The sequence below is a fragment of the Bufo bufo genome, chromosome 1, assembly GCF_905171765.1.
Source record: "Bufo bufo chromosome 1, aBufBuf1.1, whole genome shotgun sequence".
NCBI classification, from domain to species: domain Eukaryota; kingdom Metazoa; phylum Chordata; class Amphibia; order Anura; family Bufonidae; genus Bufo; species Bufo bufo.
The window spans coordinates 214,622,789-214,694,877 of NC_053389.1; the positions used below are offsets into that span (position 1 = coordinate 214,622,789).

The window sequence follows — 72,089 nt, forward strand, 5'->3', positions numbered from 1 at the left end:
GGGGAGGGGAGAGAGAGAAGAGGAGAGAAGAGGAACAAAACAAAACAAAAAAAAAGCGGCACTTCGAAATTCCCACCACAAACCACCCCCTTCCCCTACTGGATGAGCCAGGATACTCCAATCCTGGTCCTCTATCTTAGCATTTTCCCCTCCCAACCGACCCCCGACCCGGTACCCCTCAACTCCTTAACATTTCTCTAGCCCATGTCCCGGTCGCTTCCGCTGTATCAAAGAACCAGTTTTTATTTTCCCATTCAACCCTAAATTTGGCTGGAAACATCAATGAATATTTGACCTTGTTTAGACGTAGGATTTTTTTCAGATCTATAAACCGACTCCTTTCCTTAACCGTTTCTTTTGCATAATCAGGAAATAACATTACAGTTGCGCCTAAATATTCGAGTTTCCCTCTCGTCCTTGCCCTCCGCATTATCTCATCCTTATCCCTAACCGATAACAGATTAAAGATTATACATCTTGGTCTCGTTCCGGGTGGAGGCTTTTTTGATGGAAGTCTATAAGCGCGTTCCACAAAGTTTTTATAATCCGAGATGTCCTGGCCCAGCTGTTCCAACAACCCAGTTTGTATAAAAGCGGCGGGGTCTTGCTCCTCCACCCCCTCTGGAATACCCAGGCATCTCAGATTAAACCTCCTGGACCTATTTTCTAAGTCCAGTATTCTATTTTTCAATTCTCTATTTTCCTCCTTCAAGGTGTCCTTTTCTTCCATAATTGTCTGTAGGAGTTCCTCAGAGTCAGATGCTCTTTTCTCTATTATTATATACCTTAATTTATACTTTTGAACGTCCGCTCTGAGGAGCACCACCGACTCCCTAATATTTCCAGTCCGGAGAGAGAGGTCCTGTATTGCCAAGCTGCATTTTTTTATTTCTTGGAATATATCCTGCAAGCTGGGAACCTGCTCATCTCCTCTAATATCTTTTCCCTCCAACACCTTTAACTGTTTCCCTTCCCCAGACCGGAAGCTCACCTCGGACACCCTCAAGCCGGAATTTTCCTCCAAGATGGATTCACCCTCTGGACAAAGAAGCTCCTCCTCTCTTTTTTTTTTGGAGGGGCTGCTTTGTGCACGCATGTTAGTTAAGAGTAATTGCTTGGTTCTTTCTGTTTTTTTTTTTATCATAGGGGAAGTTGAAGTGTTTAACTCTACTTGGCCCTTGGCTTTTTTGCCCGCCCCCTGCCTAGCCATCTTTTAACTTCCCCCCACTTCCTTCAGTCCCCCTTTTCCCCGCCTATCTCACCTTGGCCACCTATGCTATTGTCACGGCCATGGCTATGACCGTGACTCCTCTACCGCATGCGGTTGCCTGCGGTTTGGTTCTGGTGTTCAACCACAGGTGAGGGCCGCTAGTGTGCTGCCTCACTTGTGGTTGTCGCGGGCAACACGTTGTAGTTTTGGTATTGCCGCTGTAGAGCAGCCTGAGCTGGTGCTAGGCAGCTGGCGGCAATCTTCATGCAGTTACACCTAGCAACCTCTATGTTAGGTGTGTGTGTGTATGTTATGCAAGTTGTATGTCTGTGTACACTCTGAGTTATGTGTGCTGTGCACTGACATCTTTCCTGCACTGTGGTTGCTCGTGGCAACGTTTGGTCGTTGTGTGTACATGTGGTGGCAGTGTCCCGGCCTTCGGGCTGACTCCCTGGACATGAGTGCCACCCATGTCGTTGCCTGCGGCAACAGCCACAGTGTGTGTGTTGTTTGGACACTTCTCCTTTTAAGTGTGTGTTTCCCTTCTTTGGTGCTGGAAGGGTTAACTCCCTTCCCAGTGTGTGTGTGTGTTTCACTGGGTGTGTCCGACTGTGGGGTGTGGCTTCTTGGCCTATATAGCCTCACTGTTTTCCCAGGGCTGCAGGTTGCTTCAGCCATGCTTAGCTGTAGCAGCCTCCTGTGTTTTATATCTGCCAGTGAGAGCCACCCCTGTGGTCATAACCATAATGTCACATTTAAGTTTATGTCTAGTTATGTGTGATGTCTATTTGATGTTTCCTTGTGATTTTGTGCAGCTATGGATCTGGGTCCCTGTGTGGGGATGCGTTGTGATCTGCACCCTGCCAGCACAGGGATCCAGTCAGCAAGGCTGTGGCAGGTAGGTGGAACTCCTTGTTCACCTGCCATATCCATAGAGCTGTTTATGTTTCCCCTTTTCCAGCAGCTTGGCCATTGAGACTCCTGCTCCTCCGTGCCTAGGAGGAGTGGGTTGTCTTACCCTGCTCCTTAGCCCAGGGACCGGACGGAGGGTAAGTCAGGGCTCCTAGGTTCCTGCGCATGAGTCCTCCTACCTTTAAGGTCGGCCCATGCAGATAGGAGTTAGGGTCAGGTTAGGGATGCTGTAGGAGGTGACCTGCTCCCTAATCCTGTCTTCCTGGCCGAGCAGCCTAACATCATCTGGCCTCGCACGGCTGAGGATTTCCCCCATCCTCAGCCTTGACAGCTATATTCTCTCAGAGTAAACTATCAGGAGAGAAAAGACAACATATAAATACAAGACAACAATTCATTGGTCCGCATTCTTATAAGTAGTTAATAGTCAGCTAGTTCCAATTTCTCCTGCGACCATATTTCCACTATAAGTCCATCTCTGGTTTAGTATGTTATAGTCAGTTAGTTGGTTAACGGGCTGCGTGGTTAATGGTCATTCAGGTGCAATTAATGGTTTAAAGTTACAGCAATCCCTTACTTAGTCAGTTAAGTTAGTAAAGTTAAGAGTTTATTCATGTACCCAATTCTTCCCATTTAGGGATATATAAAGCCAAATGCAGTACTTTTTATACAGTTGTTGGCGGGATAGTGCGCCAGTCCACCTTCCGTTTTCCAGTGTCGGCCTTCTTACTCCTTTGTATTAAACAATTCAATACAATAGGCCATCCGCCGCCAGCCCCTTTTTTGAAGTAGGCCAATTTTACTCTCCCCCTCCAACCCCTAAATTCACAAACTGTAAGTAGATCAAGCTGATTTAGCCCTCGAACTTAAACCATTATGTTGTCTTCTTCTGGAGCCAGTGACCTTTTTCTTCTCTATCCTCCTGCGGCCTTTGCGCAGGCTTCCATGGGGTGGGGAAGGGGGCACCACCCGTGTCAAACATGTGTGTTTGTACGACCAGTTCTCATGGCCCCAGTCCGACACCCCTCAGCCTGTGCCCTGTCAGGCCGATATCACGGCTTATTGCATACAGGTTTCCGGAGGAAAGGGGAAGGGCGCGCTACATCTCACCTCATCCTCACAGCAGGAGAAGGGGGAAGTAAACCTTCCTCACACCGCCAAATCAGCACACCTCTCCCATCGCTCTCTCGCCCCTGCATCGGCTCCACTTGTTGACTCATTCTGCGTCCTCAGAGGTGTGGGGCGACCTGCTGAGTGGGGAGCCGGGCCGCGATCCACGCGATGGGGCGATGAGGCATCCGCGCTGTAACAGCAGTGTCACATGTCTAGGCAGCGGGCGAGAGGGGAGGAAGGGAGGCATTGCAGCGGCCGGAGCAGCTTCACTCAGGTACGCTCTCACATCGGGCCAGGGGTTCGTCCAGAGGGAGGAGGAGCGTGCGTCACCTGCATACGCACGCCTACATGCTCACATGCTCGGGGGATCATTCTAAATTAAAGTGGTATTATACCTACTATAAATGAAAAACTAGAAGCTCTTTGCGCACATTTTTGATCAAACGTGTGTCGGGCCCATCTACCAGGCGCCAAGTTGGCTTCCGCAGATGGGTACCTAACACTAACAGAACGGCCTCTCTTGGACTTACCTAAGCCTACAATGTTCAGGCCAGTGTAGGAACCAGCTACATTTATACTCTGATCTGCGGAAGCCACCTTGACGCCTGGTAGATGGGCCCAACACACGTTTGATCAAAAATGTGTGCAAAGAGCTTCTAATTTTTCATTTATATTTAGAATGATCCTCATTTCTCAGTTCTATTGTTTGCATGTGAAATGTTGTGCAGCCATGCTTTTATTAGTTCTCTGTATGCTTGCTTTATGGATATGCACCTGTGACCATGAATGTGCTAGTCAAAATTTTCTTGTAGTATATATTGAGGGTAGCGGCCTCTTTTAGACTAAGCAATGCCCATCTGCCTGGGGCTTCTGAGCAGAGTATAAATGTAGCTGATTCCTACACTGCCCTGAATATTGTAGGCTTAGGTAAGTTCAAGAGAGTCGGTATATTAGTGTTTAGGTACCCGTCTGCGGAAGCCACCTTGACGCCTGGTAGATGGGCTCGACACACGTTTGATCAAAAATGTGCGCAAAGAGCTTCTATTTTTTCATTTATAGTAGGTATAATACCACTTTAATTTAGAATGATCCCCATTTCTCAGTTCTATTGTTTGCAAGTGAAATGTTGTGCAGCCAGGCTTTTATTAGTTGGAAGAATACAAAATAAGTCCGTCCATCCATTCCAAAGCCAAGAGGTGGATGTTCAGGCAAAATATCGTCGGCCCATCACAAGGTCTATTAGTTCTGGTTTGACAAACAGGGTAGTGGAGGTGGCTCATATGCTTCGTAATAGTGAGATCACAGATGTCCATGCAAGCACTGTGTGACGAGCATTACACAAGTCTGGAATAGTGTCCCGAAAAAAGGTGAAGAAGCCTCAACTTTAATATGGTCATAAGAAGTGTCGGCTTGAGTTTGCCAAAAAGTACAAACAGTGGACAGTAAAAGATTGGAAAGGGGTGATTTGGAGTGATGAGACTTGGCTCTTATGGGTGCAAATGGGTCTGGAAGTAACAAGGGAAAAGGGGGCTAACAGATCGAGAAATTGAAGAAACTGTCAAGTTAGGCAGAGAAAGCCTGATGATATGGGATGTTTCACAGCCAAAGGTGCTGGATACTTGACCAGGATTGATGGTGGTCTCAATGCTGATCTATATGTGAGTATCCTACAAGACGAGTTACTTTGTACACTCAAGTGTTATGGGTATGAAAAGGATGACATAGTGTTCCAGCCAGTGGCGTCGCCAGGGGGGGGCCAGAGGGGGCCACGGCCCCCCCTACATCATGCTGTGCCCCCCCAACTAAAATGACCCCCCCCCCCCAAGTGAGCCGCCACCGCCGCCGGGCACAGGGAGATGAGTGCTTCCATTGCGCTCATCTCCATTGTAAACTGCCTGTGCCAGCGGAGGTGCAGGGGAGGGAGAGGCAAAATATCGTCGGCCCATCACAAGGTCTATTAGTTCTGGTTTGACAAACAGGGTAGTGGAGGTGGCTCATATGCTTCGTAATAGTGAGATCACAGATGTCCATGCAAGCACTGTGTGACGAGCATTACACAAGTCTGGAATAGTGTCCCGAAAAAAGGTGAAGAAGCCTCAACTTTAATATGGTCATAAGAAGTGTCGGCTTGAGTTTGCCAAAAAGTACAAACAGTGGACAGTAAAAGATTGGAAAGGGGTGATTTGGAGTGATGAGACTTGGCTCTTATGGGTGCAAATAGGTCTGGAAGTAACAAGGGAAAAGGGGGCTAACAGATCGAGAAATTGAAGAAACTGTCAAGTTAGGCAGAGAAAGCCTGATGATATGGGATGTTTCACAGCCAAAGGTGCTGGATACTTGACCAGGATTGATGGTGGTCTCAATGCTGATCTATATGTGAGTATCCTACAAGACGAGTTACTTTGTACACTCAAGTGTTATGGGTATGAAAAGGATGACATAGTGTTCCAGCCAGTGGCGTCGCCAGGGGGGGGCCAGAGGGGGCCACGGCCCCCCCTACATCATGCTGTGCCCCCCCAACTAAAATGACCCCCCCCCCCCCAAGTGAGCCGCCACCGCCGCCGGGCACAGGGAGATGAGTGCTTCCATTGCGCTCATCTCCATTGTAAACTGCCTGTGCCAGCGGAGGTGCAGGGGAGGGAGAGGCGTGTCCCTTCCCCTTCCTCTGATAGGCTGCAGGCAGGCCCCGAAGTGGAGGAGAGGCCCCGCCCCCTAATTGCTCCTGTTTATCTTTCTAAAGCTAAAGGACCTTTGATGATGTCATCACAGGTCCTGTAAGGGAACTGCACAGTGTAAAGTGTAGTTCCCAGGTTAGAACAGTGCATCTGCCAGGACCTGTGATGACATCATCTTCAACATCACAGGTCCTGCAGAATCTAGCAAAGGAACTGCACCAAAAATGGTGTAGTTCCTAGGTTTCAAAGGTATATCTGCCAGGACCTGTGATGACATCATCACAGGTCCTTCAACCCCTAACAGCAAGTATTAGAAGTTCACAAGCAGCTCTGCATTGATCCATACAGACTGGAATGGAGAGGTAAGAGGAGGTCCTTCACTTCTCATCATTTACCCCCCCCCCCCATGCCCTGTTTTTACTCATTGCTCACTCATGTATAATACTTCAGACAGTTACAGTGACCACTACCTCATGTACCTCACACACACAGCGACCATAATGCATAACTGACCACATATTTTTATAAACACTGCATCTACAGTATTATACCTTCTATGTCTCACATCAATACACTGCTCTGTGTGTAATATATATATATATAGATACACACACATACATGCACACACACTGCATATATTACACAGTATTATACATGCAATATGTACAGATATATAGTATATACCGCAGTGCACTGATATGCGAGGTACAAGGTATAATAGATGCTGTGTGTACAGATATCAGTACACTTCTGTATATACTATATATGTGAGGTACGAGGTATAATAGATGCAGTGTGTACAGATATATAGTATATACAGCAGTGTACTGATATGTGAGGTACGAGGTGTCAATACACTGCTGTATTTACTATATACCTGTACACACTGCATCTATTATACCTCGTACCTCACATATTACACTACTGTATATACTGTATACACTGCATATATTATACCCCGTACCTCACATATCAGTACACTGCTGTATATACTATATACCTGTACACACTGCATCTATTATACCCTGTACCTCACATATCAGAACACTAGGGAATATACTATATACCTGTACACACTGCATATATTATTCCGCGTACCTCACATAACTGTACACTGCTGTATATAATATAGATCTGCATCTATTATACCCCTTTTGTGTGCCAGGGCTGTTTTGTAATCCCAATCCGGCCCTGATGACATAAATTATAAAACGCAGCAGCAAGAATAGTTCATGGAACAAAGGGAGGGGCTATAAAAGGGGAATGGGGGCCCAATTTAGATTCCTGCTATGGGGCCCAGTGATTTTTATGTACGCCCCTGGCTGCAGGAACTAGGCCGGCAGCCTATCAGAGGCCGGCGCAATGACGTCATCGTGCCGCCTGAGCCTTACATTACAGCGTGGGACACAGGAAGAGGCTGCATCGCATCGCTGACACTTAGGTAAGTATAAGTGTTTTTTTTTGTTTGTTTTTTTCAATAGTGTTACTGGCACATTGGGGGGGCTTATTACAATACTGGCACATGATGATGGGGGGGACTTTATACTGGCACATGATGATGGGGGGGGACTTAATACTGGCACATGATGATGGGGGGGACTTAATACTGGTACATGATGATGGGGGGGACTTAATACTGGCACATGATGATGGGGGGACTTAATACTGGCACATGATGATGGGGGGGACTTTATACTGGCACATGATGATGGGGGGACTTAATACTGGCACATGATGATGGGGGGACTTAATACTGGCACATGATGGGGGGACTTAATACTGGCACATAGGGGGGCTTAATACTGGCACGTGATGGGGGGCTTATTACTGGCACGTGATGGGGGGCTTATTACTGGCACGTGATGGGGGCTTATTACTGGCACATTGGGGGGCTCTTGTTACTGGCACGTTATTGGTGGGCACTATAGGGGCATCTACTGAGGCCACACAGAAGGGGTGTTTTATATGAGGGGCTCTGTACAGTAGCATTTTATACTGGGACACATTATGGTGGGTACTATGGAGAAGGGGAGAGAGGAGTACTATGGAGTCATCTACGGGGGGCACTAAGAAGGGGTATTTTATACTTGCAAATTATGGGGGACACTGAGAGCATCTACTGGGGCACGATATATGGGACATTTTATACTGGTACATTATGGGGGGCACTAGCAGGGAGGGGGGAGAGGAGCACTATGGAGGCATTTACTGGGGGCACTATATAGGGGTATTTTATACTGGGAAACATTATGGTGGGTACTATGGAGAAGGGGAGAGAGGAGTACTATGGAGTCATCTACGGGGGGCACTAAGAAGGGGTATTTTATACTTGCAAATTATGGGGGACACTGAGGGCATCTACTGGGGCACGATATATGGGGCATTTTATACTGGTACATTATGGGGGGCACTAGCAGGAAGGGGGGAGAGGAGCACTATGGAGGCATTTACTGGTGCACTATATAGGGGTATTTTATACTGGCACATTATGGGGGACATTAGCTCAACTGGGGGCATAAGGGGGTATGTTTTGCACATTATAAGGAGAATTATTTCTACTGGGGGGCGTTATGGTGGGTTTTATTACTCCCACATGGTATAACCCCCTAGTAGCAGCACCAGCCTCTCCCTGCTCTGCTATCCCTCTGCCCCTTCTCCAAATCCTTATTATGAAATCTTTCTCATTAGGATAAAACACAACATCAGCTCCGCCGAGCCCCCGGCCAAAGTGTTGAAGTGGCGTCCGAGATCCCCAAGGGCCAAGCCAAGTAATTGTAAGTGTTCATGTGAAATATGTTTATTTTATATATGTACACTCCTGTGAGAGGCGGGGAGGGAGATCTGTGGATGACACTGTTATAGGGAGGGAGATCTGTGGATGACACTGTTATGGAGGGGGAAATGGGGATGACACTGTCATGGGGTGGATCTGTGGATGACACATATAGCATAAGATGCTATATACGGTATGTGGCATCCACAGATCCCCCCCATAGCAGTGTCATCCACAGATCCCCCTCTCTATAAAAGTGTCATCCACAGACAGCAGCACTTTTCTTCCCTGTTGCGGTTTTAGGTATTGGGTAAAGTATTGCAGCATTTCTAAGCGTACTTGTGTAAATGTATAGTTGTTATAGCTGCCCCCCCTACTTTTGTCCTGGCCCCCAGTGTGCCCCCCCAAAATTTGAAAGCTAGAGACGCCACTGGTTCCAGCAGGACAATGACCCGAAGCATAAGCCAAGATTGGCAAAGGAATGGTTCAATGACAATGAAGTAGAGGTGCTGGATTGGCCCCCACAGTCCCCAGACCTTAACACAATTGAACACTTGTGGGTACAGTTGAAGAAAAAGCTGTATTTGTACTGAAGTGAGTCGACCAGTAGGCACCAACATTGGGAACATGTAGAAGAGACCTGGGAACAGATTTCGGACGAGACATGCTTGAATCTGATGGAGAGCGTGCCCAGAAGGATTTAGGCAGTGTTGAAAGCCAAAGGTAAATTAACAAAATAATAAAAATGTAAATTTAGAATTTTAGGAGCAAAACAGTAACAATGCAGTTACATGACAAGAATCTTAAAAATGAATCAAATGCTAAATAGTGGCAAGTCCAATTTATGTATGAGATATAGAAGTCGCGTGAGACTTTGTTGAATAACTTCGGTAATTGATTATTACAGTGAAAAACCACTTCAAAACTTGGAACAGAACTCAGCTTCACTTCTGGGTGGTACCTTGGAACTGAAGCCAAGTTCAGTTCCAAGGTTTTTCACTGTAATAAGACGAATCTCCATACAGTATTATAACAAATTTTTTAGCGAAGCCAAGATGATTGTCTATAAAATGATGGTAGTCTCACTTTCTAAACTGTAGTGGATGGTGGGATATGGAGCCTGAAAGACAAAAGTTCAAAACATTCTCCCCCTTTCCTATTCAGTTTATATTGTATCTGCACTCCATATTGCTGGTTCTCCGGATTTTGTGATTTATTTTCAGTGTCTGACCAATCATGTCACTTAGGCCTGTTTCACACTTGCGTTGTGGCATTCCAGATTTGAGATGCGGCAGAAGATCTCAAAACTGGGCCGAAAAGGATCAATTTTATCCCCATTCATTTTCAATGGGGACATAACTGATCAGGATACGTTCCGTTATGTTCTATTTTTTGTTCAGTGCGCGAAATGGAACAAACCGGATCTGGCATGAATATCAATGTAAGTCAATAGTTCCGGACCCGTTTTTTTTTGTTAGCGAAAAAAACGTGACCCGCCACCCATCGACTTACAATAATTTTCATACCAGATTCGGTTTTGATTTAATACAACCGGATCTGTACGAAAAGGATGCATCCGGATCTATTAAATGGCACTGATTGGTTTAATTCCGGTTTTGCGATCCTCTGCCAGATCTCAAAACCAGAATGCCACAGGCCTTAAGGTTAAAAGACGGACACTTGGTCATTAAAGGGAACCTGTCATCAACTATACGCTGACCTCACTGAGGGCAGCACAAAATAGTGACCGAAATGCTGATCTCAGCGGTGTGTCACTCATGAGCTAAAAGTAAGTGGTTGCTGAGAACCAGCATCATAATCATTGCAGCTCAGGCCTTGAAGAGTCAAATCTACTTGAGAAGAGTCATGGTTATTATAATCTCCTGCTCTCCCGGCCATCTGCTGATGATTGGCAGTTCTCTCCTAGAGAGAAAGAGAGAAAACTAGGTAGAAGACTGTCAGTCATCAGCAGGTGGGCAGGGAGAGCAGGACTTCATGAATAACCATGACTCTTCTCAGGTGGCCGTGACTCCTATCCAGGCCCAGTCTGCAATGATTGTGATGTTGGTTCTCGGCAACCACTTACTTTTATCTTATAAATGACAGACCGCTGAAGTCATCTCACCTGTCTCTACTTTATACTGCCGTTAGTATGGGCTGCATAAAGTTGATGACAGGTTCCTTTAAAGTATATTACAAAAATGGTCAGTACCACTGCCCCTATCCATTACAAAAATAAAAAAAAGGTTATCAGTTAACAACAAAAAAACCTTAGGCCTCTTTTTTCACATATCAGTTCTGCGTTGCGTCAGAATTGCAGTATGTTCCATATTCAGCGTTTTTCACGCAGCTCCGGCCCCATAGAAGTGAATGATGGGGCTTCAGTGGAAAAAGAAATGTATACAGATGTAATCCGGATGCAGTCCGGGAGCAATGCGTTTTTCACTGATTGTTGCTAGGACTTGTTTGTAAATCTTCAGTTTTTTTTCCCGCGCATGAAAAACGCATCAAAACGCATTGCACCATGCGGGAAAAACTGAACAACTGAATGTGACCGCATACTAAACTGACTGAACTTGCTTGCAAAATGGTGTGAGTTTCGCTGAACGCACCCTGAACGGATCCTGACACAATCCGTATCGTTCGTGTGAAAGAGGCCTCATAGTCACAACTGTCTCTTTAGTGTTTCCCACTGATCTCTGTTTATCTTCCAAACAGCAATGGACGTCACTGATTTTCATTGTGGTAATCCTGCGAGCAACGGCACAGGTGCTAGGGTACAGGGCCAAGAGTTGTCAATCAATGGGACGGAGGGGGGGCAAGTCGCAGGAGGAGCAGGGCATTGAAGATCTGGTGCTTGTGGGGCTCGCCCTTCTCTTCAGCCCTCTAATAAGCTCATCTGCATGAAAATAATGAGAATAAGGCCTCTTTCACACGGGCGTCGCGTGTGGGGGCCGGACAAGATACCGGTGCGTTACGGGAAAATGCACGATTTTTCTGCGCGAGTGCAAAGCGTTTTAATGCGTTTTGCACGCACGTGAGAAAAATCGGCATGTTTGGTAGCCAGACCCGAACCCGGACTTCTTCACAGAAGTTCGGGTTTGGGTTAGGTGTTGTGTAGATTGTATTATTTTCCCTTATAACATGGTTATAAGGGAAAATAATAGCATTCTGAATACAGAATGCTTAGTAAATTAGGGATGGAGGGGTTAAAAAAATAAAAAATGTAATTAAACTCACCTCATCCACTTGTTCGCGCTGCCCGGCTTGTCTTCTTTCTTCTTCTTTGAGGACCTGGGAGGAAAAGGACCTTTGGTGACGTCACTGATGAGCGCAGTGATGTCACCAATGGTCCTGTAGCCAGGTCCTGAAGAAAGTAGAAAGGAGATCCGCTACGCGACCAAGTGGATGGGATGAGTTAAATTTGTTTATTATTTTTAACCCCTCAATGGACATTTTACTAAGCATTCTGTATTAAGAATGCTATTATTTTCCCTTATAACCATGTTATAAGGGAAAATAATAAATATCGGGTCCCCATCCCGATCGTCTCCTAGCAACCGTGCGTGAAAATCGCACCGCATCCGCAATTGCTTGTGGGTGCTTGCGTTTTTCACGCAACCCCATTCACTTCTATGGGGCCTGCGTTGCGTGAAAAACGCACAATATAGAGCTTGCTGCGATTTTCACGCAACCCACAAGTGATGCGTGAAAATCACCGCTCATGTGAACAGCCCCATTGGAGTGAATGGGTCGGGATTCAGTGCGGGTGCAATGCGTTCACCTCACGCATTGCACCCGCGTGGAAATCTCGCCCGTGTAAAAAGGGGCCTTACTCAGTAATAACACTTCAGAGAAACATAAAAAACTTGTTTCACTCGACAGGATCCTACCAGGCGTATTATGTCTGGCCTAATCCTGCTGACCGGCGCTCTTTAGCACTATATTGCAACTGAAACTATCAGTTTTATTAAAACGAATGCTAAGTTCTATAAAAGTAAAATGATATGACATGAGGTCCTCAGATGTGGGGTCAGAGGAGTGGATCTAGAGGGAAAGTTGTAAAAAAAAAAAAAATAGAACTGGCTTAGTTGCCCATAGCAACCAATCAGATTCCACCTTTCATTTTTCCGAGGAGCGCTGCAAAATGAAAGGAGGGATCTGATAGGTTGCTATGGGCAACAAGGAAAGTTTTCCTTTACACGAGCTTCTGTCAGGAATCCCATAGAAAATCACTACAGATAGCCCTTCGTGCGCTTGGAATGGCTGATAACAGGAAGCAATAGCCTGGATTTAGCCTCACAGCAAACACAGTTATAACCGCAGTAACCGGGCAATCCTGGTAATGACCCAGTCAAAACCAGCGACACAGTTCTCACTGCTCTCTAGTTTGTTACTTTTATTGATGTCGATAAAGATGGTTTAAAAAAAAAAAAAAAACTTTCCCGAATAAAGTACGTCAATGAAGCCACCGGAAGTGACGATCTCACTGCTTAAACATGGCCGGCAAGGGAGAACCCACATGGAGAGATACTGAGGAAGGAGAAGATGAAGAGATGGAGGGGACGGAGAGTGAGGAAGAGGAGGACGATGACGACGACATCATGGAGGAAAACGAGGAGGAAGAGAAAGACGAGGGGTCCGAGCGAGTGTATCTGCCGGGCGTGGAGCCCCTGAGAGAAGACGAGGAGCTGGTGATGGACCAGGACGCCTATGTTCTGTACCACCAGGCGCAGACAGGTGGGGGGCTGTGCTGATACGGGGGGCGAGCTGCCTGCCCGAGGCTCTGCATAACTCCACGTCTTGTCCTTTTCTAGGGTCGCCATGTCTGAGTTTCGATGTCATTCCGGACAATCTCGGAAAGGATCGTTCCGATTACCCGCTCACCCTGTTCCTCTGTGCCGGCACTCAGGCTGACAGCGCACAAGCCAACAGGTAGACGCCAATCAGAATGCTGCTTTCATTGTCAGTAATGAGAGGTGTGATCTGATTGGTTGCTGTTCACATTAGCTTCTGATGGCCAGCATAATGTAGAAGTCCCTGGGATCTGCCCCACAACAGATCCATGGTATCCTTTATCACTCTGCTGTCCTCTCTTCCCTTGAAGCAGCTTGCTTTATTTGTGGGGGGCTTCCAACCACTGATCAGCTGTTCCCTGCTGGCACTGGAAGTAGCACTTTGAACAGATGTTAATGTGTCAGAGCTGATCAGAGTCCGACCCCTACCAGTCAGATATTGATAACCTCTCCTGGGGATAGGTCATTAATATTAGGGGCCCGGAAGACCCCTCTATCTGCATGGTCATTTCAGAAAGCTTCTGATGTGCTGAGACCCTCACTGGGTGCAGAAGCGCTCAGGCCCCCTCATAGACTTCTACCACCCCCACCTCAGCAGCTGAAGATAGCCGGGCACTGCCAAGGGGGCTGTGCCATACTGCCTCTTCGTTTCAATGATCGTGGGGGGCTCAGCACATGCCAGAAATTTTCACAAGGGAACATGAAGTCATCACGTCATACGGAAAAAAAATCTGATGTGGAATCTGCAGCAGAAATCTAAGTGGAAAACTTCCTGATGTGACTTGGCCGATTGAGCTGCAGCAGTTTGCATACGGATTAGCCCCATTGCAACCCACTACAAACCTCTTCAGGTTGTGGCTGTGTGCAGTGCAACATGGGGTTTCCATTGAGAATAATGAGGCGTGAAAATACCACTGTCAGCAGATTTGTACCTATGACACTGGCTGACCTGTTACATGTGCACTTGGCAGCTGAAGACATCTGTGTCGGTCCCATGTTCATATGTGTCCGCATTGCTGAGAAACATGATTTACTATATGTAAATTGGCCTCTAAGAGCAACAGGGGCGTTGCTGTTACTCCTAGAGACTCTGCTCTCTCTGCAACTGTTGTCCCCTCTGCACTTTGAAAGGGCCAGGCAATGAAAACATCATAATGTCTGGCTGTGTCAATCAAAGTGCAGAGGACCCTGCTGTTGCAGAGAAAACAGGGTATCTAGGTGTAATGGCAACGCCCCCGTTGCTCCTAGAAGCTCATTTGCATATGTTAAAACATCATTTTTCCCCTCGCCCATGACGGCACCCATGCGACTAGGACCTCCCTTCCAGGACAGGAAACCTGAAGAGAGAAAATGTTTCACACCGCCACCACACCTCAGTTCAGGTTTCCTGTCCTCTGGATAGGAGGTACCTGATGAGCTCTGGCTCCTACCGTTGCTTGGTTCTCACATCAGGAGGCTGGGGAGGTCTGGGTCTACTACACCGTAAAGGGACCTATCCCTGGAAGCGTCAGTCTCCTGGGGGAGCCGCTGCCCGAGCCTGCTCTTTCTCCTGCCTTCTCCTAAGCCTCACTGGGGAGCCGCTGTGGCGGTGTTCAGGCGGCTCCTGGTCCATTGCAGCGGGGTGCCCTGCTTCCAAGATGGTGGCGCGCGCTTCTCTGGCGTTCTGCGATCTGGGTTTCCACCAGCATGACGGAACCAGGTGATGCAGGAGGCGCCGACCCCCTGAAGCCCTCGAGGCCCACAAGCCCGGTATTAGTCCTGAGGAGCGGGGAAGCTTGACTCTCTAGTACTGGTGAGATTTATCCTCTCCTAATTTTAATTTTGGGTGTTTTTGCTTTATTGTTATAGGTAGCAAAAACACCAAAGAAATCATCCGGAAAGACTAAACATAAAGAATGTGGAGGATGTAGAGTAGCTTTAGAAGCCTCTTGGAGGTTTAATATATGTCAAGCTTGTATAGATAAGCTGTGAGACTCCTCCATAACCAACTTATCTAAAAATATTAAGGCCTTGGTACGGTCAGAAGTTAAATCTTCTATTAAAGCACTCGGTCGGAGTTGCCCAAGATCTCCAGAAAGATCTACCTATAATAAGGACTCTGGTATTGGATTTTTCTGGGGAGGACGAGGATAGAGAATCCGGCCAGGCCTCATCAGATGATTTCTTCTCTTCAGATGAGGATTCAGCGGGGAGGGCTCTCTTTCCACCAGTAGATACCGAGGCTTTACTTAAAGCCGTTAAAACCACAATGCAATTAGAGGATGTAAAATAACCTAAATCTATTGCTGACCAGGTTTTTGTGGGTCTTGGCCCTAAAAGGCATAGAGTTTTCCACGTTCATAAAAATATGGAAGCCCTTATCAGAAAAGAATGGAAAAATCCTGATATAAAATTTTTCATCCCTAATTCTGTAAAAATAAAATATCCGTTTTGAATTGTCGGTAGCGGGTATCTGGGACCGGGTGCCCACGGTAGATGCCTCGGTAGCTAAAATAGCCAAAAAATCTGCTCTACCATTAAAAAAAGCAGACGTCTATCTTAGACGTGCTTGGGAGTCTGCTTCAACAAGTCTTAGGCTGGCCTGCCGCCTCTTGGGTCTCCAGGTCCTTAAGGCTATGGTTAGATCAGCTGGAGTCGCATATTTAAAGGGCTTCTGTCAGCCCACTAAACCGTGTTTTTTTTTTTTTTTTTTTTTTTTTTTTTTGTTTACTAATAATCCCTACACTGCGATCTCTGCATACATAAGTTAAATCTTTTTTTTTTTTTCAGTAGAATTTGATAAAAAGCCATTTTTAAAATATGCAAATTACCTTGCTACCAGCAAGTAGGGCGGCTACTTGCTGGTAGCAGCCGCATCCTCCGACCCTAATGACGCCCCCTCCGCCTTGTGATTGACAGGGCCAGGGAACGGAATCGTTCTCTGCTGGCCCTGTCTGTTAGCATTCAAAATCTGGCGCCTGCGCCGCGGCCGTACCTATCTTCAATCTGCGCAGGCGCACTGAGAGACGGCCACTCGCTCGGCCGCTCCATCCTCAATGCGCCTGCGCCGATGACGTCACATCTACACCCGGCGCAGGCGCATTGAGGAGAGAGCGGCCGCCTCTCAGTGCGCCTGCGCAGATTGAAGATACGTACGGCCGCAGCGCAGGCGCCAGATTTTGAATGCTAACAGGCAGGGCCAGCAGAGAACGATTCCGTTCCCTGGCCCTGTCAATCACAGTGCGGAGGGGGCGTCTTTAGGATCGGAGGATGCGGCTGCTACCAGCAAGTAGCCGCCCTACTTGCTGGTAGCAAGGTAATTTGCATATTTTAAAAATCGCTTTTTATCAAATTCTACTGGACAAAAATGATTATTTAATTTATGTATGCAGAGCTCGCAGTATAGGGATTATTAGTAAACCAAAAAAATACAATGGAGGAAGAGAGAAGACAAGAATCTGCTGAGGGTGAAGTGAATCCCATCCTGGTAGTTCATTGATCTTCATGGGGTAAGTGGCTCATTTATTTGACCCTTTTTTTTTTTTAAATTGCACTTTGTGCTCTCTTTTTTTCCAGCCTAAGCCGAAGAAAATGCTGGCAAAAAGAAAAAAACAAAGAGTGTGCGCTATGTAGAACTACTCTATCTTCTTCTTATGGGAAGAAATTGTGCCAGATATGCATCGACAAGACCATTTCGGATGAATCGCCATCCTTGTTAGAAAACATTAGATCTCTCATCAAGACGGAAGTTAAAAATACCCTAAAGTCAGGCAAGAGGGCAAGAACATCCGTTAAGGATAAAGGTGCAGCAAAATTTGGCCTGTACCAGTGACATTTCACCAGGGTCGTCCTCGTCTGGTTCTTCATCTGAAGACGAGTCCATGTCTAATACCTTTTTTCCCTCTGAAGATACGGATAAACTACTGAAAGTCATAAGATCTACCGTGAACATTGAGGATGTTAAGGAGGATAAATCTGTAGCAGACTTTGTTTGAGGGGTTACAGGAAAGGAAGGGTCGTTGTTGTCCCGTACATGCCAGCATTATGTCCTTAATTCAGAGAGAATGGAGGAAGCCATGCAGGAAAGTATTTGCCTCTAGGGCCTTTAAGCGTAAATATCCGTTTGAAGGGGTAGCCTCTTCCTCTTGGGGGGGAAAGCCCCTAAAATTGATGTTGCCATCTCTAAAAAAAATCCTCGCTTCCTTTTGAAGATACTGGTATGCTTAAAGAGCCCTTAGACAAAACGGCTGAAACCTTCCTTAGGGGTGCCTGGGAGGCCTCTACCTTAGCCTTGCCTGGCCGTAGCGGCTACAGTCACGGCTAGGACTTTAGCTCTCTGGTTACAGCAGCTGGAGGTGCAATTAAAAGAAAGAGCCCCTAGGGATCAGATTTTATCCTCCTTGCCAACTTTACAAAAAGCAGCTGACTTCTTAACAGATGCATCAGTTGATTCAATTAAGTGAGGGAGGCGCACAGTCGGCCTCCCTCACCAATTCTGCACGTAGGGCTCTTTGGTTAAAAAGTTGGAGTGGGGGTGATATAGCCTCCAAACAAAGATTATGTAATATCCCCTGCCAGGGAGAATTTTTGTTTGGACCAGAATTAGACCTTTTAGAAAAGGCTGCTGATAGGAAGAAAAGGTTTCCGGTCCCTAATCCTGCTGCGGTCTTTGGTTCCAGGAATAGGCAGTCCTTTTGTCCCTTTAGAAGCAATACGAGCAGAAGACCAGGCAGGGATAAGGATCAGAGATTCAGATCCAGGAATTCTGGGGGGAAAGGTTTTCTATTCGGAAACTCTTCCTCTACTAATAAAAAACCAACCCCAACAATGACGCCAGGTTAGAGGTGGGAGGAAGGCTAAAATTCTTCCAGACGGCCTGGGAAAGAATTGCAGGGCCTTGGGTCTGGGATATTATTCATTCAGGTCTAAAACCAGAGTTCCATTCTTTGCCTCCGCAAAGATTCATCATTACAAAAAGCATTTGTGTAAGAGGCTGTTTTCCCATAATAAAAGAAGTTTTGGACCCTATCAAGAAGAATGTTTTGATTCCCGTTCCTCGAGAAGAGCAATCCAAAGGGTTTTTCTCCCACCTGTTTTTAGTTCCCAAACCAGATGGTACACACAGGACTATCATCAATCTCAGGGATTTGAACAAATTTCTGGTTTTCAAAAAATTCAAGATGGAAACAATGAGGAATACGATCCAGCTTATTTTTCCTCATTGTTTCATGGCCTTGTTGGATTTAAAGGATGCTTATTTTCATATACCGATGCACCAGAGGTTTCAGAAATTCCTGAGTGGCGATTCCGATAGAGGGTCAGATTCGGCAATATCAATTCCAAGCATTACCCTTTGGCCTGTCGCTGGCCCCAAGGATATTTACGAAAGTAGTGGCAGAGATGGTGTCGTTTATAAGAATCAAAAATATTTTGATAGTCCCATATCTGGACGATTTTATAATTATTGCAAGTTCTCGACTGGATTGCGAAAAGAATGTTCAGACTGTTGTTCAGACCTTTCAGGATCTTGGCTGGATAGTAAACTACAAAAAATCCAGATTGAAACCTGTAAAGATACAGAGGTTCCTTGGACTAGTTTTGAACTCAGAGTATATCTCCCAGAAGAAAAAATTACAAAAAAATGGAAGCAAGTCAAATCCCTCTCTTCCACCTCCCTGATTCTTCGAAAGGCCATGTCGGTCCTAGGTTCTCTGAATCCCTGCAGCCCGGCGGTGGAATGGGCCCAACTTCATTCCCGTCAGTTACAGTCAGAGATTTTGACAGCCTTCAAAAAGCACAAGGGATTATTGGATGTCAGGATAAGAATTTCAGACACTACCAGGAGAAGTCTATCTTGGTTGGACAGGGACAATCTGGTTCAGGGAGTTCCATGGTCCTACCCAGATCCTATTGTCCTGACCACGGACGCGAGCCCTTGGGGGTGGGGTGCCCACGTTCAAGGATTAAATTTTCAGGGTCTATGGTCCCCAGCTCAAAAATTATTCTCTTCCAACCGGAAAGAATTGGTGGCAGTCAAACTAGCAGTGAAAGCTCTGCCCCTTCTAGGCACAGGCCACGTGAGGATTCTTTCGGACAATCAGACGACGGTGGCATATGTAAACCACCAAGGGGGGACAAGGTCGGTATCCCTAGGGTGGGAAGCTGGGAAATTATTAGCGATATTGGAGAAACAGGTCAGCCACGTATCAGCTCTCCACATAAAGGGGAAAGAGAATGTTCACGCAGATTTTCTCAGCAGATACATCTTTAAAACAAGGAGAATGGTCCCTCAACTCCTCAATATTTTCCAGGATCAGAGTCATGGGGCATGCCGGTCATGGATCTCTTCAGTACAAGCCAGAACAAAAAAGTGGAAGTCTTTTGTTCTCTAAATCCAAGAGAATCCCCCTATGGGGTGGATGCATTTCTCCTGAAGTGGGACTTCTCCCTAGCATATGCCTTATCCCTCTTCCAGTTGATCCCAGCAGTCCTAAAAAAGATCAGGAAGGACAGGGCAAGGGTCATCCTCATCGCTCCCTTTTGGCCCAAGAGGGCATGGTTCACTCTGCTCCGGACCATGTCGATCTCAGACCCCTGGATTCTGCCGGATCTGCTGTCCCAGGGTCCAGTCTTCCATCCGGCAGTCAGTGGTCTCCATCTGACTGCATGGAATTTGAGCGGAACTTATTAATTAAAAAAGGTTTCTCTCAGGAGCTCATCACGACCTTACTTAAGAGCAGAAAACCTGTAGCGGTTTCCATCTACGCTAGAACTTGGAAGAAATTTATTGAATTCAGTAGTCTCAACCCAAGGCATTTACCATTGTGTGTCCCTATTTCCCAGGTTCTGGAATTTCTACAGAAAAGCCTTTCCTTAGGTCTTGCTAAAAGTACTCTTAAAGTACAGGTCTCTGCCCTGTCAGTTCTATTCGAGCAGAACTTTGCCTCAAATCCTTGGATTATTAGATTCTTTAAAGCGGTAGATAGGATGACACCAGTCTTATCCCCTAGGGTTTCCCCGTGGGATCTTAACATAGTGCTTAATTCTTTTAACCAAAGCACCTTTCGAACCCATTGATTCTGTAAGCATTAAACTTCTCACTTTCAAGCTTGTTTTGTTAGTGGCCCTCACTACTGCTAGAAGGATAAGCGAGTTGCAGGCCATTTCCATCAATCCCCCTTTTATTACGATTCTGGATGATAGTTATTCTACCTGATCCGGCCTTTTTACCCAAAGTGTCATCTAAATTACATAGGTCACAAGAGATTATTCTTCCATCCTTTTGTGACCATCCGAAAAATGCTGGAGAGGTTACTTCTCATACCCTAGAGGTACGGAGATGCTTACTACAGTATCTTAAAGTTACGGAAGAATGGAGAAAGTCTTCTGCTTTATTCGTTTTCTTTTCAGGATCGAATAAAGGGAAGAAGGCTACCAAAAGTACCCTGTCCAGGTGGCTTAGACTGGGCATTATACAATCCTACTTGGAGGAGGGCCTGTCTCCTCCAGTCTTGGTGAAGGCTCACTCTACTCGCTCTTTTTCCACTTCTTGGGCAGAAAGGTCGGGGGCTTCTATTGAGCAAATTTGTAAGACGGCCACGGGTCTTCACCTTCTACTTTTTTCCATCACTATCGTTTGGACTTGCACTCCTCCTCCTGATCTTTCTTTCGGGAGAAAGGGTTTTGCAAGCGGTGATCCCTCCCTAGGAAGGGTTCTTTCCTCTGTAATTCTCTCTATGGTGCTGTCGTGGGGGAGGGGAAAAATGATTTACACTTACCGGTAATCTGATTTTCCAGACCCCACGACAGCACCCTTCCTAATTCCCCTCCCTTGGTGATGGTTTCTGTATTCACATGGAGTAGCAAAAATAAAAATAAAAAAATTCATTGTTTATGCGATTTATATGCTGTTCAGCTCAGAATGATTAATGGTGTAGGAGTCCCTCTCTTGCTCTGTAATCCACTGAATGGGAAGAGAGGCTCCACCCTTTTATTTCTGTTGGTTTCCTGTCCCTGGGGGTGGATCCCTCTCTCTATGGTGCTGTCGTGTGGTCTGGAAAATCCGATTACCGGTAAGTGTAATCATTTTCGTATAGGGATGATAAAATCAACTGTAAATCTCCTCTTCCAGGATTGCTGGATTGCAAGCTTGGATTTGGAGGATGCATATTACCATGTTCCAATCCATGCTTCCTCCCTCCCAAAAGTTTTTAAAAACAGTCTGGGTCAGGGGAGAGTTACTGCATCTCCAATACAGAGCACTGCCCTTTGTGGTTTCTCAGGCTCCCAGAGTCTTTACCAAAGTAGTGGCAGAAGTAGCGGCCTTTGTAAGACTGTCTGGAATTACGCTAGTGCCCTATCTGGACAATTTTCTACTAGTCTCTCAATCAAAAGAGAGACTAGAAAAAGATATAAAATTCCTCTGCTCCATTTTACAAAATCTAGGATGGAAAATAAATTGGAAAAAATCATGCCCGATTCCTTCTCCTTGTCAGGTTTGCATTTTCTTCGGAATTCAGCTGAACTTCCTTCTACAAAGAAGTTTTCTTCCTTCCGCTTGCAAGGAAGGAGTCTATCAGGGAGCAAGTATGGTCAGTCTTCCTTTCTTACTAGTGTACTTTTGGGGAAGCAATGGTGGCACTTGGGCGTGTGACATCAGCTATTCCAGCAGTGTCTTATGCACAGATCCACTCCAGAGAGCTTCAGGCAAACATTCTAAAATCATGGGACCGGGATCCCCTTATTCTTCGGATCAGAGTTTCCACCTTTCTTTAAAGACAAGACTCTCCCTATTGTGGTGGACAATTCCAGAGAATCTATCCGCAGGGGTTCCATGGACATTTGTAAACCCAACTATAATTACCACAGACGCCATCCCTTGGGGTTGGGGGGCTCACTCCCAGAATAGGTGCTGGCAGGGGAGATGGGACTTGAACACGAGGAAAGCATCCTCCAATTTCAAGGCGTTAAAGGCAGTAGAGATGGCACTGAAGTTGGCTATACCAGGGGTAAAACACAGGAAGATGGTCTTCTATTCCAACAATTCTACAGCAGTGGCCTACATAAACCCCGTCAAGGTGGAACGAGAGTCCCTCCCCTTTTACTTCTATGCCAGAAAATCTTTTATATAGGAGAGAAGGCTTTTTCTGTCAGCAGTGCATCTTAAGGGGAAGGAGAACGTCATAGCAGACTTCCTAAGTCGAGTCTCCTTAAAACAAGGAGAATGGTGTCTAAAAAAAAGACATTTTTTTGCAAATAGTCCAGAGGTATGGTCTTCTCACAGTAGACCTTTTTGCCTCAAGAGGCAACAGAAAAGTAGAGGTTTTTCTCCCTCAACCATTTGGACAGCCCATTAGCAATAGACGGGTTAGCACAGGAATGGAGCCAGGAGTTAGAGGTATGCCTTCCCTCCATTTTGCCTTATTCCCCAGGTATTGAAGAAAATAGAGAGGGGGCCTCGGTTATCCTGATAGCTCCAATGTGGCCAAAGAGGTCCTGGTACTCCAGTCTGCTACGGATGGCAGTAGAGCCTCAACGGAACCCTTCCGTTGAAGGAGGATCTTCTTTACTTGGGTCCGCTAGTCCATCCCAGCCCAGAAATTCTCCATCTCTCGGTGTGGATTTTGAAAGGGAAGTTTGGTCTAGAAGGGGATTATCCACCAAAGTAGTCTCCAATATGCTGAAGAGTAGGAAGGTGGTTACCTCAAGAAAATATAACAAAGTTTGGAATGTTTTTTCAGCCTTCTTAGGACATAGCCCAGACCCCTGTAAGTCTCCCGAAATACCAAAGATCCTAGAGTTTTTGCAAGCAGGGCTAGACAGAAATCTTAAAGCATCTACATTAAAAGTCCAGGTCGCTGCTTTGAGTTATTTCTTTGATTCCAGATTAGCAGATCATGGGATTGAAAGATTCTTGTCGGCAGCATCAAGAATGCACCCTTCTTTAAGACCCTTGTCTCCCCCCTGGGATTTGAATACTGTCCTTTCTGCCCTATCGCAAAAGCCGTGTGAACCATTGTGAGATTTCTATTAAAATGCTTACTTTCAAAATGGCCTTCCTTTTAGCTATAACATCTGCTAGACGGGTTTCAGAAATTCAGGCTTTCTCTGCTTTCCATCCCTATACTACCATTTTAGAAGACAAGGTGATTATTAGACCACTTCCATCCTTTCAGCCTAAGGTGGTCTCAGATTTTCATAGAAGCCAGGATGTGATTCTACCCTCCTTCTGTCCAAATCCAACCAATATGTTAGAAAGATTCCATTGCCTGGATGTCAGAAGGTGTTTAGTATTTTACCTAATCTCCACATCATCTTGAAAATAGATGAGAATCTCCTTATTCAGTTTTTGGGTAAAGCTAGAGGGCGCAAAGCCTCTACTAGTGTTATTGCTACATGGGTAAAGAATTATATTCTATTCATTCCACCAAATCTGTGGTGGCCTCTGGGGCGGAGAAAGCTGGTGTGTCTCTGGCCCAGATATGCAGAGCTGCTACTTGGAGCTCTCCCCATACCTTTAGACATTACAGACTGCATCTTGACTCAGATGCAGTCTTTGGGAGAAAAGTGCTACCAGCTGTAGCCTCCCCCCCCCCCCCCCCCCCCCCCCACAATTTTCTTTGTTTTATAGTTTTATTCTCGAATGGGTGAGGGGAAAACAATAATTACTCTTACTACCGGTAATTGTTTTTCTTGAAACCCATGACTGCGGCACGCCTCCGGAGGTCTGTTTATTAGAATCTCTGAGGTGTGGTGGAGGTGTGAACCATTTTATCTTTCCTGTCCTGGATGGGAGGTCCTAGTCGTATGGGTGCCATCATGGGTTTCAAGAAAAACAATTGTTTTCTCAGCAATGCGGGCACATATGAAAATGGGGCCAACACAGATGCCTTCAGCTGCCAAGCGCACATGTAACAGGACAGCCAGTTTCATGGGTACAAATCTGCTGACAGATGCCCTTTTAAACTGCCCATTCACATTCAGTTAATGGCGGCCCCCAGACTGACCCATGAAAAACCATAGGTCCATGGGATGTTGGTCCTATAATTGTGAGAATAAGGGCTCATTCTGATTGCTGTAAAGCTGTCCGCAAAAAAAAACAGATCCGCATTTTTGCAGATTACATGCAGACCTATTCACTTCTGTGGGGCCCTTTTCTTCTGTTCTACGGCTCCGCAAAACAAATAAAACATGTCCTGTACTTGTCAGTGGAAATCAGGACGTGGCCCTATTGAAGTCTATAAGTTTGTGGACATGCTAAACTGTCTGCAAAAAAAAAATCCGCATTTTTGCAGACAGCATACGGCCGTCTGAATGAGCCCTAAGAGTGACCACTGGAAGGCCTGGTGTTTAAATACCTGGCGGTGATGGATGGATGTGCTTTCTCTGTGTTATTCAGGATTCTAGTGATGAAGATGCACAATTTACATCGAACCAGCAAAGAGAAAACGACTGAATCCGATTCTGAAAGTAGTGAAAGTGAGGATGAAGACGAAGAAGAGAAGAAGCCACAGTTAGAGCTGGCTATGGTTCCACACTATGGGGGAATTAACAGAATTCAGGTACATGCAGTAGGCATATAGTCTATTGTAAAGTTGTGACCGATGAAGCCCAACATCCGTCTGGAAACGGTCTTGTCCTGAATGTTCAGTAGGGCACATGGAGGTCATTTCCTTCCTGGAAGGACCTTTGCTGATCTCAATGTAGGTCTTATTCTTGTCTGTATTTGTGGATGATATAAGACCTTTGTATTGATAGGAGTGAGAAAAATACAAAATGTCCACGGAAGAATCTGTGGGGGATAAAGCCATGTGTGCATGAGGTCTTAAAGGGAATCTGTCAGCTCCGACACCCCCCAACTAGATTAAGCAGTAGATAGTGTAAGTGATGCTTATATCATTTGTATCCTCATACTCATTGGCTTTCTGACATTGTGCTCCCACAAACCAGCAGTAATATGCATTGAGGACTCCTGAGCGCACACATAATGGAGAGGAGTCCTCTCAGTACATCTTACTGCTGGTTTGTGGGAGCACAGCGTCAGACTGCAAGTGAGCACCTAGTTTGGGGCGTATTTCGGAGCTGATTCCCTTTTTGAAGAAATTATATTATTCCCTCCCCCCGTATAGTCTAAAAGTGGGTGCATGGTCCATTCTAAAAATGCCCCTTTGCATTCCACATTCATAGGCATCTTTATGCAATTTTAGATCAAATTTAAAAATAGAAATTCATGTTTGTAAGTTTGACCCAAGCAGAACCTGAGACCTAAATAAAATCCATGTGTGCGCATATCATTGCATTACCAAAACCAACTAGACCAAAGATCTTTGATACAAATGCAGGTAATCATTTGACTCCTGAAGTTGACAAATGTCCTGATTTTGCTCGGGGGGTGTTTATGAAATCTGGAACTGCTCATCTTCTTACTTGCGTAGTTGAAATTCTGTCCCCTAAGGCCTCATGCACACGACCGTTTTTTTTTTTTTTTGCGGTCCGTGGGTCTTCCTTGATTTTTGGAGGATCCACGGACATGAAAGAAAAAGTCGTTTTGGTGTCCGCCTGGCCGTGCGGAGCCAAACTGATCTGCCCTGACTTACAATGCAAGTCAATGTGGACGGATCCGTTTGACGTTGACACAATATGGTGCAATTGCAAACTGATCCGTCCCCCATTGACTTTCAATGTAAAGTCAGGAGTTAATATACCATAGGATCGGAGTTTTCTCCAATCCAATGGTATATTTTAACTTGAAGCGTCCCCATCACCATGGGAACGCCTCTATGTTAGAATATACCATCTGATTTGAGTTACATTGTGAAAACTCATATCCGACAGTATATTCTAACACAGAGGCGTTCCCATAGTGACGGGGACGCTTCAAGTTAGAATATACTACGAACTGTGTACATGACTGCCCCCTGCTGCCTGGCAGCACCCGATCTCTTACAGGGGGCTGTGATCAGCACAATTAACCCCTCAGGTGCCGCACCTGAAGGGGTCAATTGTGCGTATCATAGCCCCCCTGTAAGAGATCAGGGGCTGCCAGGCAGCAGGGGGCACACCCCCCTCCCTCCCCAGTTTGAATATCATTGGTGGCCAGTGTGCGGCCAGGCAGCAGGGGGCAGTCATGTACACAGTTTGTAGTATATTCTAACTAGAAGCGTCCCCATCACCATGGGAACGCCTCTGTGTTAGAATATACTGTCAGATTTGAGTTTTCATGAAGTGAAAACTCGGCTCTGAAAAAGCTTTTATGCAGACGGATCTTCGGATCCGTCTGTATGAAAGTAGCCTACGGATCACTGACACGGATGCCAATCTTGTGTGCATCCGTGTTTTTTCACGGACCCATTGACTTGAATGGGTCCGTGAACCGTTGTCCGTCAAAAATAGGACAGGTCATATTTGACGGACAGGATACACGGATCACGGAGGCGGATGACAAACGGTGCATTTTCCGAGTTTTCAACGGACCCATTGAAAGTCAATAGGTCTGCAGAAAATCACGGAAAACGGCACAACAGCCACGGATGCACACAATGGTCGTGTGCATGAGGCCTAAATGTGAGCACATACCCTCCCTGATTGGGGAAAGGCTATAACGTGTGAAGAAAAGATCCTGGGGTCCTGGAAACTGTTCTGGGGGAGAGATGGCTGTAACATGCAGCAGGCAGTGTTCGGGTTAATCTCTGGCTGGGTTTCTGAGGGGGAGGAGCTTAATAATCTGTGTCCTACTGCGGACAGGACACCTCATGCAGGCACCTGTGAGGAGGAGGGGGGCATGGATGAGATGATATCCATTGTAGCCAAATTAGGAATGGGTCTGATGTAGTTGTAGCGCCCCATCATCACAGATGAAGAACCGAATGAGAAATGTTTCTGCCTTTACAGCAAATATTACATTCCCATGTAAGTGTATCTCACGTGTTGCAGTATGGCATAGTCCTAGGACTAGTTGTGACGTTACTACTTCTCAGGTCTCTACGCTCATGGACACGCCAGTCGCTGCAGTTTGGTCAGAAAAAGGTCAAGTAGAAATCTATGATCTCCAGAAGCAGCTGGCGGCCGTGTCGGACTCCCAGACATTAGCCGCATTTCTGAAAGAGGATCAAGCAAAAGTCAAACCGGTTTTCTCTTTTTCTGGTCACATGACTGAAGGATTTGCCATGAGCTGGTCTCCAAAGATGGCAGGTAGGAGATGGTTTCTGACGGAACCTGTGGCCATGTCTGTTTTACTAACTGTATTCTCCTCAAACAAACCTTTCTGGAGCAGCTTTTCTAAAATCTGCTTTATGTTGTTCCACTGTTATTCCTCCTGGAAATTGACAACTGTTACCAGTTTGGAATGCGTTACTACACTGTCCAAGGATGGATTCGCATGTCCATGTGCCAGACAACTGGTGTCGTGGCCTGGCCACAGGTATAACTGACCTGAACTCGCATCATCTTAAGGATCTGCGATGCTGAGAGTTTGGGCTGTGACCAATTATTGCAGACCTATAATGTGTCCAGCCCGCAGATGTGTGGATCCAGCCGGCTTTGTAGGTAACACCCAGTTATAAATGTACAGGGGGAATAACCATTTGTAAGACCTGATGATGTCCATATGAAGAGCCGAACAAAGGTGATGAAATGAAATTTAGTAATTGCAACATTTGCGTGATTTTTAGTCAGGCTACTTTCACACTTGCGTCGTCGTTGTTTTCTGGGATTCAGATCTGGCAAGAGGATCTCACTACTGGAAACAAATGTTTGTTTAGCCCCCATGCATTCTGAATGGAAAGAGATCCGGTCAGGATGTCTTCCATCCATCAGCATTCTGTTTTGTGACCGGACACACAACCGCTGCAAGCTGCGGTTTTGTGTCCCGTCTTAATAACAGATCCGTCACTGGAAACAATGTAGGTCAATGGTGACGGATCCGTGTTTCTTTTATTTTTTTTTAGGACCCTAATAAAAATGGACCCGTCAGCCATTGATTTTCAATATATTTAGTGGTGTGTGTTTTTTTTTGCTTTTGTTTTTTTTTTTTTTGTTTCACACAACCACATCCTAACGGAACGGATCCGTTTAATTACGGTATTGAGATCCCCCTGCTGTATCAATACCGGAATGAACAATGCAAGTGTGGAAGTAGCCTTAGCTTTTAAAGGGGTATTCCAGGTAGATCAATATCAGATCAGTGGGAGTCCTACTGTATCTCCCCCACCGATCAGTACAAGCGCTGCTTTCTCTTTAGTGTTCTCCTGCGCACCATTTACATAGTCGTGCAGGGTATTTGCACCTCCCTCTTCCATTCAATTGAATGGGATGAAAAGCAGTAATTGCCCTGCACTACTGCTAAAATGTAGACCAGGTGAACAATGAAGAGGACACTGCTGATTGGAAGGGGTGCCGGGAGTCAATGCTCTAACTCTGTGTCTGCTACTTTAACCATTTAGATTTCTTTATATAGAAAATGACTCCTTAGACTGCTACTTATATTATAAACTGTCTCTCTATGCAGGCCAATTGGTTACTGGGGACTGTAACAAGAACATTCATTTGTGGAATCCTAAAGAAGGAGGGTCATGGCATGTTGACCAAAGGCCTTTCACTGGTCACACGAAGTCTGTGGAGGATCTACAGTGGTCGCCAACTGAAGCTACGGTATAGAGAAATTTGCAGATCTGTAATGTATTAGTATCATAGAATGGTAGACTTCATTGACAATTAGGATAATCTCAACAGAAACAATGAGCATACTGGTACATGTAAGAACACTGGAGATAGAGCATTACATTAAAGGGGTTGTCTGAGTTAATCTAACAGCTACCTAATGCCAATCGCTGCCTTAAAGGGAACCTGTCACGTTGAACAGTGTCTAAGCTACAGGCATGATGATATAGAGCAGGAAGAGCTGAGCAGATTGATATAGTTATATGGGAAAAGATTCAGTAATATTTGTAATTCTTACATTTAAAGGGGATCTGTGGGAATAAAAATTAAATACTTAAATATTCCTTTATTATAAATATATTCCCAAATCACTTTCATTAGTTATAATAGCTGATTTTGTCTATGGAGCAATCGGCTGTTGTGAAGTAACGAAGTAACTTGTCCTCGTGTGATTAGGACAGGTTTTGTGTGTACTAATAGGACGGCGGCCATTTTTTTTTTTTTTCTCCTAACGATTGCTCCCTAGACAAAACGAACCATTATAACTAATGAAAGGTATTTGGGAATATATTTAAAATGAAGTAATATTTTAAGTATTTTCATTATTCCCGGAAAACCCCTTTAAGTTCTTGCTGATTCTGAGCTTTGTAGTCCAGGAGTCGGTCCTATCAGTGATTGACAGCCTGCCCTCTATGACTGTGTATACAGAGAGAGCTGTCAATCACTGATAGGACCGCCTCTTTGGCTTCAAAGTCCAGAATAAACAGGAATTTAAATAAATAAATAAATTACAGGTTTTACTGAATCTTGTCCCGCAAATCTATATATCATTCTTTTCTACAACGTGCTGCTTGCATATTAAAGGGCTTCTGTCACCCCACTAAACCTTTTTTTTTTTTTTTTTTTTTTTTTGTTACTAATAATCCCTACACTGCGGTCTCTGCATACATAAGCAAAATAATGATTTTCGTTCAGTAGAATTTGCTAAAAATCGATTTTTAAAATATGCAAATTACCTTGCTACCAGCAAGTAGGGCGTCTACTTGCTGGTAGCAGCCGCATCCTCCGATCGAAATTACGCCCCCTCGGCATTGTGATTGACAGGGCTAGGGAACGGAATCGATCTCTGCTGGCTCTGTTAGAATTTCAAATCTCGCGCCTGCGCCGTACATGTCTTCAATCGGCGCAGGCGCATTGAGAGGCGGCCACTGGCTCGACCGCTCCATCCTCAATGCGCCTGCGCCGGTGACGTCATCGCATACACCCGGAAGAGAAGACGCCGGCATCGCTGGAAGGAGGCGGAGAGTCTGGATGATGTCGCTGGATGCTCGAATCAGGTAAGTATGTAGGTAATAAGCATGCTGCCCAAAAACCACCAACGAAATGAGAATAAAAAATAATAAATGATTTTATAAAGAGTACAATTATTAACACTATACCACTAACGATTATGAATAATAAGCACCTACTCAATAAATATACAGATGCTTATATATGACACATATAAATATCTGTCAAATAGTGTGTATGTGTGTGTGTATATATATATATATATATATATATATATATATATATTTTATTACACACTGCTCAAAAAAATAAAGGGAACACTTAAACAACACAATGTAACTCCAAGTCAATCACACTTCTGTGAAATCAAACTGTCCACTTAGGAAGCAACACTGAGTGACAATCAATTTCATATGCTGTTGTGCAAATGGGATAGACAACAGGTGGAAATTATAGGCAATTAGCAAGACACCCCCAATAAAGGAGTGGTTCTGCAGGTGGTAACCACAGACCACTTCTCAGTTCCTATGCTTCCTGGCTGATGTTTTGGTCACTTTTGAATGCTGGCGGTGCTTTCACTCTAGTGGTAGCATGAGATGGAGTCTACAACCCACACAAGTGGCTCAGGTAGTGCAGCTTATTCAGGATGGCACATCAATGCGAGCTGTGGCAAGAAGGTTTGCTGTGTCTGTCAGCGTTGTGTCCAGAGCATGGAGGTGCTACCAGGAGACAGGCCAGTACATCAGGAGACGTGGAGGAGGCTGTAGGAGGGCAACAACCCAGCAGCAGGACCGCTACCTCCGCCTTTGTGCAAGGAGGAACAGGAGGAGCACTGCCAGAGCCCTGCAAAATGAGCTCCAGCAGGCCACAAATGTGCATGTGTCTGCTCAAACGGTCAGAAACAGACTCCATGAGGGTGATATGAGGGCCCGACGTCCACAGGTGGGGGTTGTGCTTACAGCCCAACACCGTGCAGGACGTTTGGCATTTGCCAGAGAACACCAAGATTGGCAAATTCGCCACTGGTGCCCTGTGTTCTTCACAGATGAAAGCAGGTTCACACTGAGCACATGTGACAGACGTGACAGAGTCTGGAGACGCCGTGGAGAACGTTCTGCTGCCTGCAACATCCTCCAGCATGACCGGTTTGGCATTGGGTCAGTAATGGTGTGGGGTGGCATTTCTTTGGAGGGCCGCACAGCCCTCCATGTGCTCGACAGAGGTAGCCTGACTGCCATTAGGTACCGAGATGAGATCCTCAGATCCCTTGTGAGACCATATGCTGGTGCGGTTGGCCCTGGGTTCCTCCTAATGCAAGACAATGCTAGACCTCATGTGGCTGGAGTGTGTCAGCAGTTCCTGCAAGATGAAGGCATTGATGCTATGGACTGGCCCGCCCGTTCCCCAGACCTGAATCCAATTGAGCACATCTGGTACATCATGTCTCGCTCTATCCACCAGACTGTCCAGGAGTTGGCAGATGCTTTAGTCCAGGTCTGGGAGGAGATCCCTCAGGAGACCGTCCGCCACCTCATCAGGAGCATGCACAGGCGTTGTAGGGAGGTCATACAGGCACGTGGAGGCCACACACACTACTGAGCCTCATTTTGACTTGTTTTAAGGACATTACATCAAAGTTGGATCAGCCTGTAGTGTGTTTTTCCACTTTAATTTTGAGGGGGGCTCCAAATCCAGACCTCCATGGGTTGAAAAATTAGATTTCCATTTTTTTATTTTTGTGTGATTTTGTTGTCAGCACATTCAACTATGTAAAGAACAAAGTATTTCAGAAGAATATTTAATTCAGATCTAGGATGTGTTATTTTTGTGTTCCCTTTATTTTTTTGAGCTGTGTGTGTGTGTGTGTATATGTATGTGTGTGTGTGTGTATATGTGTATATATATATATATATATATATATATATATACACATTAATTACAATATATCATATATATGATATATTGTAATTAATGTGTGTGTATGTATATATATCAGTCCGTGAACATATATAGTAATATATACACAAAGAAACATATATAATGATATATATCACTTACATACACACAAATATTTTTGTGTGTGTGTGTATATATATACATACATACATACACACACACACACACACACACACACACACACACACACACACACACACACACATTTTTGTGTAAGTGATATATATCATTATATATGTTTCTTTGTGTATATATTACTATATATATGTTCACGGACTGATATATATATATATATATATATATATATATATACACACTAATTACAATATCATATATATATATATATATATATATATGATATATTGTAATTAATGTGTGTGTGTGTATATGTGTATATATGTGTATATATATATATATATATATATATATATATATATATATATACACATAGAAACAGAGATACACAAATTTATTTATATATGATATATTGTAATTAATGTGTATGTGTGTGTGTGTATATATATATATATATATATTATACTATTTGACAGATATATATACAGATATTTATATATGTCATATATAAGCATCTGTATGTTTATTGAGTAGGTGCTTATTATTCATAATCGTTAGTGGTATAGTGTTAATAATTGTACTCTTTATAAAATCATTTATTATTTTTTATTCTCATTTCGTTGGTGGTTTTTGGGCAGCATGCTTATTACCTACATACTTACCTGATTCGAGCATCCAGCGACGTCATCCAGACTCTGCGCCTCCTTCCAGCGATGCCGGCGTCTTCTCTTCCGGGTGTATGCGATGACGTCACCAGCGCAGGCGCATTGAGGATGGAGCGGTCGAGCCAGCGGCCGCCTCTCAGTGCGCCTGCGCCGATTGAAGACATGTACGGCGCAGGCGCGAGATTTGAAATTCTAAAAGAGCCAGCAGAGAACTATTCCGTTCCCTGGCCCTGTCAATCACAATGCCGAGGGGGCGTAATTTCGATCGGAGGATGCGGCTGCTACCAGCAAGTAGCCGCCCTACTTGCTGGTAGCAAGGTAATTTGCATATTTTAAAAATCGATTTTTAGCAAATTCTACTGAACGAAAATCATTATTTTGCTTATGTATGCAGAGACCGCAGTGTAGGGATTATTAGTAACAAAAAAAAAAAAAAAAACTGTTTAGTGGGGGTGACAGAAGCCCTTTAAACTGCATTTTCATGGGGACAGGTTGCCTTTCAAAAAAAACAAAAAACTCCTATACTTGCCTGTTTCATCACTGCACCACGGCTCTGGTCCTTTTCCTGCTATTCGTATACAGGACAGTAGTGGTGACGTGCAGATACGTAGCCAGTTGCACCTGCATGTCACCACTGCAGTCTTTGTATAGAAAGGAGGAGAACGGCAGGGGATTGACAGGCAAGTCTGTGTGTGGCCTTAGTGCTTTATCATCAAGTGGCAAACCTCTCTAAACGCAATATAACCACAAACACATTTAAAAGACACACTGGTGAAAACTTTCCGTAAACCTAGTTCCAGCCGTAATTGCCAGGTATTTTGAACCTGATGGTAATGACGCGAATGGACCATGAGAGGGTTGTGAACAATCTTTCCAAATCACCTTTTCAGCGTTTAGTAAACTCCTGTTACAGCCATTTATAGATCAACAGTTTTTCCCCACTTTAGGCCTCATGCACACGACCATTGCTGGCCTGTGCTGCGGACCACAAATTGTGGTCCAAAATGCACGGGCACCGACCATGTGGCCACTGTATGCAGACGCAAACCCATTCACTTGAACGGGATCTGCAATCCGCATCTGATGGTCCGCACGGACAGAAAACCCACGGAAGTGGGTTTCTGTGACTCCATTCCACTCCACACCTCCCAGAATACAGACCCATTCAAGTGAATGGGTCCACATCTTTGATGCTGTGCATAAATGGCATGAGGCCTCATCGTTACAGGGATGAATAAAAATTATGCTAGGACATGCAGCCCACTCTTGGAAAAAGTGTAACCTAAGAAATAGAGTAGTGTTGAGCGAAGTGAGCTTCAGATGATTTATCCGAAGTCGCTTCGTTCAAAACTTTGGAATAATACTGTAGAGATTTGTCTCCGTAGAGTATTAGAATGCGTATGACTTCAGTGATTTTTTTAAAATGGAAAACTAACTACCATATTTTCCGGCGTATAAGACTACCCCCAACTTTTCCAGTTAAAATATAGGGTTTGGGCTATACTCGACGTATAAGACTATGCAACCAGGGTGGCTAGGCAGCCGTTTGTGATGGCCGCATGAACGAATAGCTCCGGCACAATCTGACTTCAAGTAAGCCAGTTCCCCTCTCCCAATCCATAAAACCCCTGACAATTGTGCCCGGCTCCCTTAGTAAACATACCAACGATGCCACGGGGGACGAAGACCCAAGCCAACCAGGGCAGGGTGGACTTTTACTTTGATAATGGCACGGACGCAGCGCCGCCTGCCTCAGCCGCCCGAGACCCATCTTCACTGTAGTGGCCCCAGCACCCTCCACTCCAGGGCAGCGTGAAGACCACACGAGCGCAAACTACCTGCGCCACTCGCCCGTTTGCCCAGCTCATGCTTCAGGAGGTTCGGTCAGAGCAGGTCCGGCCAGAGTCTCTTTAAAGCTGGGACACGTGGAAGCGCAGAATGGAGAATTCGCTGTTTCCCACAATCAGCTAATAGACTATGCAACCAATAGAGGGCGCTGTTTATAACTCATGAACAGCGCCCTCTATTGGTTGCATAGTCTTATGGCAAGACTATTTGCTGTTGTGAGATCGTGAACTCAGATCCGATGGTATATTCTAACCCTGAGGCGTTCCCATGGTGATGGGGACACCTTGGGGTTAGAATATACCATCGGATCTGAGTTTTCATGATCTCACAACAGCGAATAGTGTTGTCATAATCTCCAGTCTGGCTCGGAAGTAAGTACCGTGAGTTTCAGCACGTCGTATACCGGCTTATAAGACGACCCCCGACTTTTAAGATTTTCATGTGTTAAAAAGTCGTCTTATACGTAGGAAAATACGGTAGTTCTTAACTGAAGCAAAGTTTGGTTTGAAAATTGTTTTCCACTTCAAAAATCAATTACCGAAGTTATTCATCAATAGCTAACTCCATAAATTCTAATACTGTATGGAGAGGGATCTCTGTATAGTATTATTCCAAGGTTTTGAACGAAGCGACTACGGATGAAGCATCCAAAGCTCGCTTCGCTCAACTCTAAAAGTAGAGCTACACATGTCACTGTAAAGTGGACGGTACATGGTACCAGGGCTGAGGAGTCGGAGCATTTATCCACCGACTCCACAGCCCTGCATGGTACAATGTCTCATGCCATGTCCTTTGTCTAGAAGACTTCTGATTTTGAACGGGAGAAAAACCTATTTTCCAGCTTGTAAATCACGTTATATTGAGCTTTTCTTGACACTAGACTCTTCCCTGTGCAGTTTGGCACCCTCACATGCCTATTAAGGACAGATTCAAGGGGTTTTCAGGACTTAAAGGGGTATTCCTATCTCAGACAATGGGGACATATGCCCTCATTTTCTCAGCTGGAATACCCCTTTAACGTTGACCAAGCTTTCACTCCTAGGACTGGAGCTGAGCCACATGCACATTGAACATAGGATACTGCCATGGAGGGGCCCCTGTTGCCCTCGTGATGAGTTGCACAGTGGTGACCTATCCTAAGGAAGGGTTTTCACAGCTCAGACAATAACCTGTCACAAGGTTTGATTGACAAAAGTGGTATATCGAGACTAAATTCTCACAGACTACCACCATCTAAAACATGGCCTTTAATCTCTTATACGTTAAAAAAAAACATATACCCCAACAAAATAACAAAACAGAGAATAAAGAAAACCGATATTAGGGAAGTAGACCGGCATAGATGTTGACTAATAAATATCTGGGGTTCTTTCCCTAGGTCTCACCCTATACTTAATGCCCTGCCTACAAACTGAATGGCCGCCCCGATACAATCCCGTTACAGGAACCTCCTGTACACCCTAGGGTGGCCCTGATGAGGGGATGAAAACCAACTAATATAAGTTGGTGTAAAAAAAAGGATAAATGGCCAAAAAATCAAGATATTATTGAAAGTACCAAAATAATAAAAAATAATAATTTACCAAAATCCTATACCTAAAGGAAAAAAAAAAAATTGTATATAATAAGAGAAAAATTAAATGGTGTATTTGAAAATATTAATTATCAACTACTTGTATAGAAAGCAAGGTCAGTCCTAAAAACTATCATAAAGATAGTATCCCTGGCCCAACTCGTTTCGCCCATTCAATACAGGGGCTCATCCGGGGACCTAATAATATATATATATATATATATATATATATATATCTATCCATCCTAAGGAGAAATAAAAATCACATTTTGTCTTCCTGTCAATATATTTAACCTTTTCTTAATCTGTACCTAGAAGGAATATGATACCATATTGTAGGTGACTAATGATGATGTATTTAACAGGTTTTTGCTTCCTGCTCAGTTGATGCTTCAATTCGTATTTGGGATATCCGAGCAGCTCCTAACAAAGCGTGCATGCTGACAGCGAGCCAGGCCCATGAAAGTGATGTCAATGTAATCAGCTGGAACCATCATGAACCTTTTATCGTCAGTGGCGGAGATGATGGTCTCCTCAAGATTTGGGACTTGCGCCAGTTTCAGGTGAGTGCTGTGCACCATATGCACTGCCGACTATTTTTCCTCTAAGGTGACCTGTCCTTTTCTGCTCCTGTGTGGAATCCAGTGCACAGTGTAGCAGATGGTAACAAGACAAGTAGGGTTTCAGCACACTGCTACTTTTGCTTTAAGGAGTTGGGCAATTTCTAAGAATATTTTTCAACAGCCCCTAATCTATTTTTTTGTGTATTTATACGTCACATCATAACTGCCCCGTCCGCCCGCCAAGCAGAAGGCGTCTGGGTTCCCATCATGTGTGGGCTGTGTTAATGCCTACAATCATCATCGGCTGCTGCGTCCGTAGGGTTCAAGATGGTGGTGACATGATTCTGTTTCTGGATGGATCCTCTTCTGCGCATGCGCTGAATGGTAAATGGACATGTCTGGGGACAGCAGAAATAGCCGTGAACGCCTCCCATCCTGCGACCTATGGATGCTGTGACGCAGGATTGGAGTTGATCTAACCCGTCAGGGGGCCTTCCGCTGTGTGGTGGAGGTAGTTTACGATGTGATATACAAATGTATGTCGCACAAATAGATAACGGGCTACTGGGGGAAAAAAGTTAATTTGACTAATCCCTTTAATCACGACTTCATAATTGCCCCCATATTGTAATACATATTGATGCATTATAGATTACTTGCAATTATGTGACCCGTAGTCTAATGCTTTTGGGACAATTGTGCTTAAGGGCATGTTCATGTGTTGGATTTCATAGTGGTGAAGTCGGCCCTTACATTATTTTCTTTTTATTTGTGTGTTAGGATAGATATGTTTATCCCAGGTTTACATTTACTTGGGACTCATGGACACAGTTTTTATTTTTTTTTTTCCTCCTGCATCCAATCTGCATTTTGTGCGGGTCAGATGCAGACCCATTCACTTCAATGGGAGCCGCAAAAGATGCAGACAGCACATCGTGCGCTGTCGGCATCCGTGGGTCTGTTCTGTGGCACCCGCAAAAATAAAAATGTCCATGGCTGGATGTTGTGATCCGTGCGACAGGGAGATGCAGCCATACAGGGATGCGAGTGAGGCGGGTGCTGGTGTAAGTATGATCTATAAGAGGGGTCTAGGCATTGTGGGGGGCATTTTTAGATTTGGATAATCCCTTTAAACAAAAATGTTTTCAGAGCACCTTAATGCAGCTATGCCCCCTTGGTCACAATGTGAGGGAAGGGCCTCCAGGTGCCTTTTTAGCTCATGTTGTGTTTCAGAGTGGTCCTCAAGCATCGTGTGTCACTTGGCGGAGACCCACATAGGGAGTTAGAAGTATGTGTAGTGAGGCAGCTCCATTAAATGCTTGAATTCTCAAGTATCTGTTTCTTCTCTCCACAGAAAGGAGTAAGTGTGGCCCGGTTTAAGCAGCACACGGCCCCGATCACATCTGTTGAGTGGCATCCTACAGACAGCGGGGTATTTGCAGCTTCTGGAGCTGATGATCAAATAACGCAATGGGATCTTGCAGTGGAGCGAGATCAGGATCAGGAGGGTGAAACAGAAGATCCTACGTTGCAGGCTATTCCACCACAGCTTCTGTTTGTTCACCAAGGAGAAAAGGACATTAAGGAGTTACATTGGCATCCACAGTGCCCAGGAGTAATCATTAGCACAGCTTTGTCTGGATTTAATGTATTTCGTACCATCAGTGTGTGAGGCCATTCACCACCCACTGCTGCGGACAATTTGTCACTTTTCTGTTAATAACCGTACTAACCAATGGTGCAAATGCCATGACTGCCATGTACAACTGTTCCCTCATCTGAGGTTTTATTTAAAATAAGCAAACGGGTGTCATTTTCTATAGTCTTTAAAAAAAAAAAAACATCTATTTTCTATATTTTTTAATAATCCTCAAAAGCTGTGTGACTTGTCTTGCTTTGTTCCTGGAAACGCTGCATTTTACGTTAACATCTTCCTGCTCAGCACCATACTATTACTTCACTGCAAATGGGTAGTTAATGCTCAGTAATACTATGGCAGGGGCCTAGGATCTATGCCCATGCCATCACGTGTGGGATGCGAGCTGTGTTACTCTACAGGCACCCTGCTTTAACCCCCTAAGGCCCTCCGCCGTGTATGTATGGCAGAAGGCCGGTCCCCCAAACATGGTGCCTGCTCGCATGTGCAGCAAATAGCCGCTGGGTTTCTGCTATTTTAAATAGCAGAGACCCGTGTCACATGTATGCGATCAGCCATAAGGCTGATCGTATACATTTTACCCTTCAGATGCCGTGGTCAAATGTCACCACAACATTTTTGCAGTCCGGAAGTGGAAGTTGCGCGCTTCCGCTCCGGTAACAGCGTTCCCCGAATGATCGGGGGAAACTGTTACATCTCTGAAATAGCCCGGAGCCTCATGCAGGCTTTGGAGTCTATTGCAGGAATAGGCCACTAGGTGGCAGCATTGTATTGTTATATTGCAAATGAAGTGTTTAATGATGGCTATATAGCCATCAATGAACACAATGGGCAATCTAATGATTGCCAGTTATTGTCACCCAAGGTGACTTAGAAGAAAAAGTAAAAAATAGTTTTTAGAAATATAAAAACAAAAGTTCAAATTACCTCCCTTTCCTTAAAATTAAAAAAAAAAAAAAAAAACATCATGGGCATCGCTGTGTGCAAAAATGCCTCTAAAATTTAAATATAACCATATAAATGGCATAACGGGGGGTGGGGAATAAAAAAAAGCCAATTTGCAATATTCAGTTTTTTTTTTTTATGAAAAGTGATCAAAAAGTCACACACATCAAATTGGTATCGCTGAAAAGAACAGATCGTCCTGCAAAAAATGAGCCCTCACACAGCCCCGTACACAACTATAAAAAAAAAAGTTATAGGGGTCAGAATATGGTTATATATAAAAATTCCCCTCAAAGGTTTACATTTTTTTTTTCAGTATAAAAAAAAATTATACAAGTGTGATTGTTGTAACCGTACTGACCTGGAGAATAAGGATAACAGGTCAATTTTACTGTATAGTGTACAGTGTAATAAAAACCTTTTATCAGAATTGCATTTTTCCCAATTCTACCCCATTTGGAATTTTTTCCCACTACATGGTATGCAACCGTAAATGGTGCCATTAGAAAGTACAACTTGTCCCGCAAAAAATAAGCCCTCATAAGGCTATGGGAATAGAAAAATAAAAGTTAGGACTATGGGAAGGCAGGGAGTGAAAAACGAAAACGCAAAAAAGGAAAATCTCAGGGACCTGAAGGGGTTAATGGCTGGGATTGGTGTAATATCCTGGTCATTTAATCTTGGATACCATGGTCAATGTGATTGGGAGAGCTGAAGGATTGCTATGGCAGTCCCAGAAAAATTATGCAAAATATTCAGCAAATAGCAAGCTGCAATCTGTCGACAGAAAAATTAAGTTTATGTGCACTGGCCATGAAAACAATTATGTCCTAAATGACCAGCTGTTAGCATGGTCATCCCTATTAAACCAGGCTTATTGCCTGGTAGGGTTAATCATGCTGATTTGCTTTCTCTTTAGGTAACATTTTTTTATTTATTTTAAGTGACATGTAAAAGAGCTGGTTTGAGCAGCAAGGGGCTGGACAGAGCCCTTGGAGCACCGCTTTTGTAACAAAAGGGCTTACATTTATTTTATTTTTTTTAACTCATCTAGTCCTGTATTCTCACATCTGGGCCAGTGATGCAACGCTTGCTAACTCCTGCGCAGTGCAGATCCAGACTGTGCATGTGCCAATAATGGAGGCACAGAAGCTGGTGCCTCTGATTCAAAGTGTAGTCTTGTGTCATCAGTGAATGGGAAGCAGCAGATACACAGTGCAAGTGCAGAATCACAAAGCCACAATGCAGCCATGAAGATACAAGACTAAGGCCTCATGCACATTTTTATGCTGGCCCCTAATAGAACAGTCCTTGTCCATGCAGACAATAATAGAACATGTTCTATTTTCTTTGCAGAACTGAAATGGAATGCATTGCACACAAAGTAACTTCCATTTTTTTTGCTGACCCATTGAAATGAATGGTCCCGTACACGGTCCGCAAAAAAAAACTCACACGGAAAGAAAATACTTTTGTGTGCATGAGGCCTAAAACAGATTTTTAGCCCTGTCAATCAAGGAGGAGTGCCTAGAGCAGAGGGTTATTACAAAAGTGGTGCTCCAAGGGCTTTGGCCGGCCCCTTGGTGCTTGAATGCAGTGATTTTTTTGTCTGGCTGAGTCCTCGCATATTTGCCGGGTAGTGGCTGGACTCCACTAGTCAATGGGGCCTGGCGGACATTCCAGTAACATCTGGCAAAGCCAGATCTGGAAAGTTCCTGCTGGAACTATAACCAGAAGTGTGAAACTAGCTACAACCACCCAGTGTGGTCATGCTGCAGTGGGTTCTAATTAAACTAATGAAGACCACACGGTTTAGACGGTCTACATTGTTAATAGCTGCACTTTATTGAAGGTGCCATTAACAGTGCAGCCTTCATTAGTTAAATTTAATCACGTATGGCTCAACTGCGCCATGTTGTCAAAAGCCAAGTCACCTCCACGTCCCTCTGTCTAACCAGAAACCTGCCAGGTGTTAGCAGCGTAAATGCTCTAGGGGGCAAACGAGCAACGATCACAGTAACAAGCAAACTGCAAAAACATTTGGCAATTATTGTTTGGTGTAACTGAACACAAATGACTGCTTGTTAATTAAAAAATACCTGTCCGTCTAATTGGCTGCCATGTGGCTTTTATCTGCATGTCCATTGTTTGTGCTGTTGGGGTTGTTAAACAAAATCTGCACCAAAACTGCAATAAATAGTGCGGTTTTGGTAGGATTTCTTGCAGATTTTCTGCATACAAAAATCTGCAGTTTGTGGGTAAGGCTGGTTTTAGACGAGTGAGTGTCACACTGCAGAATCGCAGCGCAGCACCCGTCCTGAACTTCCAGCGCTGCTGGGGTCACACAGCATTATATTGATTTATGATGCTAGGTAACCCTTACAGTTCTGGAATGTATTGATAACACTGACAGCATTATGTCAGTGTTATACAATACATCCCAGACCTCTTAAGGGTTACATAGCATCATAAATCAATATAATGCTATTCGACCCCGGCAGTGCTGGGAGTTCAGGATGGGTCCTGCGAGTACGCAGCGTGACACTTGCTGGTCTGAAAGCGGCTCTAAGTGTGTAATCACGGGGCAGATTTTCTGCGACTAAGGCTACTTTCACACTAGCGTTCTGCTGTCCGCTCGTGAGCTCCGTTTGAAGGGGCTCACGAGCGGAGCAGAACGCTTCCGTCCAGCCCTGATGCAGTCTGAAAGGATGCGGATCCGCTCAGACTGCATCAGTCTGGCGGCGTTCAGCCTCCGCTCCGCTCGCCTCCGCACGGCCAGGCGGACAGCTGAACGCTGCTTGCAGCGTTCGGGTGTCCGCCTGGCCGTGCGGAGGCGAGCGGATCCGTCCACACTTACAATGTAAGTCAATGGGGACGGATCCGCTTGAAGATGACTGGAACGGATTACATGGAGTCCAGGAGAAATGGGACTACTTAAAAGGTGCATTATTGAAGGCAACAGAAAATTGCATTAGACTTGTCAGTAAAAGCAAAAAAAGGAGGAGACCAATGTGGTACTCAGCAGAAGTGGCCCAAATCATTAAAAATAAAAAGCTAGCATTTTGTAATTATAAAAAAAACCCAGAGCAATGAAGATAAGGAAATCTACAAGATTAGGCAGAGAGAGGCCAAGCAAGTTATAAGAACTTCTAAAGCGCAGGCAGAAGAAAAACTAGCTCAGTCTATGAAAAAAGGGGATAAGACATTCTTCAGATATATAAATGAAAAAAGGAAATTAAAACAAGGAATAACTAAATTAAAAACAAAGGACGGAAGGTATGTAGAAGAGAATAAAGGGCTAGCCGACTGCCTTAATGAATACTTCTGTTCAGTTTTTACAAAAGAAAAAGGAGAAGGACCTCCACTAGAAAGAATGACTATTAAATCGTTTGATGCATGTATCTTTACAGAGGAAGATGTTCTAAGTTTGCTGTCTAAGGTGAAGACAGATAAGTCACAGGGGCCTGATGAGATACACCCAAAATTATTAAAAGAGCTTAGTGGTGAGCTGGCAAAACCGTTAACAGATTTATTTAACCAATCATTAGTAACAGGAGTCGTCCCGGAAGATTGGAAATTGGCAAATGTCGTGCCCATTCACAAGAAAGGTAGTAGGGAGGAATCGAGCAACTATAGACCAGTGAGTCTGACATCAATAGTAGGCAAATTAATGGAAACCCTATTAAAGGATAGGATTGTGGAACATCTAAAATCCCATGGATTGCAAGATGAAAAACAACATGGGTTTACTTCAGGGAGATCATGTCAAACAAATCTTATAGATTTTTTTGACTGGGTGAATAAAATAATAGACGGTGGAGGTGCAGTAGACATCGCATATCTAGATTTTAGTAAGGCTTTTGACACTGTCCCACATAGAAGACTTATCAATAAACTGCAGTCATTGAGCATGGACTCCCATATTGTTGAGTGGATTAGGCAGTGGCTGAGTGACAGACAACAGAGGGTTGTAGTCAATGGAGAACATTCAAAACAAGGTAATGTTACCAGTGGGGTTCCACAGGGATCTGTACTGGGACCGATTTTGTTTAATATCTTCATAAGTGATATTGCAAAAGGCCTCGCTGGTAAGGTTTGTCTTTTTGCTGATGACACAAAGATATGTAACAGGGTTGATGTTCCTGGAGGGAAACGCCAAATGGAAAAGGATTTAGGAAAACTAGAAGAATGGTCAGAACTCTGGAAACTGAAATTTAATGTGGATAAGTGCAAGATAATGCACCTGGGGCGTAAAAACCCAAGGGCAGAATATAGAATATTTGACACAGTCCTGACCTCAGTATCTGAGGAAAGGGATTTAGGAGTAATTATTTCAGAAGACTTAAAGGTGGGAAGACAATGTAATAGAGCAGCACGAAATGCCAGCAGAATGCTTGGATGTATAGGGAGAGGTATAAGCAGTAGAAAGAGTGAAGTGCTTATGCCGCTGTACAGAACACTGGTGAGACCTCACTTGGAGTATTGTGCGCAGTACTGGAGGCCATATCTCCAGAAGGATATAGATACTCTAGAGAGAGTTCAGAGAAGAGCTACTAAACTAGTACATGGATTGCAGGATAAAACTTACCAGGAAAGGTTAAAGGACCTTAATATGTATAGCTTGGAAGAAAGAAGAGACAGAGGGGATATGATAGAAACTTTTAAATACATAAAGGGAATCAACTCGGTAAAGGAAGAGAGCATATTTAAAAGAAGAAAAACTACCACAAGAGGACACAGTTTTAAATTAGAGGGGCAAAGGTTTAAAAGTAATATAAGGAAGTATTACTTTACTGAGAGAGTAGTGGATGCATGGAATAGCCTTCCTGCAGAAGTGGTAGCTGCAAATACAGTAAAGGGGTTTAAGCATGCATGGGATAGGCATAAGGCCATCCTTCATATAAGATAGGGCCGGGGGCTATCCATAGTATTCAGTATATTGGGCAGACTAGATGGGCCAAATGGTTCTTATCTGCCGACACATTCTATGTTTCTATGACACAATGTGGCTCAATCTTCAAGCGGATCCGTTCCCCATTGACTTTCAATGTAAAGTCTGAACGGATCCGCTCAGACAACTTTCACACTTAGAAAATTTTCTAAGTTTTAATGCAGACGCATCCGTTCTGAACGGATGCGAACGTCTGCATTATCGGAGCGGATCCGTCTGATGAAACATCAGACGGATCTGCTCCGAACGCTAGTGTGAAAGTAGCCTAACCCATTCATCTCACTGGAACTTGCAGAAATCCATGCTTAGGCCTCATGCACACGACCGTTGTTTTGGTCCGCATCCGAGCCGCAGTTTTTGGGGTTTGGATGCGGACTAATTCACTTCAATGGGGCCGAAAAAGATGCAGATAGCACTCAGTGTGCTGTCCGCATCCGTTGCTCCGTTTTGCAAAAAAAAAAACAGTCCTATTCTTGCCAGTTTTGCAGACAAGAATAGGCAGTTATATCAATGGCTGTCCGTGCCGTTCCGCAAATTGGAGAAAGCATATTGACGCCATCAGTGTTTTGCGGACCGCAAAACACACCGGTCGTGTGCATGAGGCCTAATGCTGCAGAGACCACCTCATTCAGACGCATGGCCAGATTTTCAGTCACTGATGACGCTCATTGCTGGATATTCTCTTCACATTGCTGGAGTTAATGGAGAGGGGAAATAAAGTTGCACTTTTATTGTAATGCATCCCAATATTTTTACATGGGCTAACTGCTGACACAGTAAAGCCTCAAGCACACAAACGTATCTTCTTTCCGTGTCCGTTCCATTGCGGACCGTATACAGAACCATTCATTTCAATGGGTCCGCCCAAAAAAAAAAACGGAAGTTACTCCGTGTGCATTACATTACAGTTCCCCAAAATGATAGAACATGTCCTATTATTGGCCGCATTACAGACAAGGATAGGACTGTTCTATTAGGGGCCAGCTGTTCCGTTCTGCAAAATACGGAATGCACACAGACGTCATCCGTATTTTTTGCGAACCGCAAAATACATACCGTCGTGTACATGAGGCCTAACAAACATTTTTGTAGATGCCTTTAAGGCCTCATGTACATGACTGTATCCCCAAACCACAGCCCCCCAAAAATACAAAAACTAGCTGTTTGCATGCTACATTTTTCTACTAGAACTGGTGATTTGTCTACAAAATGGGTTTTCGTGCAATCCATTAAAAATGCAGATGGCACACGGACCAAAACTACTGTTTTGTGCACGAGGCCTAAGGAAAAGGCGTCACATTGAACATACAGTGCCTTGTGAAAATATTCACCCCAGGGGTATTTTTCCTGTTGCATCACAAATTGCAATTAAAATGGAGTTTTATTTAGATTTTATGTAATAGTCCATATACTGCTGTGGAATAAAAAAACGAGATTTTTGTGAACTCACCTGTAAAATCTCTTTCTCGCTTTATTCATTGGGGGACACAGGACCGTGGGTATAGCTTGCTGCTGCCACTAGGAGGCGGCACTAGGCTGAAAGCTGTTAGCTCCTCCCCTGCAGGCTATACCCCCTCCAGCCTGGAGAGAGCATATCAGTTTGTGCTTCAGCAGTAGGAGAAACAGTACCGAAACAAAACACAACCAGTAAGGACCACTGCCCAACAAAAAAACCAAACCGGACACCAGCCCCAACCGGCAACTCTGACCCACTGGCCTCATAATAAAAGAAAAAATGGGTGGGTGCTGTGTCCCCCAATGAATAAAGCGAGAAAGAGATTTTACAGGTAAGTTCACAAAAATCTCGTTTTCTCGCTCATATCATTGGGGGACACAGGACCGTGGGACGTCCTAAAGCAGTCCCCGGGGCAGGAAACAACCACTGGCCCAGAACAAAACCAACTCCCTCCGGTAAGACACTACACTGCGGCCTGCAAAACTCTGCGGCCAAGAGCAGCATCCGCCGAGGCGAAAGAATGCACTCGGTAAAATTTTGTGAAGGTGTGTAAAGAGGACCAAGTCGCTGCCTTACACAATTGAGGGGGTGAAGGTGAGCCCAAGAAGCCCCGACCGCCCTGGTAGAGTGAGCCGTGATACCGGGAGGAGGAACCTTGCCCTTAGAGCGGTAGGCCTCTGCAATGGCCGATCTAATCCACCGAGCAATCGTCACCTTCGAGGCTGCCAAACCTTTACGAGAACCTTCCGAGATTACGAACAGGGAGTCCGTACGTCTAAAAGGGGCCACCACTGCCAGGTAGATCCGCAAGGCCCGTACCACATCCAGACGGTGGAGAGCCACCTCCCTAGGATGAGAAGGCTCAGGGCAAAAAGAGGGCAGAACAATGTCCTCATTAACATGAAACGCCGACACCACCTTCGGCAGGAAGGACGGCACTGTCCGGAGTACTACCTTGTCTTGATGAAACACCAAGAAGGGCTCTTTGGACGAGAGAGCCGCCAGTTCCGACACCCGCCGGATGGAGGTAATTGCAACCAGAAACGCAACCTTCCATGAAAGCATGCGAAGGGAGACTGATCGCAGAGGTTCAAATGGCTCGGACTGGAGCGCTACCAGCACCAGATTCAGGTCCCAGGAATGCAACGGTGGCCGATAAGGGACTGCGGTGTGAGCCACTCCCTGTATGAAAGTCTTGACCGGACCCAACACCGCCAGTGTACGCTGGAAAAAAAATGGAAAGAGCAGAAACCTGACCTTTCAGCGAACTCAGAGCTAGTCCCAGCTCTAAACCCGCCTGAAGGAAAGCCAGCACCGTAGGGAGGGAAAACTGCCTGGGAGGAAGATCCCTGTCCTCACAGAATTTGAGGAAAGATTTCCACGTTCGATAATAGATCTTGGCGGAGGAGGGCTTCCTAGCCCTAATCATCGTGCGAACAACCGCATCGGAGAAACCTCTTTGCTTCAACAGGAAGGTTTCAATAGCCACGGCGTTAAACGTAGCGTATTTAAACCCTGGTGGAAGACTGGGCCCTGTGAGAGCAGGTCGGGCCTGAGTGGAAGGGGCCACGGCACGTCTCCCAGAAGAAGAATGAGCTCTGAGTACCAAGCTCAACGAGGCCAGTCTGGGGCGATCAGAAGCGTCTGAATGCCCTCCATCCTGATTCTGCGTAGGATCCGAGGTAGGAGCGGTAACGGAGGAAAACCGTACAGAAACGTATAGTTGTCCCACGGAGCCACGAGGGCGTCCACGTCGTACGCCATCGGATCTCTTGCGCGAGACAGAAAGCACGTGAGTTTGTGATTTAGCCTGGACGCCATCAGATCCACTTCTGGGCGTCCCCACCGGAGACAAAGGTCCTCGAACACCTCCGGATGGAGAGACCACTCCCCCGAGTCCACCGTCGTTCGGCTGAGGAAGTCCGCTGTCCAATTGTCCACACCCGGGATGAATATAGCCGAGATCACCGGAACATGGGCTTCCGCCCACTGCAGAATCCTTGCGGCCTCGTTCATCACCGTCCCGCTGCGAGTCCCCCCCTTGGTGGTTGATATAGGCAACCGCTGTAGCGTTGTCCGACTGTATCCTGACCGGACGGCCCTGCAAGTAGGGGGTCCAATGGCAGAGGGAGAGGTAGATGGCCCGGAGCTCCAGTATATTGATAGGTAGTTTGGACTCCGACGGAGACCAAACGCCTTGGGCTGTCCGGGTACCAAAGACCCCTCCCCAGCCGCTGAGGCTGGCGTCAGTCGTGACCACCGTCCATGACACTGGAAGGAAGGACTTCCCCGAGGACAGGTGGTCCGGTACCATCCACCAGCCAAGAGCCGCGCGCACTGGGTGGGACAGAGAGATCCTGAGGTCCAGAGAATCCCGGGACTTGTCCCAGGAGGACAAAATGAGCCTCTGAAAATCCCTGGTGTGGAACTGGGCGAATGGAATCGCCTCGAAGGAGGCCACCATCAGGCCCAGTACTCGCATGCAGCTGCGAATCGACACCCTGCGGCGCTGAATGAGCAGATGCACCGTCCTCTGAATGTCCGATCTCTTGTCCAGTGGTAGACGCACCACGGCAGCCTCGGAGTCCAGTGTCATGCCCAAGAATCTGATCTGAGTGGTGGGAGACAGGCATGACTTCCTCAGGTTGATAATCCACCCGAAGCGAGTGAGGGTGCTCATCGTAATCTGAAGACTCTCTTCGCATTGAGCCGCTGTAGGTGCCTTGATTAAGATGTCGTCCAGATACGGGAGAAGAGTAATGCCTCTGGACCGCAGAATCCCCAGAAGAGGGGCAAGAACTTTTGTAAATACTCGCGGAGCCGTCGCCAGACCGAACGGCAGAGCGACAAACTGGTAATGAGCTGCCTGGATGGCAAATCGAAGGAACCGTTGGTGGGCTGTGGCGATGGGGATGTGGAGATATGCATCCTGGATGTCTAAGGACACCATGTGCTCCCCTTTCACCAGTGAAGCAACCACGGAACGGAGGGACTCCATCCTGAACCTTTGAACCCGCAGATAACGGTTCAACAGTTTTAGGTCCAGCACTGGCCTCACATCGCCCTCCTTTTTGGGGACCACAAACAGGTTGGAATAAAAACCCGTAAACCGCTCCTCCAAGGGAACAGGGGAAATCACCCCCCGTGAGAGAAGTGACTGGACTGCGTGCAAAAGAGCCGCGGCCCGGATGGGATCCCTGGAGGGCTGGGAGAGGAAAAAGCAGTTGGGGGGAAGAGACCTGAACTCTATTTTGTAGCCCGAGGAGACAACCTCGAGCGCCCATGCGTCCGGAATATGGGCGTGCCAAATCTCCTGAAACAGGAGAAGGCGCCCCCCCACCTGTGAGGGTGGGGACAAACCTTCATGCTGAAGGCTGCTTACCTGGGGCTGTGCGAGGCTGCTGAGGCCGCGGACGCCAGGCCTGCTGGGGCTTAAAGGACGGTCCTTTCCGCCGATCCTGATTGGGCGGCCCCGCCGCTGAGGTGGGTGCTGAACGGGTGCCCGAAAAGCGGCGAAAGGACTGAAAGCGAGAAGATGAAGTTCTGGACTGAAAAGGCCGCTTTGCCCTGGGTTAGGGCAGATGGGTGCTTTTTCCACCCGTAGCCTCCGAAATAATTTCATCTAATTTGGACCCAAATAGCCGAGACCCCGAGAACGGAAGCCTCAACAGGGAGCGCTTAGATGAGGAATCGGCTTTCCAGGCCTTGAGCCACAACTCCCGGCGGATGGAAATGGCGAGAGCTGAGGAACGGGCGATCATAGTCCCAGCATCCAGAGCCGCTTCACAGAGATATTTCCCTGCCTGAGAAATTTGGAGCGCTGACGATTGAAGTTCAGCGGGAGGGAGGTCGGACGCTATGTCCTGGTTCAAATGGAGGGACCACTCCGAAACTGCTTTGGCTACCCAGGCAGAGGCGAAAATCGGCCGCAATGCCGAACCGCTCGCCGTAAAGATCGACTTAGAGAGTGACTCTATGCGGCGGTCCACTGGATCCTGGAGGGACGAGCCATCCGCCACCGGGATGGTAGTGAATTTTGCCAAGCGAGCAACCGGTGGGTCCACCTTCGGTGGGGAGGACCATTTGTCCACGGACTCGCGTGGAAAAGGGTAGAGTGGGTCTAGGCGTTTCGGAATAATGAAACGCAAACCTGGCTGGTCCCAAGCCTTCGTGACAACGATAGAAAAATCGTTGTGTAATGGGAACGATTTGGGGTTCTGCTTTGTACGTAGAAATGACACCCCTTGTTGGCTAGTGGAGGGAAGGTCCTCCTGAACCTGGAAGGTGTCCCTTATTGCCGATATCAGGCTATCCACCATGGATGCAATCTGAGAAGAGTGCTCCGGATCCATATCTGCATCCGAATCCCCAAGCTCTCCTTCTGACAGTGCGTCGCCTAAAAGGGAGGACGCCTGTGAATGGGATCCAGGAGCAGGGGGGGAATGCTGAGGCGTCAGAGGAGGAACGGGTGCCTGCTCTGGGGCGCTTACTAGGAAGTCTGCCTCTGTTTTGTGCGCTATGCGACTGTGCGGGTTGCGCCGGTGGTGATTTCTCTACCAAACGACCCAGCAATGAAAGGGTGGAATGGGAGATTTTTGAGAGGTCTTCCACTGCCCGTGACAGGGACCTTGCCCAGTCTGGTTCCCCCTGGACAGGCCGCTCCAGGGCTTCTGTGGGCTGTTGTGCCCTAGGGGGATGGCTCTGTGCAGGTTTCTGACATGCAGAGCACAGTGATAGTGACTGACCACGAGGGAATTTCTCCGAACATAAGGAGCAGGCATAGTAAGTGGTCCTACAGGGTGCCTGGTGGGGGTCAGTGGCCGGGTCAGACATGGTCAAATCTCCTGCTGGATGGGGGTATCGATTGCCTACCAGTATGGAGGTCCCAGGTCCTGTGTCCTACCCACGCAGCGCCGAGGAAGAATCAGGAAGCTGAATCAGGGCGGGAGAATAAGCCACGCCCCCTTCCAGCCCGGGAACGGCAGCCTAATGCTGAAGTGAGGTCAGAATGCCTATGTTCCCCATGTCCGGCCCTGACCGCAGCGGTACTGGAACCGCTGCGGCTAAAAGGTAATGTGTGCTATGCCGCCGCCTCTAATAAATAGACCCGATATGCCGCAGAGCGGCCGTGCGGCGAGAGCAGTGAGGCCGGAGATCGGGCTGACGTGGAAGATGGAGGAGGTTCTCCTGCAGCTAGGGGGATGAAGCGGATTACTTACCTGCCTTCATCTGTGATCTTCACCCTATGATGCAACACCAGCAGGGCCACCCTATGACCGCTGGCACCATGCGACAGGGGTCCGGGCAGAGAAGGGCTGAAGAGAGGGTGGCCCTCTTGCTGGGGGGAAGCAGGGGAGCGAGGCTGCCCTGGTCCACTTTGCCTTCTTGGGGGAGGCAAGGCGGTGACTTAGATACACCGGCCAGCCTTCCGGGGATACAGGGACGCTGGCGACCCTGTGCCCCCTTCCAGTAGTCTGTGAATTAAAGATAAAAATAATAAAATCAGAAGAAAAAATAAAAACGCCACCCTGCAAAGCAGGGAGGTCTGCCTCCTACGACACTAAGCTAAAAACTGATATGCTCTCTCCAGGCTGGAGGGGGTATAGCCTGCAGGGGAGGAGCTAACAGCTTTCAGCCTAGTGTCGCCTCCTAGTGGCAGCAGCAAGCTATACCCACGGTCCTGTGTCCCCCAATGATATGAGCGAGAAAATATATATATGCTTTGAAAAATTATTACATTGAAAACTTGTGCAAATGTATTCACCCCCTTCTCTATGACACCCCTAAATAAGGTCTGGTTTAACCCATTAACTTCAGAAGTCCTGTAATTAGTTGAATAAGGTCCTATCCGCCATCAGTGTCACATGATTTGACTAGGAATACATCTGTTCAGAAAGGACTCGAGTCTACAACATTCCTGAGGAGGCAACATGAAGACCCTGGAGCCTCCAAATAGATTAGGCTACTTTCACACTGCCATTTGGTGCGGATCCGTAACACTAATACAACCGCATGCATCCGTTTGTATTATCTGTAACGTAGCCAAAACGGATCCGTCTTGAACACCATTGAAAGTCAATGGGGGACAGATCAGTTTTCTATTGTGTCAGTGAAAACGGATCCCCCCCCCCCCCATTGACTTACATTGTGTGTCAGGACGGATCCATTTGCCTCTGCAGCGTCAGGCGGACACCAAAACGCTGCAAGCAGCATTTTGGTGTCCGCCTCCAGAGCGGATCCTTTTCCATTCAGAATGCATTAGGGCAAAACTGATCCGTTTTGGACCGCTTGTGAGAGCCCTGAACGGATCTCACAAACGGAAGCCAAAACGCCAGTGTGAAAGTAACCTTAGAGAGAAGGTTATGGAGAAGTGTAGATCAGGGTTGTGTTATAAAGAAATATCCAACAGAGCACCGTTAAAGCCAAATGGAAAGAATATGTTACAACTACACACCTGAGAAGAGAAGGCCGCCACCAAAACTCACAGACTGGGCAAAGATGGCATTAATCAGAGATCCACAATGGAGCTGGAAGTATCCGTCTACAGGACCACTATAATCCTGACCAGAGAAAGTCAGTAACTACTGGAGAACCTTCCAGCAGGACAATGACCCTGCACATGCTGCAAGTTTTGGTGCAAAAATTTCCGCTAATGAAATCAGTTCCATTAATTCAAATGGGGTGGCAAAGCACATGGATTTCTGCGCCACTGCCGTCAGGTGAATGGTGGAAAGTTGTGCAGCGTGCGAGTGCACCCTACAGCTACACTGCAGTGGATTAAGGGGAAACATTTAGCGAACGGCCACTCTGTCCGGTTTCTGCACGCGGTTTTGGAAGTGGTTATACTTTCTCCCCTTTTATGATCCCACTCCTGATTTTGGCTTCCAGAACTGCATCAGTAAATCTGACCGTGTAGCTGTACCGCCTAAAGGGGTTGTCTCACTTCAGCAAATGGCATTTATCATGTAGAGAAAGTTAATACGAGGCAGTTACTAATGTATTGTGATTGTCCATATTACCTCCTTTGCTGGCTTGATTCATTTTTCCATCACATTATACACTGCTTGTTTCCATGGTTACGACGACCCTGCAATTCAGCTGCAGTGGTCGTGCTTGCACACTATAGAAAAAAAAAAAAAGCACTGGCCTCTCTGGTGGCTAGGACCATAGGAGTGCACATAGGCTGGCGTTTTTTTTCCTATAATCTGCACGGCCACCGATGCTGAACTGAAGGGTGGTCGTAACCATGGAAACAACAAGTGAATAATGTGATGGGAAAATAGATTTTAACCAGCAAAGGAAGCAATATGGCCAATCACAATATATTAGTAAATGCCTTCTAATAACTCTCTACATGATAAATGCCATTTGCTGAAGTGACACAACCCCTTTAATGTCTTTGAATCGGCTAAAGCCCAGACCTGAATGCTGTACACCAGGGATGCTCCAGCTGTTGTATAACTACACCTCCCACCATGCCCTGCTGCAGCTTGATAGCTATAGACTGTCTGGGAATGCTGGGAGTTGTAGTTTTGCAACAGCTGGAGGGCCGCAGGTTGAGCATGCCTGCTGTGCACCAATGCAACCCATCCAACTTGAAGGAGTTGGAGAAGATGGGCACATCTCAGTGTCTACATGTGCTAAACTAATAGACATACCCCCCCAAGAGACTTGTATCTGTAGGTATAAATCAAATGGTACTATTCCTCCCCTAACACCAGGCAGGACTTTTTCTCCTGTCTAAAATAACAAAAAAAGATGCAAAATTAGCACAACTAATGCTTAAAATAACGGATCCGTGTTTTTTTTCCAGTTCTTCTGAATGTAAAACAAATTGGTGGTGATGTGAACGCACCCTAAAACGATTGTGAATAAAGTTAAAACAATGGGGAAGATTTATTCAAGACGCTTCTTGATTTTAAAAGAACAAAACTGAACGGTGGAATCTGGTTGCTAAAGGCAACTACTCTTCATTCGGCTTGCACTAGTTTTGATTAATCCCCTCCATTGTATTTTTTTTTTTGCTGCATTTGGACCCATATTTCAATACCTTACATTACATTCAGAAACTCTTCAGCCCCTTTAACTGTGTGCTAAAAAATAAAAAATAAATAACATTTTCCCCACCAACATGCTTCACTGTAGAGATGGTACTGGGAAGGTGATGAGATGTGCCTGGTTTTCTGTCGACATGATGCTTAGAAATAAAGCCAAAAGGTTCAATCTTGGTTTCATCAGTCCAGAGAATCTTGTTTCTCACCGTTGCAGTGTAGCACAGGCCACTTCTTTCTGGCCACTCTGCTATAAAGCCCAGATTGGTGGAGTGCTGCAGTGAAGGTTGACCTTCTGGAAGTTTCAATTATCTACACAGAGGATCTTTGGAACTTGGTCACCTCTGCCAAGGCTCTTCTACCCCAATTACTTAATTTGGTGGGACGTATAGATCTAGGAAGAGTCCTGGTTATCCTATACTTCTTCCATTTAAGAATTATGAGGCCATGGTGCTCTTGGGAACTTTCAGTGCAGCAGAAATGTTTTTATGTCCTTTTCCGGTTCTGTGCCTCCACACAATGACGGGCAAAGTTCTTTCCTCCTTATGGCTTGGTTTTTGCTCTGATATTGCTTATCAGAGCTGTTTCTTTTCAAATCATGCCCAATCAACTGAATTTACCAGAGGTGGACTCCAATCAAGATGTAGAAACATCTCAAAGATGATCAGGAGAAATGGGAGGCCTCCAGAGCTAACTTTCGAGTGTCATAGCAAAGGGTCTGAATACTTATGTTTAGGCAAAATTTTAGTGTTTACTTTCTAATAAATTTGCAAAAATTCTATTTTCGCTTTCTCATTATGGGGTATTGAGTGTAGATTTATAGGCGGAAACTTGATTTTTTTATTTTATTTTAGCACAAGGTAACAACATAACAAAATGTGAAAGAAAGCAAAAGGGTCTGAAGACTTTCCAAATGCATTGTATGTACATAGGGTCTTTCCAACAACAAAGAAGAGTGTCAAAGCTCTTAGATTTGTTATCTTAAAATGTCAGCTCAAGTAGTAAGCTTTAATTATTTTTCTTTAATAACAATGGTCTCTGGGCCCTTGTGTAAAGGTAAAGAAAAAGTCACTTTGCTGTTAATCAGACGCAGTGGGGTAATCTCATTCACAGGACTGATGGATCACCAGGACTTTCTAGCGCCTCACCTGGTGCCTTCTATTCACAAGCAGCAGCCACGTAAGCGTTTTGTGTTTGGAGCCTTTACTTTGGCGTCATCACGTACGATTGTTAGAAAACAGTCTGGTGTCAGTACTTCACTGCAACCCTGACCACTGTAAAGATGTGTAGATCACTTGTCCCTCTTGGCTGGAGGAGCACAGCAAAACTGTCTTTTTAACATTCGTGCCCAAGCGTCCTGCAGTGATGATGTCACTGAGTGCAATGTTTTCATCTTGTGGAAAGCAGATAGCGATATAATGTGCATGGAAGCGCATTGGATCTCCTGTAGCAACAAGAAGCAAGAAATGTTGGTCGTACTGTTACAGATTATGCATACAGTTGTGTTGTATTACAAAACCATCTAACAGAATGAAGCTATTTTGTATCTATAGCTGAAAGGCCACTCAACAGAATAGGAAGTCAGCTGCAGTAACCAGGCACTGTTCTCAGTGGTAGTTCCAGCTTTGACGACTATGAGAAGAGCTGACCGGTGGGGGTGCCAGGTGTCAGACCTCCACAGTTCTGATTGATTATCTATGCTGAGGACAGGTCATCAGTATCTATAACCCAGAAAACCTCTTTACCTTTAGAATACAAAGTTAGGCCTCCTGCACACGAACGTGTGTGCCCCGTGGCCGTGCTGCGGCCAGCAAATTGTGGGCCACAATGCACGAACACTGACCGTGGAGCAGCCGCAGTGGATGGCGGCTCCATTCACTTTAATGTTCTATCTTTTTGTGGAATGGAAGTAGGGGATGAAACCCCACAAAAGCACTCCGTAGTGCTTCCGTAGGGTTTTGTTCTGCACGATCCGCATCTCCGGATTTGCGGACCCATTGAAGTGAATGGGTCTGCATTCACGATGCGTAATGCCCACGGAACAGCACCCATGTATTGCGGATCCGCAATACGGCAACGGGCAGCACAGTTTGTGTGCAGGAGGCCTTAGTTTACATCCTCACACCCATATATTTTCTGAAACAGACACCTTACACATTGTAGAAATGCCACCCAGCCCTTACTCATGGGCACCTTTATGCAGTTTTGCATCAAATCTTAACATTGTGTAAAAAAATTACAGATTGTCATGTTTTTGGCTAAAGGCCCATTTACACAGGCTGATGTACCAAGTAATTATCGGGAAGGAAGTGTTCCTTCTGGACAATTGCCTGGCCGTTGGTGTAGGTGATCTCCTCTACAGTATGGGGAGGAGCGATTGTTAATGTTGCTGGTCCCCATACATAATGATTATTTGCTGACGATGATTTAGGTGACCCGCCTGAACGATTCTATTACCTGATGAATGAATGAATGAATGAATGAATGAGCGTTTCACTCGTTCATTGGATAATCTGCGGCACTTTTATACAGGCAGATTATCACTAACGAGCATCCATACGAATGCTCGTTAGCGATAATCTGCCCAAACATCAGGCAGTGTAAACGGGTCTTTACAGCCTGACCCATAAAGAGCCTGTATTTTTATGCCAAAGCTTGTTGTAGGTCCAAAAGATAGAAGAGGAGCAAATATTTTTTGTGTGTAGATTTCACTCCTGCTGTTGGCTTACCAATACTGACCAAAATACACCAAAAAGTGTGAAAACAACTCCTCAAAATAAAATAAAAAGTTCATACGTGCCTTATGTCAAAATGCACATATCCTTATGTATTCACCAAAACTAAAATATCAGCAATCTAGATGTCAGTAAACATCTGGCTAATGTCCAGATTGGGGGCAGGGAGTGATGTGCAACTGCTCATCTTCTCACTACTTTAGGCTGTGTACACGTTTCTGGTTTTTACAGAGAAATTGCGATCCATATCTCTACCTTCTAGTTGTGGCAAGCACTTAAGTATATTCTCGTTGTAGATATTTATGGCATATCCACAGGGCATCATCTATGTCCAGAATGGTGCCCCCACTAACCCTGTCCGGCCAAACAGGCAGTGCTACACTTTCCATAACTCACACACACGTGAATGTGAGCACAACCAGCTGTGGCGGTGAAATCAGATGGGACTGGGTCCTATTCTAGAGAGAAGTGTTGGTCCAAGAGGCGAGACCTGCATCTATCAGACTTTTACACATGTACAGTATATCATTTGGGCATGTGTATGACAAAGTAGAGCAGATACCCGGCTCAGGATACTATGATACAATATAAAGAATATTTGATATGCACCAGGGAACAGAAGACAACCCCTTGAACGATATTCAGCACAATTACAGCTCCACTGTCTTCAGAAATCCTTTCAGGGCTGTGGAAGCAGCAATCAGAACCACAGAGCTAGGTTATGGGGAGGCAATATAGCGGGGCTCCGTTACTGCTACATTATCCATTTATTAGCCTCTTTATGGACAAAAGTAAGATTAAAGGGAATCTGTCAGCTCTAAACTAGAATAAGTGGTGCCGAGTCAGTTATGTCATTTTTATCTTCATGCTCACTTGCATTCTGACACTGCTCCGACAAACCAGCAGTAAAATGCACTGAGAGGACTCCTGAGCTCCCGCACATAATGGAGAGGACTCCTGAGCTCCCGCACATAATGGAGAGGACTCCTGAGCCCCCGCACATAATGGAGAGGACTCCTGAGCCCCCGCACATAATGGAGAGGACTCCTGAGCCCCCGCACATAATGGAGAGGACTCCTGAGCCCCCGCACATAATGGAGAGGACTCCTGAGTAGGGTTGTTGCGGGTATCGAAATTTCGATACCCAATCGATACTTTTGTCCCGGTATCGATACGATACAGGGATTTCCGTTTTTTCGATACTGGGCTGCGCTTCTGCGCAGTCTAGTATCTCTGAACATGAGCGCGCTGCTATCGGCGCGCTCATGTTCTCTCTCAGCAGCACGGGGAGAAGGAAGCTGTCCTCCCTCCCCCTGTGCTGCTGCCGCTGCCACCAATGAGAAGAGAGGGGCGGAGGAGGGGCGGCAATGAGAAGAGAGGGGCGGAGGAGGGGCGGCAATGAGAAGAGAGGGGGTGGAGGAGGGGCGGCAATGAGAAGAGAGGGGCGGAGGAGGGGCGGGCGTACTGCGCCACCAATGATAGGATTACTATCGGAGCGATGGGAGGAGACATCAGCTTCACTAGTGGGCGTTCCTTTTCCCTGCGCTGCGATTGGACAGCGCTACAGCCAGGGAGAAGGAACGCCCACTAGTGAAGCTGATGTCTCCTCCCATCGCTCCGATAGTAATCAGCAGCATGTGGAGCAGGAGAGGAGACAGTAATGGGGCACTGCGGGCGAACGGAGCGGCGCCCAGGACTAAATGGTGAGTGCTGAGACATCGCTGGGCGCCGCTCTGTGTGGCCTAATAGTGAAAGTCTGGACTCATATACAGTAGTCAGTCTTTAACACATACAGGAGGCGGGTGCCGGCAGCAGAATCGCATTGCCGGCACCCTGCCCCTGACAGGGAGCTGCGATCAGCGGCAGTTAACTGCCGCTGATCTGCTAGTACCCGCCTCCTGTATAAAGGGGTAAAATCATTGGTGGTGCAGTGTGCCCCCCCCCTCAATCCCCCCATCCCATTAAAATCATTGGTGGCACAGTGCGCCGGCCCCTCTCAACCCTCCAGTATTAAAATCATTGGTGGCAGTGGCCACAGGGACCTCTCCACTCCCCCTCATTGGTGGTGCAGTGGCAGCTTCTGATCGGAGCCCCAGCTGTGTAAGCCTGGGGCTCCGATCGGTTACCATGGCAGCCAGGACGCTACAGAAGCCCTGGTTGCCATGGTAACATCCCTGATGCTGTGTGCACAAAGCACAGAGCAGCAGGGACAGTGTGGAGTCCTATTCACCCTGATAGAGATCTATCAGGGTGAATAGGAAAAGGGATGAAAGATCCCAGGTTCTAGCCCCTAAGGGGGGAAATAGTTATTAAATAAAAAGTGAAAAAAAAACACTAAAATATGAAGTATAAATCACCCCCCTTTTCCCAATTTCACATATAAAATATATAAATAAACATATTACATCGCCACGTCAGAAAAGTCCAAACTATTAAAATATAAAAAAAAAATCTAGGTGGTGAATGCCGGAACAGAAAAAATAAAATAAAAACTGCGCGATTCGCCATTTTTGAAAATGAGGAATGCACGTGGCTTTTTTTGTTTATTTTTTTCGCGTGGTATCGAATGGTATCGAGTATCGCAATACTTTTTCATGGTATCGAAACCGAATCAAAAATTTGGTATCGCAACAACTCTACTCCTGAGCCCCCGCACATAATGGAGAGGACTCCTGAGCCCCCGCACATAATGGAGAGGACTCCTGAGCCCCCGCACATAATGGAGAGGACTCCTGAGCCCCCGCACATAATGGAGAGGACTCCTGAGCCCCCGCACATAATGGAGAGGACTCCTGAGCCCCCGCACATAATGGAGAGGACTCCTGAGCCCCCGCACATAATGGAGAGGACTCCTGAGCTCCCGCACATAATGGAGAGGACTCCTGAGCTCCCGCACATAATGGAGAGGACTCCTGAGCTCCCGCACATAATGGAGAGGACTCCTGAGCTCCCGCACATAATGGAGAGGACTCCTGAGCTCCCGCACATAATGGAGAGGACTCCTGAGCTCCCGCACATAATGGAGAGGACTCCTGAGCTCCCGCACATAATGGAGAGGACTCCTGAGCTCCCGCACATAATGGAGAGGACTCCTGAGCTCCCGCACATAATGGAGAGGACTCCTGAGCTCCCGCACAAAATGGAGAGGACTCCTGAGCTCCCGCACATAATGGAGAGGACTCAAAGAGGAGTCCTCTTAATGCATCTTACTGCTGGTTTAAGGGAGTATGAAGATAAAAATTATATAACCGGACCCAGCATCACTTACACTTTACACCACTTACTCTGCTTTTGGGGGGGGGGGGGAAAGGGGGGAGTTTTGGAACAGACAGAATCCCTTACAAGGGGTTGTCCCACGAAAAAATATTCTACAGCTTGCAAACCAGCCCCTGGATTTGAATACTTTTGTAATTGCATGTAATTAAACATTTGTATAGCCACTGAGTTATTCAATAAAACCCTATCTGTACAGCGCCACCTGCTGTTTGCTCTTTTTCTTATTTCTTTGTCCAGCTCATTGACAAGGCCGCACATGCTCAGTTTCATTCTTCAACTGCCACCTGAGCTGTGATAGGGAGAGAGAGCTCCAGAAGAAAAGACACGTTCCCTTGAGCTGCCAGCTTGATATAAATCAAAGCATTCGTAAAGTTCAGTAAAATAAGTTATAAAAAAGTGTATAAATAAAGTACTGACAGAAATACGATACCTGGATAAACAAGAAAATCTCCCCCAAACTTGCCACCATTGGTGAGGTGGTATCCCTTCTGCCAAAGATCCCTGAAAACCTTGTAGCGTGCTTCATGATTCTTCTGGCCTGTGTATGGCCACTCAGATGACACCTGTTGTACGTCCACCTCTTCTTCATTACCAGGTCGAAGATGAGCGGTAGGAATCTGCACCATCATTGCTTCCTTTGGGAAGTGGAATGTCTGTTCTAGATTAATCAGCTCTTTTATAGGACCTTGAGAGGATGACTCCATTGGTTCTGTAATCATAAGAATAGACAGATTATTGTAAATTTAAGGGATACCCCTGTCAAAATGCCGGTGCTGCAGCAGTCAGCTGGTCGCAGTGGTTGCACTGGATTTGATAAAATCTCTTGCTGGTATTTTAATGCAATGTGGATTTTCTGCACAGAATTCTGCAGCGAATCCCTCCAGTGTAACCATACCCCAAGAGTGCCCTACCAGCAGTCTTAGGCTATGTCCGCACGTGACTGAAATGTCGCAGTCGCTGATTTCCGTAAATTCGCAGCCCTGACCTGCAGGGCAGATTGTTAATGAGCAGCAATTTATGCTGTTGTTTCACCCTTTACAATGGAGAGAACCGCAGCAGACTTCCGCTGAATTTTCGGGTGGATGTTCCCTTAGAGTACAGACAGTACAGGGGTTCTCCAGTCCCTCATCGCATCAGCAGGAGGAAACCCGATGACCGTATCTAAGGGTAGAGTCCTCTTTAATCACACCACCGTCACTCTTGACTATGGTGATCAAAAGGGTTAAACAGTCATGATTGGAGGTATCATAAGACAATAGCATAAGGGCTTGTTCACACGACCGTACGTATTTTGCAGAACCGAACAGCTGGCCCTAATAGAACAGTACTATCTTTTGTCCATAATGCGGACAATAATAAGACATGTTTTATTTTTTTGCGGAACGGAAATACAGACATACGGAAACGGAACGCACACGGAGTACCTTCAGTTTTTTTTGCGGACCCATTGAAATGAATGGTTCCGTATACGGTCTGCAAAACGGAACGAAAATACGTTCGTGTGCATGAGCCCTAATACTGAATCTATCCTGAGGATAGATAATCAGTGTAAAATACTTGGAAAACCCCTTTAATTCATAACATCCACAGTTTTAGTCGCTCCCTAAAAAAAAAAAAAACATTTTTAGGTTGGCCTCTCACATCCCTATCCACACTCCATGCACTACAGAAATCCCCTATTTCCCCAAGATGGCTGGAAGCACTTGTTACCTTTTGTGTCACCCCTATCTCCTCATAGATTGTAGGCTCTTGGGAGCAGGGCCCTCATTCCTCTGGTTTTAATTGTTGACTTGTCTGTTGCTATGTTATTTATGACTCTGTGCTGCAGAATATGTTGGCGCTATATAAAGATTATTACTACTATATTACAATGCCCGGGGGGGGGGGGGATCGCCTGAGCCCCCCTGCCAGGTATATAATCAGCTGATAATCCCAGCATTAATTACTGCTAGAAGGGTCAGGTACCCTGAATTAATTTGTATTGCTGTCCTCAGGTGGGGGCTGCACTATGGTATCTGGTTGTGCTGCAGTACAGTATTGCTGGCCCTGACCACATGCATTGTCCCACCTTCTGTCAGTCTGAATCTACCTACAACATGGGGCCACTTTTAGGTTTTCTCCAGGGCCGAGGCTTTCTCAAGCACTGGTAACACTGGCCCCACATACCTTCTTGCTCAACCCGCTGTCTTTTCCTCTTGCTTCTACCTTCCGCTATCCGCCCTGACAGGCTTTCCAGCGTCCGCTTCTTTTCTTGCAGGGCCAGCTGCCCTTGTTCTTCATAGCTGTGGTGCAGGAACTGGGCATAGGACTCCTTGTCCTCTACAGCGGCGGAGACATCGGTGCCATCCTGTAAGGAAGCAGCAGTAAAACACTGGGGGGAGACTTATCAGGAGGGCGCCAAACACACAACACGTGCCACAGTCTTTCAGAAGTTTACGTATCATTCAAGGGGTTTTCGGAGTTTAGTATGGCTTGTAACAGATATGCCCATACAGTTGCTTACCTCATGGACATCTTCTCCAGGCTTTTTGTCACTGACCTGTCTGGTTTGTTTCCATCCTGTATATAGCACTTCCTGTTTCCAACCAATCCCATGATGCACTTCTCCTTTCTCTGCCCCTAACACCCAGCTAGTTATATAGACACTCCATCATATCACGGAAAGCATAAACCAATTAAACATAACAACTTTTAATACTTGCTATATAAAAGGGCCCAATGTATACCCCAACGTAACACTGCTATAATGATAATAACCAATGAGCAACTGGACACCGGAAGCTAGTCTGGGGCTAGGTATCGGGAAGTCTGACCCCGTCAGATCCCAAAAAGCTGCCTCAGGCCAGAGGCACACCCTAATGGTGGATGCCCTCTGTCCTCGTACCTAGGCCCAATATGCCCCTAAGAGCCCTAACACAATTATCAAACATATAATACCCTAAATCCCGACGGGTTTCCCCCAATAGATATATAAAGGTTCATCAGGGCAATACAATATCAACAATCGGTGAGATAATTATCTGATATTGGAGACCTTTAAAGGCAATACCTGAGCATAAAAACCATGGAGCAACTACCAGATACGGCAAGATACACATCACATGAGCTCCACAAAGTGCTGTTAGCCGGAAGCGCCGTGGATATCCTACATGATATAATAAGGTCCATATGGACCACTCACGTGCTCCAACTTCCTCAACGTATAAGGGTCTCCATTGAACAGAATAGCAGCTATCTTGAAACGTCCACATGTTAGTTTAAATACCCATTTGTGGAGGGCTAAGGACAATGAGGCGGGTATAGAAACAGCCAATCCTAATGAGGTTCACAGATCATGTGATAAAGGGGTGTAAAAAATGTCGGTTTCAGGCTGTGATCTCCACGCTGGAGATCACAGCCTTAAACCAGGCATGATTGCCACTGTGCCCCCATTGATATAATGACCCCCAGTAATTTAATTGCCCCCATAATGCCATTACCTCCTGCCAGCCAGCCTCAGTGTGATGGCCGCGGCTCAAGAATTCTATTCTTACAGCCATTCTATGAGCGGTCACTATAAAAGCATTGATCTCCCATGTTCTTCTCCATACATGACATAAGAGTCTAGTTACTCCAGGAGCAGTAATAGTAATACTCACGATCGCCCAGCGATGATGTACCAGTCGTGCTGCCCCGATTTCCACCAGCAGCCGGGCTTCTTCAGGGAGCAGTTGTAGCGGCAGGCCGAGCCGGGTGTTCTGTCTCGGCTTCCTCACCAGCGCTCCTACCAGGCTTCCCACCAGCCCGTGCTCCTCCCGGATCCTGCGGGCATGGTCTGCTCTCCATACCAAGGCTCTTCCCTGCTGAAGATGGATCAGGATCCTGGAATGTTCTTATTAAACGAGAAAAAAATAATAATAATCAAACGTGGAAAAGCGTTCAGTCATTAACCATGTCCTGGGCTCCCATGATCAGAGGGGGCCCCAGTAGTCGGCCCCCACCCATCAGACACTCATCCTGTGAATAGGGGAAAGGTTGTCATAATAGGACAACCCCTTTAACATTATAGCACAGAAATAACTTTTTTCGTTAGACGCACCCGGGGTGGCAGACTCCATGGCCGCTGCTAGGCACTGCCCGCAATGACTAGCTTGCTGATGGCTACCTTAAGGCCCCGTTCACACGGGCGTTGCGGGAAAATGTGCGGGTGCGTTGCGGGAACACCCTCGATTTTTTCGCGCGAGTACAAAACATTGTAATGCGTTTTGCACTCGCGTGAGAAAAATCGCGCATGTTTGGTACCCAAACCCGAACTTCTTCACAGAAGTTCGGGCTTGGGATCGGTGTTCTGTTGATTGTATTATTTTCCCTTATAACATAGTTATAAGGGAAAATAATAGCATTCTGAATACAGAATGCAAAGTAAAATAGCGCTGGAGGGGTTAAAATATATATTTTTTAAATTTAACTCACCTTAGTCCACTTGATCGCGTAGCCTGGCATCTCCTTCTGTCTCCTTTGTTGAACAGGACCTGTGGTGAGCATTAATTACAGGTAAAGGACCTTTGGTGACGTCACTACGGTCATCACATGATCCATCACCATGGTAAAAGATCATGTGACGTACCATGTGATGACCGGAGTGACATCATCAAAGGTCCTGTTCCTGTATTTAATGCTCACCACAGGTCCTATTCAACAAAGGAGACAGAAGGAGATGCCGGGCTACGCGATCAAGTGGACTAAGGTGAGTTAATTTTTTTAACCCCTCCAGCGCTGTTTTACTATGCATTCTGTATTCAGAATGCTATTATTTTCCCTTATAACCATGTTATAAGGGAAAATAATAATGATCGGGTCTCCATCCCGATCGTCTCCCAGCAACCGTGCGTGAAAATCGCACCGCATCCGGACTTGCTTGCGGATGCTTGCGATTTTCACGCAACCCCATTCATTTCTATGGGGCCTGTGTTACGTGAAAAACGCACAAAGAGGATCATGCTGCGATTTTCACACAACGCACAAGTGATGCGTGAAAATCACCGCTCATGTGAACAGCCCCATAGAAATGAATGGGTCGGGATTCAGTGCGGGTGCAATGCGTTCACCTCACGCATCGCATCCACGCGGAATACTCGCCCGTGTGAAAGGGGCCTAAAGGGATTTTTGGCTACGATAAGATTTTTTTAAATTTTTTTTATAAGAGGGGCAGAATCAGTTATTAAAATGGAAAGCTTTACTCGCCGATACTCACCGAGTCCCGGCGAGCAGCGATAGGCTGAGCAGCATCTCCTGCCATTTACTGCATGTGGGACCAGCAGGGACCCAGTAAGCATCAGAGCAACTGCACCAGATCGGTGGGGTTGGTAAAGCTTCTCTTTTTAACCCATTCTGCCCCTTGTATAAAATATGTTAACCCGCCAGTCGCCAGACATCAGTAAAAGTAATTTGCTGGAAACAATCTCCAGTCACATGACAGTGCAGACAGTAGTCTGTGCCCTGTGCCTGCGAGGTTGTCAAACTACTACCCCCAGCATGTTTCAGCGTGAGTTACCTGCTGCGGCCGCGCCATGCACACTGCCCTCTTCCTGCCTGCAGCGCTCCATGTGTACGGCGCGCAATCCCCTCCCCTCTTCTACATTCACTGCAGCTACTGGAGGAAATGAATGAGAGGCCGAGGCAAGACAGCGTCCGCTGTGCAGCAGTGGGCGGGGTCACAGGCCAGCGCATCATCGAGGGGCGGGTAGTGAGAGGCGGCTCCTCCCACACCAGAGACCATTGACGGGGGAGGAGCTATGATGCTGCAGTGAGGGAGAACACGTGACCTGCTGGGTGCTGTGTAGCGTGACTCGTCTGTTTACTCACAGGCGGGTTATATACATATATCTAGATGAAATGAAACGTGTATTGAGGGCAGTTGTGAATGGCGCAGACAGTTGGCGGGAATGCAGCAGATTAGCAATTATCAGAACTGCTTGGTCACGTGGTGCTGAGCGCTGTGTTTCAGAATGGTAACCGCTGCTAGGACTTGGAGGGCGATTTATAAAAAGGTTTACAGTGTAGGGACCAATACTAGGGCTGCTGTGTCTCCATATATCTCCGTAGTGTATCTACAGGAACTGATCAGTGGAGATCCATTGGCTGGGACCCCCTGATCCTGAGAATGTGACCCCAGTATTAATAAAGCCCTCATAATGTGTGGCAGTAGAAAAAATGCCCCCCTTTTACAGCCCCAATTGTATTAAAACCCCCATTATGTAATAACAATGCCAGTTATTGTAATGACCCTAATAGGGCTGCCCCAGTAATAATAATGATCCCCCAATAGTGCTGCCCCAGTAATAATAACGACCCCCAATAGTGCTGCCCCAGTAATAATAATGATCCCCCAATAGTGCTGCCCCAGTAATAATAATGACCCCCAATAGTGCTGCCCCAGTAATAATAATGATCCCCCAATAGTGCTGCCCCAGTTATAATAATGACCCCCTTTAGTGCCCCAGTAGTGCTGCCCCAGTAATAATGATCCCCTAATAGTGCTGCCCCAGTAATAATAATGACCCCCAATAGTGCTGCCCCAGTAATAATAATGATCCCCCAATAGTGCAGCCCCAGTAATAATAATGACCCCCAATAGTGCTGCCCCAGTTATAATAATGACCCCCTTTAGTGCCCCAGTAGAGCTGCCCCAGTAATAATGATCCCCTAATAGTGCTGCCCCAGTAATAATAATGACCCCCAATAGTGCTGCCCCAGTAATAATAATGATCCCCCAATAGTGCAGCCCCAGTAATAATAATGACCCCCAATAGTGCTGCCCCAGTTATAATAATGACCCCCTTTAGTGCCCCAGTAGAGCTGCCCCAGTAATAATAATGATCCCCCAATAGTGCTGCCCCAGTAATAATAATGACCCCCAATAGTGCTGCCCCAGTAATAATAATGACCCCCAATAGTGCTGCCCCAGTAATAATAATGATCCCCCAATAGTGCTGGCCCAGTTATAATAATGACCCCCAATAGTGCTGCCCCAGTAATAATAATGACCCCCAATAGTGCTGCCCCAGTTATAATAATGACCCCCAATAGTGCTGCCCCAGTAATAATAATGATCCCCCAATAGTGCTGCCCCAGTAATAATAATGACCCCCAATAGTGCTGCCCCAGTTATAATAATGACCCCCTTTAGTGCCCCAGTAGTGCTGCCCCAGTAATAATAATGATCCCCCAATAGTGCTGCCCCAGTAATAATAATGACCCCCAATAGTGCTGCCCCAGTAATAATAATGATCCCCCAATAGTGCTGCCCCAGTAATAATAATGACCCCCAATAGTGCTGCCCCAGTTATAATAATGACCCCCTTTAGTGCCCCAGTAGTGCTGCCCCAGTAATAATAATGATCCCCCAATAGTGCTGCCCCAGTAATAATAATGACCCCCAATAGTGCTGCCCCAGTAATAATAATGATCCCCCAATAGTGCTGGCCCAGTTATAATAATGACCCCCTTTAGTGCCCCAGTAGTGCTGCCCCAGTTATAATAATGACCCCCAATAGTGCTGCCCCAGTAATAATAATGACCCCCAATAGTGCTGCCCCAGTTATAATAATGACCCCCAATAGTGCTGCCCCAGTAATAATAATGATCCCCCAATAGTGCTGCCACAGTAATAATAATGACCCCCAATAGTGCTGCACCAGTTATAATAATGACCCCCTTTAGTGCCCCAGTAGTGCTGCCCCAGTAATAATAATGATCCCCCAATAGTGCTGCCCCACTAATAATAATGACCCCCAATAGTGCTGCCACAGTAATAATAATGATCCCCAATAGTGCTGCCCCAGTAATAATAATGACCCCCAATAGTGCTGCCCCAGTTATAATAATGACCCCCTTTAGTGCCCCAGTAGTGCTGCCCCAGTAATAATAATGATCCCCCAATAGTGCTGCCCCAGTAATAATAATGACCCCCAATAGTGCTGCCCCAGTAATAATAATGACCCCCAATAGTGCTGCCCCAGTAATAATAATGATCCCCCAATAGTGCTGGCCCAGTTATAATAATGACCCCCTTTAGTGCCCCAGTAGTGCTGCCCCAGTTATAATAATGACCCCCAATAGTGCTGCCCCAGTAATAATAATGACCCCCAATAGTGCTGCCCCAGTTATAATAATGACCCCCAATAGTGCTGCCCGACTAATAATAATGATCCCCCAATAGTGCTGGCCCAGTTATAATAATGACCCCCCTATAGTGCCCCAGTAGTACTGCCCCAGTTATAATAATGACCCCCTGCCAATAGTGGTCCCAGTTATAATGGCAATACTATAGTTCTACAATAGTGCTGCCCCCGTTATAATAATGACCCCACCCCCTTCTCACACACACTCCAGTTACAGGAGAAATCAATAGTAAATACATTTAAAAAAAAAGTGATACTAAATGTCCCCCAGTTGTCTTGTATGACCATATGGGGGACACAAAGTGTAAAATAAAAAAGTTTTATAAAAAAAAAAGTTTCACGTGAAAAAACAACCTTTTCCCCAATAAAGTCATTTTTAAATAGTTAAAAAAGTTTTGTTTTTTTTAAAAAGACATATTTGGTATCACCACGTCCATAATGACTGGCTCTATAAAAATATCACATGATCTACCCCAACAGGTGAACGCCATAAAAAATATATATATTTATTCCAAAACTGCTATTTTTTTAGTCACCTTACCTCCCAAAAAACATAATATCATGTCATCAAAAAGTCTTATGTACCCAAAAATGATACTGATAAAAGGTACAGTCTGTCCTGTAAAAGGCAAGCCCTCGGACAACTATGTTGGCAGAAAAATAAAACTTTTATGGATGTTAGTATATGGCGATGCAAAATATAACAGATTTTTTATAAAAAAGGGATTTTATTATGCAAAAGTAGTAAAACATGAAAAAATTTCAAAATTTGGTATCACCATAATCGTATCATATACACTCACCTAAAGAATTATTAGGAACACCATACTAATACAGTGTTGGACCCCCTTTTGCCTTCAGAACTGCCTTAATTCTACGTGGCATTGATTCCACAAGGTGCTGATAGCATTCTTTAGAAATGTTGGCCCATATTGGTAGGATAGCATCTTGCAGTTGATGGAGATTTGAGGGATGCACATCCAGGGCACGAAGCTCCCGTTCCACCACATCCCAAAGATGCTCTATTGGGTTGAGATCTGGTGACTGTGGGGGCCATTTTAGTACAGTGAACTCATTGTCATGTTCAAGAAACCAATTTGAAATGATTCGAGCTTTGTGACATGGTGCATTATCCTGCTGGAAGTAGCCATCAGAGGATGGATACATGTTCTCATTCTGTTTACGCCAAATTCGGACTCTACCATTTGAATGTCTCAACAGAAATCGAGACTCATCAGACCAGGCAACATTTTTCCAGTCTTCAACAGTCCAATTTTGGTGAGCTCGTGCAAATTGTAGCCTCTTTTTCCTATTTGTTTTTTAAATCAGATCTTTTTTTATTGAACATTTACAATGTAAATACACTGTTGTACATATCACAATCAAAGATGACCTAGAGACATATTTTCCATAAGGCTGATAACAATTAGGATACCAAACCATAAGTAGTGCTCAAATTTCAACCCATCCCCCCTACCCCTCCCTTCCCACCCACACTAACCTGCACATTACAAAGGCACACTGCTAAACATTTCTATTCAGACGTCGAAACGACAGCCACGATTCCCATAATTTCTCAAATTTTCCTAGGCAGCCACGCTTCTGGTACACCATCCTCTCATAATTTAACATCATGTCAACAGTACTTAAGAATTCGCCTAAAATTGGCGGCGCTGTTTGTATCCAGTGCAGGGCGATTAACTTTCTAGCAACATATAACACTCTACCTATTGCTATTTTATGCACCTGACTAGTGGCCAGTTCAGAGACATATCCCAACACACACACTCTAGGGTCTGGCGGTATCCGTACCTTGTAAACGTCCTGTATAGTCTGAGATACCATCTCCCAGTATCTCCCTAGCCTCTCGCACGTCCACATCATATGCAACAAATCTGCAGAATCTATAGAGCACCTAGGACATTCAGCCGTGGGTCTAAACCCTATGCGAAACAAAAAAAACGGAGTCTTGTAGACCCTATGGACAATAAACAGCTGCGAGAGTTTACGCCCTTCACTCAAGGAAGAGAGAGGTATCGCCTCCAGTATGTCAGACCATTGGTCATCTGTTAGCTCACCAACATCTTTCTCCCATTTACCCTTAGCCGCAAGCGGATGTAACAGTAAAAACTTGTCAAGCAACAGCTTATAAATACAGGAGATCATACCTCTCTTCGCCCCCCTGGACAGAATCTGGTGCAATGCGGCATCTCTCCCTGCCACCACAGTCGGACCCCTAAAAGTGGAGTTGTATGCGTGTCTCACCTGAAGGTACTTATAGAAGTGAGTTCTAGGCAATTCATATACCTCCTGCAGTCTGGCAAAGGACATGAAATTCTTATCTTCCAGAAGATGGCCCAACCTCAGAATACCCTTCCTTTTCCATGCCCTAAAGTCAGATAAAGAGAGGAACTCCGGCAGCACGGGATTGTCCCACATTGGAGTGTATTCCGTATTGCCGACAACCCCTCTCAGGTGTTTAACCCTGTTCCACACGGACTGCATCAAGTATCCCAAATCCCCCATCGGACCACTCTTCCCGGCACCCCTAGTCTCAAGGATCAACATTAGGTCACTAGATGACAAGCAATGAGTAAACAGCTGACCCGTCACCTCATTCGGCTCCGGTTCTATCCACCCTTTAAAATGTTAGCACTGTGCAGCCAGGAAGTACACCCAGGGGTTTGGCACTGCAAGGCCCCCTTCCGTTTTAGGATATTGCAACATTTCAAGTTTAATTCTCGGTTGCCCCTTTCGCCATATAAGCTCCCTAAAAATAGCATTAATTTGATAAAATTTGGACTTCAACAGCCAGACCGGGGAATTATGTAAAATATATAGTAGCTGGGGCATCAACACCATTTTAATAAGATTCGCTCTTCCCGCCACCGACAGGTACAGTTTACACCATGCCTTAACTTTATTTCGAAATTTAATAACCAGCGGGTCAAAGTTAAGGCGCTCAAAGTCCCGGATTCTAGGGGATATATAAATACCCAAATACTTAAAGGCCACTACGCATGGAATATTTCTTTCTCGCACTGTCTGCGACTGCATTTGCCCGTCAAGCAGCATAATTGCCGATTTACCCCAGTTAATAGTCAGACCCGACAGGGCACCGAAGCGGTCAATGATTTTCATAGCCGCTTCAAGAGATGGACCAGTGTCCCCTAGGAAAAGCAAAGTATCGTCCGCATACATCGCCACTTTATTGTTAACTGTTCCATACTGGAACCCCCGAATGTCCAATGACCTACGAATCGCTGCGGCTAACAGCTCAATCGCAACTGCAAATAACTGAGGCGACAGTGGGCACCCCTGTCTAGTGCCCTGGCCCAAACAGAACTTGGGGGACACCCTTTTTTCTATTTGTAGTGGAGATGAGTGGTACCCGGTGAGGTCTTCTGCTGTTGTAGCCCATCCGCCTCAAGGTTGTGCGTGTTGTGGCTTCACAAATGCTTTGCTGCATACCTCGGTTGTAACGAGTGGTTATTTCAGTCAACGTTGCTCTTCTATCAGCTTGAATCAGTCGGCCCATTCTCCTCTGACCTCTAGCATCCACAAGGCATTTTCGCCCTCAGGACTGCCGCATACTGGATGTTTTTCCCTTTTCACACCATTCTTTGTAAACCCTAGAAATGGTTGTGCATGAAAATCCCAGTAACTGAGCAGATTGTGAAATGCTCAGACCGGCCCGTCTGGCACCAACAACCATGCCACGCTCAAAATTGCTTAAATCACCTTTCTTTCCCATTCTGACATTCAGTTTGG

The 72,089-nt window shown here is 45.8% G+C and overlaps 2 protein-coding genes across 2 annotated transcripts; one reads left to right on the forward strand and one right to left on the reverse strand.

Moving 5' to 3' along the window:
• Positions 1-13,160: 13,160 nt before the first annotated feature.
• On the forward strand, positions 13,161-39,686 carry GRWD1 (glutamate rich WD repeat containing 1). Its single transcript, XM_040434876.1, has 7 exons — positions 13,161-13,423; positions 13,501-13,618; positions 24,857-25,019; positions 27,435-27,648; positions 28,964-29,106; positions 36,888-37,085; positions 38,440-39,686. The coding sequence occupies exons 1-7, from the start codon at positions 13,183-13,185 to the stop codon at positions 38,755-38,757; spliced, it is 1,395 nt and encodes a 464-aa protein (XP_040290810.1). The 5' UTR covers positions 13,161-13,182; the 3' UTR covers positions 38,758-39,686.
• A 15,279-nt stretch (positions 39,687-54,965) lies between these two features.
• Positions 54,966-65,820, reverse strand: TSEN34 (tRNA splicing endonuclease subunit 34). Its single transcript, XM_040434888.1, has 5 exons — positions 65,690-65,820; positions 63,795-64,027; positions 62,323-62,503; positions 60,587-60,865; positions 54,966-55,589 (listed from the first exon to the last, which is right to left on the reverse strand). Exons 1-5 carry the CDS (start codon positions 65,739-65,741, stop codon positions 55,402-55,404), a joined length of 933 nt encoding a protein of 310 aa, XP_040290822.1. The 5' UTR covers positions 65,742-65,820; the 3' UTR covers positions 54,966-55,401.
• Between the last annotated feature and the right edge of the window lie 6,269 nt (positions 65,821-72,089).

Excerpts from the sequence above, each read along its gene's own strand:
- GRWD1 (XM_040434876.1), top strand. The coding sequence starts at position 13,183 with ATGGCCGGCAAGGGAGAACCCACATGGAGAGATACTGAGGAAGGAGAA. Across the intron at positions 13,424-13,500 it reads GTACCACCAGGCGCAGACAG|GGTCGCCATGTCTGAGTTTC; the intron begins GTGGGGGGCTGT and ends GTCCTTTTCTAG. Across the intron at positions 37,086-38,439 it reads GGGACTTGCGCCAGTTTCAG|AAAGGAGTAAGTGTGGCCCG; the intron begins GTGAGTGCTGTG and ends TTCTCTCCACAG.
- TSEN34 (XM_040434888.1), bottom strand. The coding sequence starts at position 65,741 with ATGGAGCGCTGCAGGCAGGAAGAGGGCAGTGTGCATGGCGCGGCCGCA. Across the intron at positions 64,028-65,689 it reads GCATGGCGCGGCCGCAGCAG|AACATTCCAGGATCCTGATC; the intron begins GTAACTCACGCT and ends TCGTTTAATAAG. Across the intron at positions 62,504-63,794 it reads TACATCATCGCTGGGCGATC|GATGGCACCGATGTCTCCGC; the intron begins GTGAGTATTACT and ends GCTTCCTTACAG.